Genomic DNA, 58305 nt, shown 5'->3' on the forward strand with positions numbered 1-58305 from the left:
TGCCAGGCTCAGTGCTGGTGCTGGAACATGCTGCTGCCTTACTGCCCCACAGGTGCTGCCTCCATGCCTCCACCAGTGGCACTGGCGAGGCCGCCCCTCGCTGAGTGGGTTCAGTTTTGGGCCCCTCACCCCAAAAAGGTCATTGAATGACTCGAGCGTGTCCAGAGAAGGGCAACGGAGCTGGGGCAGGGTCTGGAGCACAGGTCTGCTGGGGAGCGGCTGGGGGAACTGGGGGGGTTCAGTCTGGAGAAGAGGAGGCTGAGGGGAGACCTCCTGGCCCTCTACAGCTCCCTGCCAGGAGGGGGCAGAGAGGGGGGATGAGTCTCTGGAGCCAAGGCCCCAGCGCCAGGCCCCGAGGGAATGGCCTCAAGCTGCCCAGGGCAGGGTCAGGCTGGCTCTGAGGCAGTATTTCTGTGCAGAAGGGGCTGTTGGGCGTTGGAATGGGCTGCCCAGGGCAGGGGGGAGTCCCCATCCCTGGAGGGGTTGGAGAGTCGGGCTGAGCCAGCGCTGAGGGATCTGGGGGAGTTGGGAACGGTCAGGGTGAGGGTCATGGTTGGGCTGGAGGAGCTTCAAGGGCTTTTCCAACCCAGATGATTCTGTGAAATTAAGAGCTTGGGTGAATTCTCACTCTGTTAGTCAGAGCAAGCTAGGTTGGTGTAAACATGGTGTTTCCCCCCCCCCCCCCTTTTTTTTTTTGTCTTTAGAGTATACTCTAGAACTGGAATAGGAGTTCAGGTCTTTCATTTACCATCACAGAGGATGGATTGCCCTGTAGCTGGTTTGGAAGCCCCATGTTCAAACACTTGTATAAATAACCATGTCAGATTGTTTCTGCAGTGACATGGTTACCATAACATGTTTCCTGACTGGTGGTGAGGTATCTCCTCTCTTCAGCTCTGGGGGAAAGATGGTGGTTTTGGAGACATCCCCTCGGTCACTGTGGGTACGCTCAGCCTTCATGGTGCTCCTCCTTGCCTAAAGAGCTGCTGTCCTGGGAAAGCTGATAAGGTGGTTTATCTGTGTTGTGGGTCAGCAGCTGCATCAGTCTTTGCTTTCAAACTGATTAGCTTAATCCGTCACAAAATCAGAGGAGATTCTCCAAAGAAAGAACTATTACAAAGGCAATCTGTTGTGTTTTGTCCTTACATGAGATATTTAATCTACCCCGGATCCCCGAGGACTTGGAAGATTTTAGCTGTTTATTAATGCTAGGAGCCAGGAGCTTTAAGTATCCTTTCCCTTTGGCTTCAATTCTCACCATTCGGGGGATGCAATTTTTCAGGCTGACCCTGCACTCTACTGCTGATGGTAGCAGAATTTTTATTTTGGGAGAAAAAAAAAAAAAGCCACCAAAACAATGCCTGGTGAGGGGCTAGTGGTGAAAGGGAGCTTTCCAGGTCCCCCTTGTGCACACCCTGTGAGCAGAGAGAGCTCAGACGTTAGGTGGAAGGAGCAGGGTGACAAGGCCGTGAACAGCTCACCTGGACGTGCAGCCAGCTGGTGCCCTCCCCGGCCTCCACACGAACCAAAAAGCCCTTCTGTGGTGCAAACCCCGTTGGGGGACACCCACACCGGCCGCTTCGAAGTGCCTGTGGGTGCTGAAAGCCTCCTTGTGTCAGCTGGGGGGGGGGGGCAGTTGTAGCAGTCACTAGCCCCTCTGTCTGCAGGGTCATCCTGTGGGCTCTGGCCTTTTGGCTGTGGCTGGTTCATTGTGCCCCAACACAGTGAGCAACAGGCTACTCACTTCTGTGCTCTGGCTCAGGGGTTGCTGCGGGCGCTGGGCCCCGCTCCTCATTAGTAAAATTAGTAAATGGCCTTTCGGTGCTGAGGAGAGACCACGTGTACAGCCTGAGTAATGCTGCGTCCCCCCCGGCCGGGGGGGGGATGCACACTTGTGATGCTGGCTGCCCCCTGACGCGGTTCTTACTCACAGGGAGGATGCGGGGGACCCGGCGGGGCCAGTCAGGTCGGACTGAGCTGGTCCTGCCAGGAGGGGGCTGACTCCTCACCGCCCAGGGGTAGGGGGACAGCACAGGCGAAGACTGATGCTCTTTTTGCAATCAGTTGTGCTGTAGGTGGGGAAAGGACATTTTTTTGCTGCCTGTCCCTTCCCGAAACACATGGGCGTGCCCAGTGATGTGGGTTGGGGCCCTGAGGCGTTACACACGTGGCACCTTCCCAGGGGCCACCTTGCCGAGGGCACGGTGGCCCCAGCGTCTGGTGGGCAGGAGGGAAGGAAGCTCTGGGAGCTGCGCAGGGTTCCCTCATGGTGGCACCCACCAGCACCCCACGCCGCGCCCAGGCACAGCCCTACCCCTGCCCGCTTCTCAGCGCAAGGGCCACCCGAGCCCTGGCTTGGTCCCTTCCCCGTGGGGTGTTGCCCCCCCGCCCGGCCCGGCGGTGGCTGCCTCCTGCTGCTGGCGGCACCGAGCTTTTGGCCGCTTAGAGAAGCAGCCGTGGGGGTGGGTAGGGGCACCCGAGCTTTCCAGCTGCATGAGCACAATTAGCACCCCGTTAGTAAGCACAGCAGTGCCACAGCATCGCTTGGGCTTCGCTAACTCACTGCGGAGAGGCACAGCCCCTGGTTCAGTGCAGGGAAAAGCAACACCTCCCCAAGTGACTGGGTGAAGCTACACCTGCCCATGTCTGCAAACACCCTCCCTCAAAAAAGAAAACCCCACCCTGCCACCCCCCCCCCTCTCAGCAGGAAAATGGGGTGGCCATGGGAGAACCCCCACCCTGAGCTCAGCCTGGCCCTGACCAGTGCGAGGCACTCGAAAGAAAGCAACGGAGAGCAAGCTCAGGCTCTTGTTAGCTGGATATATTTCTCTTTTTTTTTTTTTTTTTTTTGTTGTTGTTGTCAGTGGGTTGGTTTTTCACAGAACACTTTGCAGTGGAGGAAAACGTGGCATCACAGCCCCTGGGTCCGGCGCTGGCACCTCACCTCGGCACGGGACGCGCCGGCAACACGCTGCTCCCATCCCTCCTCTTGCCCGTCGGGTTTCACCACTTTCATTCATTGGGTGTTTTTTTTCTACCTTTTTTTTTTTTTTTTTTCCATTTTTTTTCTTTTTAAACATTTCTCAAGCTTTCTCTGAAGGAATGGCCACTGGCTCTCAGCTAGCAGAAGGAGACTACGGAAGAGCTCTGGGACATGTGGGATGGTTTCCTTCTCCTGCCTCGCAGCTGACTTGGTCAAGATCATTTTCCAACTCGTTTTTTATTAAAAAAATAAAAAAATGCTCCAACTATCAGTTTTACAAGGCATACAAAATCTCTAAAAGGGAAACACAAGCGCAAGGTGCTGAGGTACGAAAACCTGAGGTAGTTTTTGTGTGTGTATGTATGCATGTGTCATGGGGGGCTGTTGCGTTGAGTTTGGGTTTTTTTAAATTTTAAAAAAATGTTGCTGGTTGTTTTTTCCAACCTCTTGTAAATGTTTCCCTGCCCCCCCGCGTCCCCCCATTACCCCCTCCTCTCCCTGCAATAGGGATCTTTCCCCAAAGATCCCTGCCCAAAGCAGGCAGGGCTGGTGCTGCCCCTTGTTTTCTAGGGATATTACCCTTGAGCATGGCTGGGTTGGGCAGTGATGGAGAGAGAGAGGGGACAGACAGACAGCTGGAAAGGGGGGACAGAACGGATGCAAACCCCAGTTTTGGACTCTGTGAAGCAAAGAGGAAAGGGTGCGTGAAAGAGATTCTTCTTTTAGGAGACGGTATCCCTTCTGTTGGCTCATACAGGCACTGCTCTTCTCAAAGCCCTTAAGAAACTGCTTTTTAACGCTATTTTTTTTTTTTTTTTTTTCCCCTGCTGGCAATCCTACATCTCTGCTCTACTGTGCATTAGAGAACCAATGGACTAGTTCATTTCCTTAAAATCTAGAAAAGCCTGTTTTTGCTAAAAACAAACACCTGCCTCCCCCCGACCCCTTTGAAATTAAAAAAAAAAAAAAAGAAAAAAATTCTTAAAAAATTTAAAAATCTGCGTTAGTTTCATTATCGATATATTAATTCTAAAGTTGATGAGTGCCACACTGTGCGCCGCAGCCCCCCACGCCAGGCGAGCTCCTCCGGCCGTGCCTGGATGAAACAGGTGGCTTTTAGGAAATTAAAAATAAAAATACCTCTCTCTGCCTATGTTAGTCCAACTAAAGGGATAGCGTCGGGAGGCGACGGAGTAAGGGGGAGGCTGCGGGAGGGAGAGAGCCCTCCCCGTACCCCCCCGCTGTGCATCCTCGCAGTGCCCTGGCCGCGGGAGCAGGGCTCGGGGGTCTTTGGTTTGCTCCCCTGACCTGCTGGGGGGTCTGGCGGCGGCAGTTGGGGTTACATTCATCGGGCGGTGCTGGCCGGCACGGCGGGAGCCTCACTTGCTGTGCTGCGAGGCCGGGGCTCCCTGAGCGTGTTTCTGCTCCTGCTGCTTCACCTGCTGTACGATTTCCCTGATCTTCCGCTGTGCAGTCTTGGTGGGGGGGAGGGTGGAAGCAAGAACCGGGGGTCAGTGTGGGCACCGCGAGCAGCCTGAGTGGTTGTTCCCCCCTCTAGGCACAACAGCATCTTGCTGCCCTCTGAGCTTTAAATTACAGAAGGAGCACATGGTTTGGCCCAGCCATAACTAAGGATGTGCTAAGGAAGGAGCTGCTCTGCTCCCGCACAGATGCAGGTGGAGCGCTGCAGGGTTTTTAACTTGTGCTGCTTCTATCGCTTCCCAAGGTCCTGAATTTTGGGGTGCCACCATCCCACTCGAGCAGGCAGAAGACAAGGACATGCACGCAGGTGGGATGTGGGCGCCTGGGAGAGCTCCCTGCTGGCACTGCTGCCAGGGAGGAGCTGATTCACACCCCAGGGGCCACTACACATGGTGCCCAAGACACAAACTTGAGCTAAATCAAGCCAGTCTTTAGTGCTAGCACAGCTGGGGAGAGCTGCCAAAACATCTTTCGTGCGCCCTGGGTGCACAGGAACCACCCAAAACAGAGTGGCAGGATGCTCACGCAGCGCTGTGCTCCGTGTCTTTCCTTTGTGGATTAAACTGGCTGGGAATATCAGAAAAGCCACAGCCTAACCTTACCTGACTGGCAAAGAAATGCCCAATGATTTTAACAATGACCTCCTCGTTCTCGTCTGGGGTTTGGTCTCGCGGCACAATGACTTCTGCACTAGTTAAATTCTGCAGTTCGTTCACCTGGAGGAAATGAGAGAGCCCCAGGTTTTTTCAGGGAAAAGCCGAAGTCACCCCCAGCTCTGAGCCAGCACGTGGTACCAGGCTGCCGTGGGTCACACCCTGTCCCCTCCTTGGGATGGTCACCACCCAATGAGAGCCACCACCAAGACACAGGGCTGGGGTCAAGACGTTGCTGCGATCACTGAGCACAGAGTCTTTGCCCCCCCGCCGGGCAGGGGTGACGGGTGATGCCCTGGGGCAGGGGGGAGCATCCCTGAATCCCCCCACATACCGTCTTGCCACCTTTGCCAATCACACGGCCGGCGGCGAAGGAAGGCACCTTGATGTGGGCTTCAAGCTTCACTTCTTCTTTTGGGTTAAAGAAGTTTTCCTCTTTCAGCTTCCCAAATATTCGCCCCTGGGCCTGGAGAGGAGACGTAAGGGGAGGTAAAACCGGTGGAAGTAAAGCCCTGGAGGCGGCTGCTGTGCCCTCCCCACCCCGAGCACAATGATGTGCCTGTGTCCAGCAGCACCAAAACCACAGTCCTGAGCAAAGAGCTCCCCTGGCATCCACGGAGGTAAACCCAGGCTGACAACACAGCAGCGACCAAAGGGATGCTCTCGACTTGTCCCTTGGCATCCCCCCAGCCACAGCCCCCACCCCATGGCCAGCGCACCTTGAACTGAGCCTCGGGCGGCCCTGTGATGATGACCATCCGCTCGCTGGCGTCAGGACCTTCTGCTGGGGCTATCTACAGAGGGATGGGGGAGAAGGTGCATCAGTGTAGCCCTGCTTTGGCAAGACCTCCCCTGTGTGGGACAGCCCCTCATGCAGGGACACCCCCCGTCAGGAGCAGCCCCTCCCACTCAAGCAGGGGTGATAACCGGGGCATTTCAGGACTGCGTTTCTACTAATCTGGGGAGTAAAACCACTCCCCAAGGGTTTCCATTCGCTGCCCCTGGCAGCAGGAAGGGCACACTGAGGCACAAAGCCGAGGACCAGCCCTGCAGCACTCTGCTCACCTTGATGGAGGCACCGGCAAACCGCGCCAGCTGCTTGATGTGCTGCCCCTTCTTCCCGATGATGGCCCCCACCGCCTGCGTCGGGATGAACAAGTTCACAATCTCCTGCTCTGGCAGCTGGCAAGGGCACGGAAAAGCGAGACAGTCAGGGGAGCAGCCGAAGCGGGGCTGCCTGCCCTCCTGACAGCATCCCAGGGCAGCAGCTGCCCGCCCTGGCCTAGAGCCAACCCTCCCGCCGTGCCCAAGATCTCACAAAGGGAGGTACAGCAGCACTTACGGGGTGCTGATGGGGGAAGGCACCGGCTGGGGGGGCTCCGTACAGACTCGAGAGGTATGCTGAGGAGCTCTACGGCCGGAGAGAAAAGGAGGGTCAGTGACATCCCCAACATGCCAGCCCCTTCCCAGCCCTCCCCAGCCCGACACGGAGCAGCGTGCCACCACCACCAGCTGGGCAGGGACACAGAGACAACCCTTCAGCCCCTGAAACCCCTCCCAGGGAGTAAGGGGGTACCCGAGGGCACATCAAGGTGAGCAGCAGCCCGGATCCTGCACCTGCAGCACAGTGCAATGGGGCTGGGGGGTGGATGGGAGCTCCCAGTTACCCCCAGTTCCTCCCCGCTGCTGTTTTTCTGGCTGTGTCCTGCTCGTGTCTGTAGTGGAAAACTGGCCCCTACAGCCTTCTGGAGCAGCCACAACCCTGAAACCACACTGTAACCACCACTGGTCCCTTGTGGAGAAGGTGGGAGTTTGGTGAGAACTGAGCAAAACATCTAGCTTTGCTCTGATTTCCATCACCACTTCCCTTCTCCAGTTCCAAGAGAAGAAAAAGCAAAAAGGCTGAAGCTGTTCTCCCAAGACCTGGGCCGGGGACAGTAGTGTGTCTCTCCACAGCCAAAAGCAAGGGGTGCGTGCCAGCACCCCCAAACCAACCCAACCCAACTCCTCTTCAACTCTTCTGTGTGTCAAACACATCAGACATCTCTCCCAGCAGCAGACACAACTCTCCTGCTATGGATTTGGGCAAGCGCAACCAGATGCTATCTGCAAACCATGGTTACTTGGGCAGAGAGGACCCGGCTCCCCTGCCCATGGCAGACATCACTCTTGCTCCCAACCCTCTACTTAAATACACTGCACTGAGGCTTTTGTGCTCCTCCTCACACCGAGCTCATGCTCCCTGGGTCCACCCTCTGCTTCTGGCATTGGGCTGCTTCATGTCTCCTACACCAACATCTCCTCTCCTGCCCCGTTGGTCCTTGTGGCTGGAGTGGGCACAGGACCTCCCTAGCTCCCCCACTTCACCGTGACGCTGCTTCCTCGTCCTCCATCCCTGACAGGTCTCTAGAACTCCGGAGTTGAAGTGACAGCCACTAACCCCAGGTCCTGCCGAGGACACTGTCAGAAACGACCGCTCTGAAGTGTGAAACACAAAGTGCTTAAGGGAAAGGAGCTGCCACTGAGCCAAGATGGTTTCCTATAAGGTTTTTCTGCCAGCTCCTTGTTTTACTCTAAAAAATGATGGCAAAGGCAATTGCTTCTCTTGGCCTCACTGCAGTGGCTTGGAAAAGGCCACGCGAAGGTGAAGGAGCCCACACCTTCAGAAGACCTGCCCAGCTCCTCTCCATCACACCAACCACCGCTCCAGCAGACGTTTCCCGAAGGCTGCGCTCGCTCGGGCGGCCGATGCAGGCAGAGCATCCTCCCCTTCGCGGGCTGGCAGCGTACGAACAGACAGACCCTCTCGCTGCCCTCCAGGGCCATCACACGCGTCACACTCATCCACCCCTCCACACCACCAGCCTGTCACTCACCGTTCTCCTCCGACCGCTCTGCTGCTGGCGTCGCCAGGAAAAGAAAACAGCACAAGTAAATGAACCCGCGTGCCGGTCGCCACGCAGCCAAAGCTCATCAGCAGACGTATTTAGACAGACTAACAGAGACAGACCACAGAGCCTGGTCACCCTAAGGGTCCTCTGCAGATGCTAGTGGGCTGGGGATGGACCTTCTCCATCAGCACTTTGGCCAGCACGTTTGCCTGACACTGGACAGTCCCTGCCTGCGTGCAACATCAGTGGTTTGGAAACTGCTTCCCAGGCTTGCTTTGCCCCAGTGCCACAGCACCCCCAGAAAGAGGAGCACCCTCGCCTATGAAGTCAGGCGCAGATCAGCTCCCAGCAAGCACAGCCCTTGGGGTGCTAGGGCAGGGATCAGAGCTGGCGGCGGTGGTGGCACAGGGCGTGCCGCTCGTCCCCTTTCCCGCCATGCTCTGCCCGCCCTGTGGCGATGCCGGCAGGGTCAGGTGGCCACCGAGACCAGACCTGCAGGGCAGAACTCAGTCCACACCATCACAACCCAGTGGTGGGTCTGGGGTCAGGACCAAAGACCACCTACATGGTTTTTCCATGCCAGCACAGGCACAGATTGCCCCAGCCACCTTCAGAGCGCAGCACCCTTGAGACATGGTCAGTCATTAAACACAGGTGAAACCAAGCTCAGCACAACATGGGGATGCAGCTGATCTTCCCGGGGAGATAAATCCAAGGAGGGACAAGCCACGTTCATTCACTCTCTTCTCCGCTTTGCTGCTGTGATGAGCATCTTCCCCAGATGGCCAAGAGTCAGAGCTCTTGTTCAAGGCTCCTCATGAGAAGGCTCCTACAGATTCCTACAGCTCCTACAGTGTCCACCCAAACTCAACAACTACAGCAGGAGACTCTAGGGACCACTCTGCCCCCAAGAACACATCCTCCACACCCCAAAACCTCTTGCACTTACTGCAAATGGGTGGTACGGGGTGGCCGCTGCAGCCCCTCGGGCCCCTGGGGTGGATGGGAGCATGGAGAGCCCTGTTGAGAAGATGCCCAAAGCACTGAGGTTCAGTCCTGGGATCAGGTTGGCTTGTTGCTGGGAAAGCAAAGACAGGGAGTAACGTGTAAAAGGCAGAGTGGGGCTTTTGGGGTTCTCACCACACCATGTGGACATGACTGGCGAGGCTAAGCCTTGCCATAACAGGAGGACTCCCCCCGCAATTTTCTCCTGGCCACCTCAGCAGTGGATCCCAGGCGGGAGGGCTGGCAGCTTACATTGATGGCCACCACGTCGTTCTCATAGGCCTCTCGCAACTTCTTCATGATCTCCACTTCGGCATTGGAGCACGCCTCCGTGCTGCCCTTCACCGTGATGGTCCGCTCGGGGTTATAAATGGTTAAATCCTGCAAACTACCCCACAGATAAATCTGGAGATGCAGTTACATTTTTTTCTTCAAGTCAAAAAAAAAAAAAAAAAAAAAAAAAAGGAAAACTCAAAATCAAAGATGAGGGTTCCCCCAAGAGACAGCGTGAGGCCACACGCCCTCTCCCTGCCCAATGCCACCATCCACCTGGGATGAGGAACGCCCACCCGGGATGGGGAACGTGCATGGGAGGACACAAGTGCTCTGTTTTCTGGCTCCAGTGCTGCCCGTACCGTGTTGAATGGAGGGGGATGGCTTGGTGCTCATCAGGACTTACGGGGAGATGGTGATCTTCGTGCCCGTGTCCTGCTCAATCTTCTTGAGGTTGCGGCCCTCCTTGCCAATCAACCTCCCCACCAGACTGTTGTGTGCTAGGATTTTCAAAGGAATCTCTTCTGCTCTAAAATGGATTAAAAAATAAATAAATCTAAAGGTCCATTTCTCCAGGAAACCAATTTCCAGCAACGGGTACTAATGATGTGGTGGAAGAAGCAGAAGAACCACCACCATTTCCCACCATTCTATCTCCTCAAGTTCGGGGGAACGGGAATGCAGGGACTTCCCAAGCCTATCTGTATTTCGTGGTGTTCTGTTCTCCAAGTTTGCCTGAATGCTCTTCGGACCCACCTGACCTTCTGGTCTCTCCAGCACCATCGATGACATCAGGAAGAAGTGACTGAATTTTAAGTTACTAACTGACTCATGACTCTATCCTGAAACTCTGAATGCCACCAGCTCCGTCAGGGGGTGGGGAGTGACAGAAGATGGCTGAATTTACCTCCCTTTCACCAAATCTGCCTGTTTTGCTGAGCCAGGGGCACTTACAATTTAGTTTCATCAGCCTCCTTTTGCATGATATCAAGGATCATGCGACATGCTTCAGAGCACCCCTCTGGCGTGGCATGGATGGTGATGGGCTTTTCGGCGGCGCCGGCATTCTCCTTCCGATGGATGTCAACCCTACAGCAAAACAACCAGCAGAGAGGAGCACCCTGAGATGCGGCTGGTGTCACACAAAGGCTTTCAAAAGCTCAGTAGCCGAGCCTGCTATTCACAGAAAAGCTCATTTCAACACCTGCTCAAGCTTTGGGGTGAACCTGGGTCTCGCTGATGTACATCTACAGTCACCTGGTCTCATGCAAGCCCAGGTAGCGTTTCGATTCTGTTGGCTTAGATCAGATTTGAGCTACGTTCACCTTTATGACCTGAGGTCTCTGAGGGAGCTGAGGGATGTCAATCAATGTGAAATGATGCATCAAGAGGGGGCAGAACAAATCCTCAACTGGACAAAGCCCTGAGCAACCTGGTCTATCACCTCTGACACCAGTCCCTCTTGGAGCAGGAGACCCGATGAGCGGTCTCCAGAGGTCCCTTCCAACCTCAGCCTCTCTCCGCACAACACCCGAGGCTGTTCAGCAACCAGCAGCTGCCACAACCCTTGTGTGTCGTTCGGGACAGAAAGACAACTTACCCTTAGGCAGCGTTTGTCACGACATGGAGGCACACGTCAACAACAACGCTTGTACTCACGCCCTTCCACGGGAGACCAGAAAGCTCTCCCTTGCGCACCGGCAGGGACTGTGCTCTAGCTCCTCTGGTCCTCCCCTCAGCTCATGGCGGGGAGGAGGCACATGCCTCCAGCTCACTCCTCACCGCTCAACCGTACCTGGCAAAGGCCCTGAGAGAGAGGGAGAGAGGAAAGCAGGGTAGGAGACTCCTGCACGTCAACCACGCATCTTGAAGAACAGGGGTAAGCAACCTTTCCATCTTCGCTGAGTCCGCGCACTCTTCCCGCCAGAGGATGACGCTGTGCAGCCATCCTGCCATCAGCCACCACCTCGGCATCCCTGTCACTGCTGCAGCCGGGTTGGGCTGGCCCAGATCTTCTGAGGAGGTGCAGTAGGTGGCTGCTCAGCCACTCAGTCAATGCCCCCAGCGCTCAGCTCCAACATGGTGCCCTCTGGCCATGTCTCTCTTTTTGTAAGAGGTTCCAATCATGACCGGGATCATTCATGGGTGCTGCTGTGCATGCAAGGCCAGGGGTTGTGGTGCAGAATCACCCCTAACCAGTGCCACATTTGGATGCTGCAGGGTCACAGTGGGTTTGCACGGGTCAGCTCTTCCAGAGGAGCTCATGAACCAGCACGTAGCACAAGGAGACTTCATCTACAGATAGAGGGTGAGCAGGTGGGTGAACCTTCCCCCAGACAAGGGAAGAGCCTACCCCACCAGCTTCAAAAGGGACCCCAGGGTGGTTTCATTTGAGCACTGAAGAGGGAATGAATATAAGTTTTGATCCCTTTGCAGGCTACTTCTTTCCAGATCTCCTATGGCTTCAACCAGAGCTGCTCAGGCAGGAGACTGGTCCTGCCTGGACTGTGCAAAGAGGTGCTGGAAACACCAGCAGTGCTGAGCTCTCCCTGCCCCTTGGTTATGTCTACAGCACACGGTGAGAGAGTTGCATGCTGTGTGACACCCTCTAAGGCACTCCCAGCTGTGGAGCTCCATCAGGTTGACTTGGAGGATCTGTTCTGTTCCTTCAGGGGCAGCACCCAGCAGGCACAGGGACACCCACTGCCACCCTCTCTGCCGAGGAGAAGGCAAATGCATCGCGACGTGCCACAAAGGCAATGACGGGCCCATGCTCCAGAGCAGTGCTGCAACGTCACACCAGGTTGATGCTCTCGGCTAGGTGGAACCGATGAGGAATCCATGAATGCCCCAACAGACCCCCACAGAGAAGAGTCAGGCCACTTCGTGAACCCATGAGCAGTTGAGGTTGGTGGAGATGGGGCGCGCAGCTGAGCCTTTGTACTGAAGAGGGGCCAAGAGCCACAGATGGGCTGAACGGACCCACCGAAGTGATGAGTACCCTGGACAAGCCCAAGAGAGGGACATAGGCTTGGTTTCTGGCTGACCTCCAACCCATTCCCAACCTGGATGTGCAGGCACGAGAGAAGATGGGGGGCCAGGAAGGGGCTGCTGCGTTCAGGCATGTCCCACCCCAAAGAGCTGGAAGGTGGAGGAGGGCTCTGGATTTCCCAGCATGTCCCAGCGCTGCTGCTGCACAGCTCCATTCCAACAAGAGGATGGAGAAGGGGACCCTCAACCCCCTAACCTCAGCAGCAGCTGCCCAGGACCCCAGGGTGCTGCAGGCAGGGGAGACAGGGGCAGCTGACAACAGGGATGGCATGACAAGGGTAGGGCAGGTTTGCCCATGATGCAGCAGGAAAAACCTCCAAGACACCTTATGGCGCAGCTGGGAGGGATGCTGGGAACATTTTAGAGAGCCGTAGCCCTGAGGGACAGCCCTCTCAAGGTGGATGGTATGGTGTGCACGTAGGGGTATCCTGCCCCATGGCTGCTTGGTAGCCATGGTCCTCTCCTGACCAAGTTACAAGGGCTGCAATCACTGTGGAAGGTCATCTGGGGTGGCTTCTTGGTCTGGGCTCCTCCTCAGCCAAGGATAAAGATGGGTCAACCTGGGGATAGTTTTGTCCCCTGGAGCTCAGGAGTATCTCTGGGCATCACTATGTGTGGAGACAGGGGTGAAGTTCTATATAACCAGAGGAATCCATGACCCAACATCATTCTGGGCAGCAGCAGGGGCCAGGCACCAGGATGTCACCAGCGTTCTCGTCCCCAGAATCATCACTCTGGTGGGTAACGGTGGCCTGAGCAGGGACAGAGCTGCGGGCTGACACCCCAAACTGAAGGCAATGGTCTCTTGTGACTGCCCAGGCCGGGTGCATGAGGTGCCCCTTGGCCAAGGCTGGAGCAGAGGTGGTGGCCCGCCATGGCACATGGCCTCCTTGGGCAGGTCAGGAGAGGTGAGAGCACAGAGCACGGCCTTCCTCCATGACACCAGGTCTTTGGGGCAGACACGGTGAGCCAATCCACCAGCAGGGACAGCTCGGTGGCAGAAGCCACCCCAGGCAGCAGCGTTTGCCCTCGTGGTCAGAAGAAACTGGCAGCCAGTGCCTCCCACCTTCCTCACCAGGCTCAGGGCTTGCAAAGGGCAATCTTCCAGTCTTGGGTGGCAAGGACACAGCTACACCCATTGCTCATCACACCAGGGGACTCACCTGGAGAAGAAGGGCTTGCAGCCAACTGGGACCAGCTCACAGCTACTAGGTGGCCACGCTTTAGGGCTAGCTGGGCTTAAAGAGCTCCTCTCCCTATGTATCTGCCCCCTTTCCGTACAAACCTCTTCCTGCAAACCCAACGCTGGGGTTCAGCTCGCTCAGCTGCAGAGCAGCGCATCTTCCTACCTCCTGCTCAAGCGGACGTGCTATTACCAAATAATTTGCCTCTAAAAGCTTCTCTGAGAACTAGGACGCCCCGGAGGATGTTCTGGTACAGGAGTCCTATGTCCTGTGGGATCACCAGGTTCAGGATGATGAGCATGGGAGAAGACAGCTTTGGGTTAAACACAAACAAATCTGGGCAGGAACAAACCATGCAGGAAAACCATGCAGAAAATCAGTGGTGAAATCAATGTGAACGTTGACAAGAGAAACACGAAGAACTTTGGCAAGACAGTCCCCCCCTTCTTTTTTTTTTTTCCTTCAGAATTAAAAATGCTAGATTGCAAAAAAAGGCTTCAGTTACAAAAAGCCCATCCTTCTCAAAACAGTGCTCTCACGGTGCCCCCTTTCCTCCTACAACAGCTCTAGCCCATACGGGGCGCTGCGGGATGAGCAAATCCTGCGGGCAAAGGCTGCGTGGGCACTGACCACTCTACCTGGGATCCCCCTCCAGCATTTTATCCCCAGATTTGCCATTTCTCCCTTTAGGGTTCTCGTAATCAGGCTTTAGAAACCCATTCCTGGCCTTTTTGAACGTGCATCCCCCTCTTGCCACACCCAGACCACCCTGGCCAGCAGGAAGTTTAGGACAGAGGCTCTGCCACCATCCCATGAAGGCTGCATCCCAAGAAATCAGCACTGGCCAGCACTCAAAAGCCCCAGATGCATGGAGGACCCATGCCAGGGACCTACAGCACCCTACAGAAAGAAACAAAACCATTTGAAGTACTTACTTGGACTGGGTTTGCTTAGTAAGGTTCTTTATGGTCAAGCCCTCCTTTCCTATGATCGCACCAACAAACTGCGTGGGCACCAGCATCCGCAGTGGGAAATCGAGCTGTTTGGGCTGTGAGGAGCCCCCCGGGGAGGAGCCCCGCTCCCTGGAAGAGTGGCCCCCGCGGCGGGATCGCTGTGGGGGCGGAGGGGAGCTCACCTCTTCATCCGGGATGTAGGAAATCTTGAAGGAATAGTTCTCAAACTGGTGGTCGCTCAGCTTCTCAATCGCCCTGCAAGGTAGGGAGATGCAGAGGGTGGTGATGGGATCTCCAGGGATGAGTACCCCTCCAGCGCCCCCAGCACTAGCCCTTGTAGACCCGCAGTCCCTCCTCAACCCGCATCTTCTTCCCTCCCTGGACTGGAGAAGGTGACCACGGGAAGCCAGAGCCCCTCAACCTTCCCAGTGTGGAGCAAGCCCCATAGCACGGTGGGACGATGTCCCCTCCCATGCGGGTGATGCCAGGGCTGGCACACAGTTTGTCCCCCCAGCAGCGGTGGGATCCCAGCCTGGGGATCTGCCACTCCACCTGGGGAAAGCGCTGGCCAGAAGCTGTCACACAGCGTGGCAACGGTCTCACAGGCTTTTTGGACATGGGAAAGGTGACAGAGGGGCTCCAAGGAAGACACGCTGCTCCAAGAAGGACACAGCACGTGGTGCCTCTCTATCAGGAACCCCAACTGCCTTTCCAGCTCGGTGAGGCTGGAGGCACAGCACCTGGACTCTTGATCCCCCCCAAGCCCTTCCTCAGACATGTGATGCTCAGCCATGACAGAGTCTACAATGACTTCTGCGAGCGGTGATGGCTTCAGCCATACTTCTTCCCTCTTCCTACCGCATCTCGCTTCGGCTGTTTACGGACAGGCGTATGAATGCACCAGCGCAAGCAGCTCCTTGCCAGGCCTGAACTTCACATCCAGTGAGAACTTCTGCAGCTTCACCGTCCCTTTCCAAAATCAGCACAGTGCCCCACAGTCCGATTTCTCTGCCAAGGTTTTCCTTTCACCTGTTCTTATCACAACGTGCTCTAAACCAAACACACGTACCCACGAACCACCCTTTTCTCCCATTGCTCGCTTCTGCATCGAGCTGCTGGGCACCACCTAAGGCAGGTGTCAGCCTGGCTCGATGCGACTGATCACAGTATCCTCTCTAATTCTGAAGCCTCTCACTCCAAAGCATCAAGCACTGATTGTGTTGGTGAGACTCTTTGCCTTCCTTTCTTGCCACATAGCCCAAAACACAGCACCTCATGCCGTGTCTATCCATGGTCCACAGCACCTTCCTCCGGCCAGCCGAGGCTGGAGCACACCCAGCACGGCCACCCCAGCAGGCACAAGGAGGACTCTCCTCTGGCCTCCCGGACCAGCACATTGCTCTCCCCATCCCTGTCCTCCCAAGTCCAACCTCTTGATGGGTCAACTCAGATGGGAGGTTGCTGGAACATCCATCAGCAAATGGACTCTGGCAAAGGCTCTGGCTTGCATGGGGTCTGGCTGGCTCTTGGTCATATCAAAAATACCCTGGCCACTAAGTATGAGATGTGCTCGCTACTTACTCATAGCTAACTTAGGGCTGGTGTCTAGCACAGGGCTAAAATCTCTACAAGTCTATAACAAAGCATTTGCTAGAAACAGTCCTTGCATTTCTGAAATAACCCCTAATTTGTAATTTTTTCCCTCTGCTAGTTACAATAAATCTTTAAGTGTGTCTTCACACAGCCCTACTGCACTGATGCACAGCCTCATCGGGTTCTTCCACCCTTTTAAAGTTTTTCTTGATGGATGGCATTTCTTTAGGACTCCTCTGCACAACATGCAGGTGATTTACCCTCTGCTGTCCTCCCTCCCCTGCAGAAACCAGCCATGTACCGCTTGGCTCTCTCTCACCTCCTCCACCAGTTATGCATCCACTCAAAGGCCCTCCCTTGTCCACAGCAGCAGAACTTTTTGACAGCCTTTTAGAAGTCAACCAGACAGTTTCTCTCGACTCCAGGAAGCAGGAGGAGACAGTCTCTGCCTATTTTGGTCTCCAACTTGAATCTTCCCCAAATGGCGGAGGGTTCCTACATCTCCCATCCTCACAGCATTTCTTCACCAACTCTCCCACCTCCTTCACCATATTCCACCTCTTCAGCAGCTCGGGCTGGGTGGTCGGACTGGTGATTAATCCAGTACATTCCCAGTTTAGGTCTGGACTTCCAACCTGGGAAGATGACTCCTTGATGAACTGCTTACCTGACCTGACCCTCAGCTTTCTAGAGAGCTCTGCTCCCTGAAGACAAGGCCACTGCAACCCTGCAGAGGACCTTGTAGGAAGGACAGTGTCCAAAGTGAATTGCAAGGTGGCACATCTGGGAGCCCCCTGGGGACAAGAGGAGAAGGCGGAGAGGAAGACAGGACAACCACATGGCTGATGGTCCCAAGCTGGTGCAGCAGTACCTGGGCGTGTATGACAGGGCACCACGGGAAACCCCATCTCCCACGTGAGGGGGGAAAGCAGGACACTGCCCAGCAGTGGGACAAAGAAAAGACTGCTGGCAGAAGACACAGGAGATCACATAGCTCAAGATAAAACCAACACCTGCTTGCTGTATCTTGAGAAGATACCCAGCTATCCCTTAAGGCACCTGAAGTTTACACTGTAAGAGCTTAGAAACAACCCAAGGAGGCTTAGAGAGAAGACAAGAAGCCTGGAAGATACCTGGTATTCCTCAGTAAAAGTTCATGTCGTGTGAAAATATGGACAAAACAAAACCCACTTACACTTTTGCTTCTTCTTTAGTTGCATACGTTACATTGACAACGGCTGTTTCTGTGTCTGTGTTGACTGGGGGAAAAGCAAGAGAAGGAGCGTTACAGCACAGACAGAGACGTCGTCACTGCTCCCAGCCTCCCCAGTAAGCCCCAGAGGGTGTGGCAGGTGGGGACGAGGGGAGGGCAATGCCTGTCCCAAGGGGCACTGCACAGCGTGTGTGTTTGTGCACCGCTGTATCCTCCCCCAGCACAAGGACTGGCCTGGGCTGGCAAAGGACCATAAGGTGTCAAGGCCAGATCCCACCATCCTCACCAAGAAGGATTCATGGCTGGACACCACCGACCCACCAGCGGACCCCAAACAACACCTGGCTCGTTTTTGCTTGCAGGGACAATTTTTTTTAACTTTCTAGTGACCAGGAGAAGGCCTGGGCATGGAGGACTGATGGCCCATGCCATCCCACTACTGGATGGGCAGCCCCATCTCTGTCAGCAGGGCTTGGGAAAACCGTTTTAGCCCAGTACCAATGACTGGGAAAACTAAGTTTCACCCCACTGTTTTTTCTCCAGTGTGGGCAGAGCTGTGGAGCGGTGCTGGGACTTTTGCACCGACAAGATCCATGCTAGACCATCTTACCTTGCTCTACATTCTCCACCGTGCCATACTGAGCTAACAGTCCATCCAGCACCTGAAGGACAGAGCAGCAAACAGGACAGGTGAGGCAGGCAGGCAGGTGAGGCTGCTGGGCAGGCAGGGGGCAGGCAGGGGGCAGGCAGGGGGCAGGCAGGGGGCAGGCAGGGGGCAGGCAGGGGGCAGGCAGGGGGCAGGCAGGGGAAAAGAGCCTGCTTCACCCCCAGACACCCTCCAAAGAGCCAGCATCACCCAACCACTTCTTAAATGCCTCCACCCACCTGCATCCCATCATCCCAATGATGCCCTACTACTCAAAGCCACCCTGTGCCTCTGGGACACACAAGCAGGCAGGAGATGGAGATCAGTCTATGCTCCACCTCCTTTCTGGCATTACTGGGAAGGTGAAGGGTGCCCATCCACAGACTACAGGCTCCAGCAGCACAGCTTGTGCTGCTCAGCACGACGGGTGGAGGAGGTCATGAACGGGATGTTTTTTGGATTGTCCACTTCTTACCTCCCACTGCAGGTGGGGGGGGATGTTTCGGATCTGGATCTTTCTGCTCCTGCAAAGACAAAGCCCAGGGTTAGGGTCTGCAAGCATGCTGCAGCAGGAGGGCAAAGGCTTTCCAGGAATCAGACAGCAGCTGGCAAGAGCCTGCCAAAGCATCCTGCTTCCCCACGCTGAGCTGGAGCAGCTCATCCCCAGGGAGAGCCATTTCTCCCAGCCTTTCACCAGTCACCACCCGCCCGGGCTGAAGCTGTCTTGGGAATGCTCCCGCCTCATGCTGGCTGCCGGGTTTCCAAGGAAACCTCCTGAAACGAGCCTCTGCAGAGTCATGGCCGCACAGGCAAGGCCGGGATGCACGCACACCCCTGACCACACTGCCCCAGGCTGGTCAGGGACAGGGGGACAGGACCCCAAGACCCACCATGGCCAGCCCCGCTACTCCTTGAGGGAGGTTCTCCAAAAGTTCATCCTGCTGATGTCCACCACTTCCCGGCAACATGGGTCTGCTTTCTGTGGGGAAACCTAAATATCATACATATCCTCAGAGGCCTGTCCTTGGAGATGGTCAACACACTCAGCGTTGCCTTGTTCCACTCCCAGCCTCGATGCAGCGCAGCCTCAGGGCACGGATGCACAGGAAGCATTGCAAAGGCTTCCTAAGGGGTAACAGCCACCAAACGCCTCCCCAGCCTGGCTGCAAGAAGACACACTTGGGCAGCAGGGAGTCTGGAGACACCCCAGTCCATGGAGGATCCAGGATCCATGAACTCATCCACTGTCTACCCAGATCAGCATTCATAATCCTGCTTGTAGTCCGTCAGCTCCGACCAAAGCAGTGCCCGGTGTTGTAACCTGGCCCAGCTCCAATGCTCTGACCACAGCAGAGCCAGACCACCTCTCTCAACATCAGGCATGAGTTTTCTGACCAAGCCACCCCATGCGCACACACAGAGCTGGGTTTTGGGAGCCAATCAGCAGCTGGAAGCTGGTTTTACAAAGCTTTGTCCTTCCTTGGGATGAGCTCAAGGAGGACGTTTGGAAGGACTGACGCCACCCACCTGAATGCTACATGGGGACATGCAAACAGCCACCATCAGCCCCAGCTGATAGCCAGCAACAGCCAGGGCTTTGGGCCAAATCCTGCAGGACAAGCCCTACTGGAGGTGGCAGAATGAGCTCTGCTCGCCCACAAACCATCAATACCCAACACCCTGACTCCACCAGTGGTCTTCAACAGCTGGAAAACAGCACTTTCCAACTTTGGCCCAAGCGGTGAGGCTGGTCCCTGCACTTGCTGCTCATTATGCAGGCACACCCCAAGCCCCTGCAAACAATTTTGGCAGATGAAAGTTTCTCAGGTAGGTTTGGGCCCAGACAGCGGGGACAGGAAGGCAACATGGGGCACACTGAGAACTGGAGGAAAGGCTTCATGCAGACCCAAAGCAGCCAGGGCTGGGGAGAGCCATGCACCGCAGTGCTGGAGGCTGGCATGCTCCAGACTTGATCCTTCTGCCTCTACAGTGGTAACATGCTCTGCTTCTTCCTAATTTAATAGTGCAGGACAATCAGATCCTTATGATGGACAACCATCTGCCTTGTGAAACATGAATCTGGGGTGCAGCACAAGCAACATGACTATAAGGATGCTGGCAAATATGTGCAGCAATCTGGGGCATCTGCCCCACATGCAGCAGATAAAACACAGGCTCTGAGCAAGAGACAGCAGGGAAAGGATGTTTCTTGAGATGTGGGCTGAGGGAAATGCATAGCTTGTCTCACAAGAAGGACCATGGTCAAGCAAAGCAGCTAGAGCAACTAAGGAGCCTCGTATCTCACAGTGCTGCTCAGACAGGTATGGTCAGTGGTGTGATCAGCCAACTGACAACAAGCCCTGTGCTCGCATCCAGCCGAGGAGGTGTGCTCAGTAAAACCCTGCGTGGGTCTGACAGACGCTTTCCCATCTCCTCCTCCGAGGCTCCTGTGCACGGCTGTCCTTGCTGAACTGTCACCTCCCCACCACAGCCAAGAGCCGCGCCTGGTTCACAACCTGTCCCCGTGCTGTGTGTCTGCAGGGATGGCTCTGCCCGCTGAAAGAAATTGGTCATTGCAAAAAAGGTGGGGAAGCCAGAACCGGAGAAAATGGTGCTTTCCAGCAGCATGACCAAACCTCTCTCCTCCAGCAGCCATTGGCCTCTTCTGTCCTCAGCTGCCACCCAGGATTTCAAGGCTGGGCATGCAGCTGCACAATCCCTGCTAGGCAAGGGCCAAGATTCATCCCATCCCATCCAACCCCACCTCATCCCATCCCCAAGCCATTCCCACCCCAGGGAGGGGGCAGTAAGGAGAACTTGGCCCAAGGGGGACCATGGCAATGACAATCCTACGTGACTCACCAACAGCCTCAATCCTTCTGCCTGTCCTTGTCACCCGCCCGCGGCTGACACGGCGCCGCCGCTCCTAGTACAAACGCTCTGCAGGGCTTACTCCAGAAAACAGGACACGTTTCCTTTTTAAAACCACCCCCGTTTCCCCGAGGGGCTTTTTTAAGATGTCCAGGTCCAGCCCTGGGAGGTGCTCAGCTCCCAGGCGGACCGCCCCTGCCTGTCCCCAGAGGTCCCCCCTGCTCCCCACCCAGCCGGCCACGCTGCGAGGCCAGTTTGCCCAAGCAAATCCCAGCCCGAGTGCTAGCAAATCTCAAACCATGAGCACCTGAGAGCTTTATAGGGAAAAGCCCTTCTCAGCTCCAAAGAACTGGCCTCTCCCCGCTGAGTCTGACATGCTGCCCAGTTGCTTCTACCACCTTCCAGCCCCAAACAGAACTGGTGGCCCCTTCACCTGCCTTATCCCAAGATGCCACCGCTCAGCTGTAGGCCAAAGCATTGCTACAACCATCCTCCTCCTCCTCCTCCTGCCTGGCAACCACGTGTGCTCATGGGATGACACACGTTGGACCACAGAGAAGCCACTCTCCTTTTGGGGGTCACTTCACTCGGCCCGCCCCGTCACCGCAGCCCAGCAGCCTGGGGGGTGCAGGACATTTTGAAGCAGCTCATCCAAGCAAAGCCAGAACACTGGCCAGACGTGGTCCCCTTGTCAGCAGTGACTCTAGAAAAGCCTCTGCCTTGAACTGAACTGCACCGGGACCATCGTCTTCTCACACCTTTGCCAACAGAGATGCCAGGGCAGTCCTGGTCCCCCGCCGTGCTGCCTCACCCCTCCATGCCGCTCGCCCACCTCCTGAAACACCCAAAGAGAAGGACCACAGCAAGGTGCCACGTCACACCACTTCTCAACAGGACACTACAACATCTTCCAACGTCCATCCAACCTGATGGAGAACATACCCAAATTGTGCTCAAGGCCTCACCCCCACCACCTGCATGTCTCCCAACAGCTCATTATCACCACTCAGCATTTAAAATAAGGTTATTATTCCTACTGGGTGTATTTTTTCTCTCTCTTGTAAATCCCCATCTGGTTGAAGCAGTGCTGGACCACGTGCAGTCATCACTGATGGAGTGATGGATGTGTATCTGGGGCCATGACTGATAAATGTGTTATTCCCAGGACTTAAATGCATTATTCCCACGTGTGGTCCTTGCAGGACAGGGCATCAGAGCTCAAGGCCTCCAACACCTCTCCTGGGAGGACTCGGGCAGAAAACCCCTTCGTTTCCATTTCCCTCACTCCTCCCAAAACCTGGGAGACAGGGGATTGATTTCAGTGCACGCAACACAACTCCCAGCATAGAACCTCGTGACGAAGGCAGCAGCCACGTTTCACCCAACCTGTTTTGCAGCAGGCTGGCAGGAATTTAAAAAAAAAAAAACAAAACAAAATCATAATAACCAGTAACTGCAGGCACACAGTTTGTGGAAAAATACTTAATTGTGTAGTGCAACTAGGCCTGCTGTAGCGAGCTGCCCTCAGATAACCACAAGAGTTGTATCGTTCTGTATCACCCTCCTGCTCTTCCCTACCTGCATGTACCCACCAGCCATCTCGGTGCCCAGCCCAGGACAAAACGCCCAGTGGCGACCAAGCATCAGCTTCAAGTGCTAAAGAAACCGTATTTACATAGGTTCATCTGCTTTTTTTTTTTTTTTTTTTTCCTTCTAAATTCACCCAAAAATGGTCCTGCTCGCTAGCAGCCCTTCTGGCTCAAGGAGGAAACATCTCCTCCATCCCAGCGCTGGGTTTTGGGTATGGTGTGCCAGCCAGCATCACACACAGCACAAAGCAAGTGAGACTGTAAGCTGGCTTCATGAAATAATCCATGATGGAGCTGTGCTCTATTTCACGCATCCGTTAGACCCAAATTGTGAGGTCGATATTGCAACTCTGCGGGGAAAGGGGACAGAAAACCCATGGCCACCCACACCCCGCCAGCATCACCGGCTGGTGTCCACAAAGAGCTTCACATACCACGTGCCAGGTATCTGTACTTGCTGAAATAAAGCGATAAAACAGAAGATGCCTTAGAACCTGTGGTTTATTCCCCAGAATCAGGTGGATTGGGGTGGTTTTTGGCACATCTCTCCCCTTTCCAGCAGCCCAGGTAAACAGCAGCACTCATATGGCTTCATGGCTACCCTGCCCACAGCTCCCATGGAAATAATGGATAACAGCCACCCCCAAAATGCAGGGACGCAGAGGAATAAAGATGAGACAAAGCTGTGAAAAGAAAACAAGCCACCAGACTCCCTGACCAACCTCCACGAGCCCTCCCTGCATCTGCCCATCAGGCTGCAGCGCCGCGGAGCACCCACCGGCCCCTGGTCTCCTGCTCCAGAGGGGCTTCACCTCCCACAAGCATTTAGGAACCAGAAACTCAATTTCACTCAGCTGGTTTAAATATAAGCCTTACAGTGGTATGTAAGGGATGGCTTCACCACTCGTTGCTCCAAAAAATGAAGATTTTTTTTTTTTTTCTAGTCAAGCTTTGTAGTACCTTACTATAATAAAGTCACCTTCCACCTCAGATCAGCACTGAGGGCAGAGACAACGCTGTCTGGCAGCTCCTGCTTTCAATAAAAATCAGTTTTCAAGAGAACTGGGGAAAAAAAAAAGCAGAGAGAAAATGTTCTGGAAACCAACCATCTCCCCAGCGGCCCTCCTGCTTTATTTGTCCCAGGCAGGAAAACATCTACAAGAAGTGATGCTCACCATCAGGTAGGGACCAAACTTAGTCCCACATGAATTTTTCAAACCCAGCAGTTTGGAGCCTGAGACAGGCACACTCCCCTGTCCAGGCAGGGAAGAAAGCAGTTGTTGGGTTTGTGTCTCTTTGTTATTATATATATATACATATATATATATATACACACACACCTTTTTGGTCTATTGGGGTCATCCTTGGCAAGTTTTGCTCTCGCCCAACCTAACCCAGCAGCAGATCTTAACGAGCCCTGGCTCCATCAGCGCTGGGCTGGATAAGCATTAAAGAGCTGCCCCAGTTTCAACCAGTTGCCAAGAGCATCAGGGATGCATCTGCTCCAGTTCCCCTCCGAGCCTGGGGGCTTTGCCTTGACGCTCTTAAGGAATTAAAATCCGTTGATGTTAAAGCCCTGTCCTCTTCCGCAGGATGAGCAACCTGCTGAGCAACGGAGCGGGGTGCGGGGGGGGCAGCGAGGACAGCACGGGATTGATACAGCCCGTGAGCCGGGGAGGCATTAACAATAGGGATGAATGGGAAACAACGTCCCATCTGTCACGGCTTGTCAAGATTAGGGGGGGGGAAAGAAAAAGAGGGGGGGGGAAAGAAAAAGAGGGGGGGGAAAGAAAAAGAGGGGGGGGAAAGAAAAAGAGGGGGGGGAAAGAAAAAGAGGGGGGGGGAAAGAAAAAGGGGGGGGGGAAAGAAAAAGAGGGGGGGGGAAAGAAAAAGAGGGGGGGGGAAAGAAAAAGAGGGGGGGGGAAGAAAAAGAGGGGGGGGGAAAGAAAAAGAGGGGGGGGGAAAGAAAAAGAGGGGGGGGAAAGAAAAAGAGGGGGGGGGAAAGAAAAAGAGGGGCAAGGGGGGGTGGGCAAAGAGGGGTGGGGGGAGAGGAAAGCCATCCCCTGCATCCTCATTCAGCATCGGGCCGCAGGGCAGAGGCAGCCCCGTGCCGGAGCAGGGGGGTCCAGGGGGGTCACACCATGTCACACACCCACCCTCTGCCACCCAAAGGCACCCCACCGCCCCCCAGCCCCGCCTCAACACCATGCCCAGCAGGGCAGGCGGGCGAGGTCACCCCACTGGAGGAGCTCTAAACTGACAGAAATCGTAGGTCATCCACGATAAACAGCCACGTATTATTTTCCTTTCAGCTTTGGTCTCCCCACAACGCCTCCGAACCCAGCTGGGCTTCAGGGAGGTACCAAGAGGCATCCCAGCACGGCGTGGCCTCCGCCACCCTCCCGCATCCCCGATGCCACCCTGCTCCCATCCCCGCCCGGCGGGCAGCGGAGGGACAACCAAGAAGGCAGCTGAAAAACCCAAACCAACCCCAACGCCCAGCTTAACCACGCCTGAGGATAGATAAAATAAAAGGAGCCACAGAGTCACACCAGGATCACCTCCAAGGGCTTGCTGCAGGCCATTTCCATGGGGAACAGCATCCAGGACCCCTGGAAAATCTGCTGCGCACCCAGCGGGCAGCAGGAAGGGCTTCCCCACGCCCGATGTGACCCACATCGCCCTCCCAATCTCATATTTATCTCTGTGTGTATATATAACAAGTATCTTTTAAATATATATAAATATCTACGTAAATGTGTATCATTATATATAGGTAATTAAAATATATGTATAAAGAATCTTGTACATACAGTATCTTTTATTTATATTTATATAAATAATATATATCTTTTATTTATTTATATATACGTAAAAGACCAAAAGATACATTATTAATTTATATAAATATAAAATAGACTAAATCTATATTTAAAACCCGGACTAGAACTGACAGCACCCCCACTTTTAGCACTTTTGATTCAATTTTCAATGCAGCGTAACCCAACATATACCATACACGAGAAAATCTGTAACAAGTTTCATTCTTTTGGCAAAGCAAAGCAAACCCTCCCCAGGCTGCGGCCAGAGAAAAATCTCTTCTTGCTCTTTAGGTTTCCTCCATTTAAAAAATAAATAAATAAATAAAAATCAGAGATGTTTTTAAATTAGAGGTATTCGAACTGGAGAGCCATGGGAGTATTTTTTCTGCTCCTCGTGTGTATTTATAGACGCGCACGCAAATAGGTGCTGGTGGCTTTTCCTGGCAAAGCAACTGGTTGCACGAGGGTTTCCTCTCCCCTAATTAAGCATCCCATTGACGACAAATAATTAAGAATAAGGAAAGAAAAGATGGGCTGCCCACGGGGAGACAAAAGGGCCTGTACATTTATTCTGAGCCTTCACGTCACCAGCGTTTTGGGTTTGAAAACAAGGGGGTGGGGAAAGATAGATAAATAAATAAATAAAACCGAAATACACGGGAACAAGAATTGAACTGATGTTCAAGAGAGGAAACATTTAAGGATAATTCCTTTTGAAACGGGAGAATAGCCTGCGGATCCCATAAAATCACCCCCAGCAAAGCTGCTCGGGAGGGCATTTTCATCAGTATCCCTCCAGCAACCTCCATCTGGGGCAAAAACCACACAAGTTTTGCCTTTTACTAGAACAGTAATTTTTTTTTTTTTTTTTTAACTATTACAGTGATTTCCAGCCTCCCCCTCCATGCTGTTCAGATGTTCCTCAGGCTTTGATTTCTCATAGCTGAAAATTACAGCAGAAGTAGAAATTAAAAGGCACCTTTGCCCTTGGGAACCCAAAAATTTCACTGGTTTGGAGACATTAAATGGGGCTTTGCTAAATCCCCGCTACTTATTAAAAATCATCATTTTTATCCAATCTTTGTGTAAAAGTCAGCATTGAGGCAGATGGGGTTTACTTTCCATATTTCACAGACAATCCTATTTTTTTTTTTATATATTTCCTTCTCATTAGCAGGATTTAGAAAGATTTCAGGGATGTACAACCCATCTTTAAGGGGAAAGATGCTGACGCTTGGATACAAAATACTCTTGAAGGGGGATTGCATCGCCTCACTTTAAGAAAATAAAAGTATTCTCTGCTCCTGCTGAGTTTAAAAATCAATTCAAACATTAATTTAAAATTTTAAAACGTTGATTAAAAAAGAGGGTGGGGTTTTTTTTCTTTAATTCCCTAAGGCACAACACGGCATATACAAGGGGAGAAAAAACAATCGAGACACTGTTGGATCCTTCCTATAGGAGCCCAAACCATTTGCACGGCAGTGGAATGCCTGATTTTTTAACTCGTGAGAGGCAGGTCGGCAGAGCGGGCAGGATACACGCTCCTTCCCACCGCCGTCACGTTTAATTTGTGCCTTCGGAGAAACAGAAACAACCCCCTGCCAGCAACTCTCGGCGGCACCTCGAGGAAATCCCTTCCCCTGGCTACAGCAGCGAGATGTTGGAAGTGTTATCCCGACCATTTCTCATCGCAACTTATTTATATGAGAATAAACACATTGGTAAAATATATCTCTGTTGGATTTGGTTCTAAAAATAAAGCACTCCAGGTGAATGAGGGTACGGAGGGGTAGCACCGGGCACTGGCACCTCCTGGTTTCCATCCCCGTGACGCAGAAATCCCAGGAAACGGGACCCAAGAGGGGTTTGGGTCCCCCAAACCCAATTAAAACGCAGACTCATTTCAATAACTGGGGGATTTTACCGTTTGAGCCCCCCTGAAATCCCAGCGCCTCTCTGGGACTCAACTGCAACTACAAAAATTGGGTTTCCTACAAATTTAAAGGCGGGGGGGGAACTAAAACATGACCACGTGAGGCTCTGTTCTCTGCCAAAAATCACATTATAAAAATAAAATCTATAATGTACCAAGGCAAAGGCACAGCCCCCCTAACTGGCTATATTAATATAAAGCAGAATATATTTTTTTAGCTGTGAAAATAGGTATCGGCTTAAATTAGATCTCAATAATCTGAGGAAACTTGGGAGCTGAGCTCTAATAGAAAACTTGGGGCCAGAGTGATGCAAAATAAATCAGTATTTACTTCCGGGCTGTTTAAATGTCTTTTTTGTTTTAAAACTTGGAAGAAAAAGTAACAGCACCCCAGCTCAACAAAGAATTTAGGTAACGATGAATTCCTTGTTTACATCCCCTTCGGACATGGTAAAGGTCGAGTCCTGGGTTCAAACTATCTTTCCAAACTGCCAATTTTTGGGTCCATCACTCTTAAAAAAACTCATTGTTGGACCAGCCTAAGGCTGCTGCAGAGATTTATCTTAGAAATACTACAGTTAGGAAATTTTTTTGCTTGTTTTTGAAGAATTTTTAAGGTAAGAGAGCGTGTGATCCCTGCCGAAGAAGAAATCCCGCTCCGGCACACGTGATGCTGGGCACGAGCCGTTCCCCCACCGAGCCTCAATTACACAACAGCATCTCCCCCCCTTGCCCCATAATTTCAAAATTAATACTCCAACATCAACCACAAGCCAAACCTCCACACCAGGCAGCAACAAATTACCTGGCAGGACCATCTGATGGGTTTTGTTTTTTTTCCAGCGCACGGACCTTTTATCCTGACACATGTCGGGGGGGGAAATAAAAATAATCTCACGACGAGGCAGCTACGCAACACGGTCCCGGGGTTTATTTTCTCTCTTAAACGCGCGTGTCCCCGGCTGGCCTGGGCGCTCCCCTACACCTGATTAAAATAAGAGGGCGCGCTGCGACGCAATGTATCAATGCATTGAGTTTTTGGATCCTCTGGCAGTAAAAAGGGGGAGAGAGGCGCTTGGAAGGAGCAAATTACTGAATTACTTATTAAAAACAATCTCCTCCGACAGTGCAGGCAGCGCCACCGCTGTGCCCGACCTCCCTCGGTGTAAATCCCAGCCCATCCCGTCAGCCCCCCCAGGATAAAGCGGGGGGAAAAAAGCCCCCCCCCCCCCCAAAAAAAAAAAAAAAAAAAGGAAAATAAAGGCGGCTGTTTTCCACTGGCCCCGGCGGGGAGCGGCCGCCCGCCCGCCCAGCGCCGCGGCCCCCGGCTGCCCCGCACCGCGGGGGGGGCACGGCCCGGCTGCCCCCCCCGGCCCCGCGGCGGGACCCCCGTGGGAGCGGGTGCCGGCCCGTGGGAGCGCTGCCGTGGGCCGGGAGCTCCCTTCCCCCGCCTCCGCTTTCCGGAGCGAAAGTAAAACCCGGCGGGGCTCTCGCTCCCCCCCCCCCAAACACTTCCACCCTCCAGCTCCCGGAGATTCCCCGGTGGGATCGCGGCGGGGGGGGTGTGGGGTGATGGCGAGGGGGTTACCTGAGCTTTTTGGGTACGGAATAATCCACCTCCATCACTTTGCCGTGCAGCTCCACTTTCCCTGCGGAGACAGCGGGGCGCTCAGCATCCCCCCCAGGGCAGCCCCCCCGCCTCTCCCCGATGCCCCATCCTTCCCCCCCCCCCAGCCCCCGGCCCGCCTGCCCCCGCCGCCGCCCCGGCCTGCCCGTACCCGCCCTGCCGGTGCCCTGCCTGCGCCTCCGCGGCCGCCGGCACCAGCCGCCCCTTCGGCCGCCCTTTGCTCCGCGCCCCCGGGGAGTTGGGGCAGGGCACCTCGTAAAATGGTTCCCGAGGGGGAGCGGGTGCCGGGGGGGCGGCGGGTCGGGGGGTTCCGCGCCCGGTCGCCTCTTAATAAAATCGAAGAAAAAAATCAGCGAAAAATACTCGAGGTTGGAAAAGAGCCGGGGCGGCCGCGGGAAGGAGGAAAAAGAGAGGGGGGGGGGGGGGGGGGGAGAAAACGGGGGACGGGGACCGGCGGGGATGCCCGGGGAGGGGGGTCAGCAGGATGGGGGAGCCCCGGCGGAGGGAGTGGGGGGGCGCGGGGGTGCGGCGGGCGGGAGCCGGGGGGATGCCTTGGGGAGGGGGGGGGCCGGGGCTGGGCTGCGGCGCCTGGCTTACCCGAGAGGGTCTCGATAGCGCGGATGGCCCAGTTTTGGTCCGGGTAATCCACGAAGGCGTAGCCCGACTTGAGCAGGACCTGGCCGGCCAGGGGCAGCTTCCTCTCCCCGAAAAGCTGCTTGAGGTCGTCGGCGGTGGCGGCGGGGCTGAGGTTCCCGATGTACAGCTTGTTCATCCTCCGTCGCTTCATGGGGAGCCCCCCCACCCCCCGGCTCCTCCCCGCCCTCGGCGGCCGGCAGAGACGCGGGGACGGGAGGGTACGGCTCTGCGCCACCCGCCTGCCCCAGCCCCAGCCCCGCAGGAGCCTGCGAGCGCGGCGGGCAGCGGGCGGAGCCGCGCCGAGCCGAGCCCAGCCCGCCGCCGCCGCCCCCGCCCGCCGCCCGCACGGGGAGCCCGGCCCCGGGGCCGCCCCGTCGGGTGGCGGGGCTCGGCGAGCAGGTGGAGCCGCACGACCCCCGCCGCGGGGCCGGCCCGGGATGTCCCCGCCTCGGCGCCCGGGGGGGTGGAGGGGGGCAGCCGTCGGCCGGAGCCGGCTCCTCTCCCGCGCTGGGGGTTGCCCAAACCCGGGCTGAAGCGGCTCCCGGCGCGGGGTCCCAGCGGTTTCAGGGTATTTGTTGGCGGTGGGTCAGGAGGTCCGGCCCTGCCCGCGGCTGCTCTGCCTGCAGCACGCTCCCTGCCTGCGCACCCCGACACCTCTGCCCCTAAAAACCCAGCGCTCCCCAGCGCCCGCAGTTTTTGCCTTGTCCTCGCTCAAAACCGCTTGAGTAGCTCCTTCAGGGAAACTGCCTCGCTCAAGAACCAAGATTAAAAAACAGCAAATAAATAAAAACCTGCATTAAACGTGCTCTGTTTGGAAAGTGCAAGTGCACAAACCTGCCCCGACCGAGTCTCGGCCAGCCATCACTACGTGCAAGCCCATCATCCACAAAGCTCCGGGAAAAGGCGAGCCGGGGCTCCGACACCCCAGCGCTGAGTTTTGTGTGTTCTCAGCTCGGCAGTAGACGGCTCCTGGAGCCTTGGGGGCACGTGGCTCTGGGGGCTCTGCTGAAATGTGTCCTCAAGCAGCCAAGAATGAGCGTCACGACCTGCCTCGTCCGATGAGGGCTGGATGCTGCAGGTTAAATGCCTTTTTTCTCTCTTCTTGAGAATACAAAGTCAGACCTTTCTGGAAGTGCATCCAGGCCGTGACCGGAGACTAAAATAAGGTGCACAAGTAATACCAGCTGATGGAGGGAGACAAGTGTCCTTGGAGCGGAATGTTGTGCCCTAAGGCCGGTCGTCGTTTACTGTGGGGGGAGATGAAGGGTGGTAATAGAGGTGCCCAGATTTTAAGCTGTGTGATGGGACAATCATGAGCGACGCTCCCTCCTCCAGCGCTCCATCCCGCTGCCACTCTTCCCCTGTCATGCGGAGGTGCTGGATGGAGTAGGAATAGCAGTGACGGGTGCTTGATGCCATGCGTATAGCAAAAATAGATGTGGTTGGACTGCGATGATGCAAAGCGAGAAGAATCCTTTCTCCTCCAATTTCTTCGTCTTTGCTTTCAACACAGCTCCTCCCGGGCTGCTGTTTAGCAGCGGGGCTGGGGGCTCTTCCATCCCCAGCACCTTTTACAGATGCTTTTAGGCTGAAATGTGTTGATAATGTCCTTTTAAAAAAAGCTTCCCCTCATTCAGGTCGTTCATTCATCCTCAGCGATGAGCAATCCGGAGTAACGGGGCAGGGAGCTGCCATTTCATCGCATGAGGTCATTGCCACCAGGAAGCAGCAGGAGAAACCCAAGGTTGCTGGAATAATTTGTGCCCACAGGTTGTAATACTCATCTGTGACTCGTTGCTCAAGTCTTCTGCAGGAGCTGGATGTAACATAGGAATTCTCCTGCAATTACCTGTGTGATCTCATCCCTCCTGCTCCTGATTTCTGGCTTTGCAGAAGGAGCTCAACAACCTTCTTCAGATGTTTTCCCAACCCTATGGAGCTGGCACTCTCTTTCCAGGGTTTTTGTGGACCAGTCTCAGTCCAGATGAGGTGGTATGTGCTTTGGAAAGGAAGATTTAAGAGCAGTGATACAAAATAGCTGGCAAGGCAGCAACCACACAGGCAAAGCTCAGGGTAAATTGTCCTAAAGGTGGTGCAGGACCCAGCAGGCAAGGCAAGGCTTCTTCTAAGGGCAGCCCTGCAGGTGGGATGTGCAGCGAGATCATTCCTCTCTGAAAAGAAATGCCGCCATGGAATGAGTCTGGGAGGTGGCGATGAGTCTGATAACAAAACCCAGTGTGAGCGAGGGAAGGTTGAAGGAGAGTTTGTTTAGTCTGGAGGAGGACAAGATAACAGGCTTGTGCGTGTGAAGGGCTGCCTTGAAAAGACAAGAGACAACAGGAGAAAAACCTGAGTGTTTGTCTACCCGATATGGGAAGAGGCTGGAGGTTTTGGGAAGAGTAGGGCAAACATCTGGGACTGCCACATCAACCCTTGTGCTGGGGCTGGCCTAAGGGATTCCCGAGTCCCCTCCAAGCTCCAGGATAAATGGGGTTGGCCCACAACTCTGTTCTATCCTAGCCTGTGGTAAGCCTGTCTTGAAGCGGGCAGGTTAAGATCACCTTTTTCTGACGGATCGGTCTTACTGAAATGTGCAGTCAGGGCGATGGTTGGGCTCCTGTTAACGGATGCTTTTGGGGGAGCCTGTCTGGGGCTGCATAGGGGGGGAATTGTGTTGGGTTCCCTCCTTGGATCCCACAGCTGGAGCATCCATCCCCAGAGGGTGTTGGGAACAGGACAGAGAAAGGGACAGTTCAGGGAGGGAGGATCCTGCCTTGACCCAGCGGGAAGGATAATGTGAAACCATCCCATTTCCATCAATGGAGGGGCTCCGGAAGTTGGGGTGTGCTTGGCAGGGCTGGCAGCAAGGTGGACTTGGAGATGGTCCCAAGGGAGATGTCCTCCATCAGCCACCTCCCCGCTGTCACTGGGATCAGAGAAGCACAGGCATCCCCATGGCCGGAGGGGATGCCAAAGCGTCGGTGGACAAACAGAACATCTGGCTGCATGGTCTGGCCGGATCTCTCGGTCGAAGCCAGGCAGGTGAAGAACGTGCCTTTTCTGCCAGCAGACACAAAACCACACACGTGCTCTCCGAAGCCGAATGCAGCGGGGTTATAGCTGCAGGTGGGTGCCCCAAGGGGGTGGATAAACAGGCTACATGGTGGGAGGAGAATGGGCCAGACCCCCCGCTCACCATGCTCCCCAGGTCTCTCTGACCTGCCCATTTTCCCTGAATCTTCAAGGATATTTTTGACTCGTTCATTATGCAGGAGAAATCTCAGCAGAGCTTTATCCCATCCCTGCCCCATCGTTTTTGGGGGCAAGATGGGATACAGCCGCTCGTCACTGTGCGGGGACGCACCTCTGGTTGCAGAGGAAACTTCACACAACAGGCAGTGCTGAAAAAAAAGCCCCAAATAAACTCTCCCCTACAAATTAACTCATTTCCTTTACAAAAGGCATTATTTTTTTTTCTAAGTGGCAGAGGTGACTTCATGTGCCACAGCAGCTGCAGAGAGGGATCAGCGTGTGGTGGTGGAGCTGCTCCCACCTGCCCTCCACCACCGTGTGCCAGGGGTGAGGCACCATGAGACTGGAGCAGACCCGAAACTTTAATACAGCGTTGATGAACTTTCTTGAAAATGTCTTTTGGCTTTTAGAAACCTCCTAGCAAGGAAACCAAGCAGCTGCTGCGGAGGTGAGGGAAGAGCATCTGGCTGCAGTCAGCAGTGCTGAGCACTCAAGCAGCCCGCCTTGGTAGGGTTAGATTATCCATCACGAACAGCATAGTTGAGAAAATAATCCAGAATTTGGTTGAAAAATACTTCTGCGTTTTTCAAACCATGGCGGAATCATTTTGCTCACCGTTTGCTAGGACACAAGTGAAAAATCTACCAGAATTTCCAAAGCTTTCAGGTCACCAGCCCTTAACACTGGGGGATGCTTAGGTGCAAGGCAACTCTCATGGCTGGGTAATTAATAACTGGGTCTCTGTTAATTACACCTACACAGGGGCTAAGGATGACTGAGACATAACTCTTCCTAACAATGAGAATGGTGGGCAGACTGTCAGCAGAGATGTACCAACAGCTCCTTTCCAACAGGCTGGAAGTTTTGCAGACTCTCCTAAGGTGATCTTGAAGGTACAGATGTCTAGGACCAAGGTGACTGAGCAAAGGCAGGGTGCCAGAGATGGGCACCCAGGAGAGCCCTATGGAGCCATACTCGTCATGTTGAAGCAGGAAAAAGAAAGGATCAGCTTCTCTCGGCTCTGAAAGCAGCTCTGTTGGGTCGGGGGCACCTGGCTTTCATGCAACTGATTTGCTGGAGCTGAAATGCAAACCACAAAATAAATTGCTTGAACCCAAATTAAGGAGCTGCTAGGGAAAACAGGATTCTCAGGAACTCACGAAGTTCAGTGGAGAGCTGAAAGCTGCTACACTTCTTGTGCAGGGGGTGCCAGGAGCGTGGGCTTCGGCCCCGTGCTCTCCCTTCCCCATGTTCAGTGCCACACTGGACCCAGATGCTCTCAACACCCAGTTTCAAGTTAATTTTTGTTTGCAACTCACTTTATAAGTTGATTTTAATGTTTTTCTGAATATACTAAGCCCATGACTACGCCTGGTAGCCACCCTTGCGTGCCGATGCTCAGCAGCTCCCTCGAGCTATGCCACCACCCCCCCGGGGACCCCCCCTCGTGCCTGAGGGACCGGAGACATGGTGCGGGGTCACACAGGGACTGGAGCACGTCTCGTGCTGGCACAAATTGACCCAGAGGAAACTCCACCTGCACGCAGTGGGGGGAAACCAGCAGTGCAAGGGCACAAACATTGCCCAGTTTCCTCTTTCCCCCGCCTCATGCTTTGAAAGTTTTCTATTTGTCCTACTCTCGACGGGAAAGGGGGTCAGCAAAGGGCACAGCATTTCACATCCACCCCAGCAGATGCTGCTCGCGCAGCCGCCGCGGCAGAGGATGCTTCCCTGCCGCTGGTGGGGTTTCTGCTGAAGTGCGTGGTGTGCTTCTCCCCCCTTCCCTGCGATTAATTTCTGCGTTACACGCTGGCAGAGTGAAGGGACACCCAGCAGTGATTCAAACATGGTTTCGAAGCACATCACATACCACAGCAATCTGTCATTCCCGCGTAACAGGGCAACATTACACACGCCGGGGAGCATCTGACCAGGGGCCATTTCTGGTCTGACAAGCAGTTGGAGTGATTCAGCGGCAGGAAACACCCAGACAAAAGGCTTTTCCCACTGTAAGGCTACAGCAGCACTAGGGCTGCTGCTCTTAAACCCTAGAAACAGCTTTAAAATGGATTTTAGGTGCACACAGGCATGACGCCTCCCACTGACACAAGATCCCTGCTGCCCTTTGTGCCCTTTGCAGAGGAAAAGCCAGAGCAGGGCTCTGCAGCGGAGCCAAGTCTTACCAGAAATACCAGGTATCACCGTGAGGGGAAGGGGTGGGAGGATGCTCTTCTGGCAGCAACGAGCCATCAGATGAACTCAGCTGCCAGGAACCGCACCAGGAGAGTTTCAAAATCCTTATTTTACTAAAACATAAAGCAGCTTACCAAAGGACACATGTTCTTGACTTCGTGTTTGTCAACCCCTGCTGAGCGATTCAAAGGAAGTCGAAGACCATGACTAAGAAAATGCAGTCAGAAGAGTGATGAGGCTGCCCGCTCTGTGACAGAGAAAGGTCAGCTCAGCTCCAGCGGGGGGGACACCACCGACCCAGAGAAGCCTCCTGCCCCCGTTTGTAACACAAACGGCAGCACCCCAGCCCCAAAATGGCCCCAGAACACCACTCACAGCAGGCAGGGCCCTGGTGCAGGGAGCAGAGACGCTCACATCCCACGGGATGCTTAACCCGGAGTACCAGCGTGGTTGGGGATGGGATGTTACTGCTGAAAGCCCATCGACCAATCTTACATGCAGACAGTAAAAACAGATATGAATTTATAAAAGATAGGCAGGTATTTGCAAAAACCTCCCTAAGACAGCTGGCATACTGCTGTTAGCTACCTCCCTCGGCAGACAGCTACAGCAGGTAGGACTTATTTCTTTAGTCCCTTGCTTTGTGCAATTGCTCTTCATTTGTCAACCTGCTTCCCAGGGCACAAGGAGAAAGCATTTTCTTCCCTACAGCAGTAGAGAACATAATTTTCTGAGTCTAGGAATGAGTATACCACTATTTTTCTATACAAAAAAAATATTCTCACTGTGGAAATGGGGAAAGTTCAATGCAGCTCCTGAACTGAAGATTAAATAGATCATAGGTCTAACTATGTGGTGTGACAGACATACAGTGTAGTGTTTGCCCAAGATCTTTTAAATCCAATAGATAACTTAATAGCTGAAACCCAAAGCGTATGATTCAGTGCCAATTTTAAAAATGACAAATGGACTTTAGAAGCACTTAATGTGCAATTTAGCCTCCACGGGACAGCCAACGACTGGCTGTTCCCAAAACGGGATGTAGCTCAGAATACACAATCACTAGGCTTACCTCTCATTTTTTCGTTAGGCTGACAGGGGTATTACAGTAGCTCTCCCTGAATAAAAATCTGCGGGTAGAACAGGCTCACCCCTTAAATCCCAGCCTGTGATGAATTTGGGGGCACTCCTTTCGGGCCAAGTGCCAGCACAGCAGTTCATACAGCTGTGTTTTAAACCCTAAGGAAAGGGAGACTGCAAGGGCAGGCTCCCTATCGTTCATCCTCCAGTGCAAGCTCTTGCTGTTGCAGTATGGAAGACCAAGGCTCCGCAGGACTTAAGAGAACCAAACCAGAAAAAGCATGAAGATGGTGCTCAGAAAGAAATCAACACCATTCCTCAACCTGTGGGACACTGCGTGCCAGCCTGAAAGAGCAGAGAGCAGAAACAGAAATTACTCAAGTTAAAGAGTCAAGTCACTGGAAACTTTCCATACAAAGATCTAACTCGATCTGAAAACCACAGCAGATCAGAAATGGCACAGAAATGCAGAGGGAGCAGCTGTCTGTTCCACTCCCATAGAGCAACAGGGGAAAGTCATCAAATAAAGGTCAGGAGGCTGCAGGTCCACAGGGTCCTGTAACTGTTCCCAGTCCATAAAAAAAGTGTGGAAATTGCCATACAGGAAATAAAAGTAGAGGAATTTCAAACACCAAGAGGCAGATGTAGCCCAGCACCACACTGCTTTTGTTTATTAGGTCCTCCATGCATGGTCACCACCAGAGCTACGATAGGAGGCTGAGGGTAGTTCTAGCCTCGCAAAAGTACTTTCAAACCTCACAGAGAATTTTCCTGTAAGTGTGTGAAGTTTGTGAATCCGAGTAGGAAAAGTAGGACTATATTGTTAGGAAAAGGTCACTTGAGAGTTATATTGCATTTTATCTGCACATGCAGATAAAGATGTACTCTTTACAAGGACAATTATCAGTAAGTCAGAAAAATCAAAGTAGTCTAAATGTTATATCCTTGCCTTCTCTAAGTGTATGGTTATCTACTTCCACTGAAGCTCTCTCCAGGTTACAGATGATAGATAGCCTGCTAACAGCTCACCCGCCTCAAAGCTCAGCAGCATTACCAGGAGTTTATTGCCAGTCTTGCTCCGTGTGTACAGTGCCAATGAATGATGTTTCTCGCTCCTGCTGCTGTACAATTTGCACGTGGACTTCTCCATTTGCACTCCTGAGGCTATTACATTTAGAGAACAACTCCCCAGCAACACAAAATTAGGGTGAATTTTACTTCTGGGCTTTAAACATTACTTCAGAACGCACAGCGTAAGCGTTGTAGTCTCTTTTCAACCCATAACTTACACTTTGCAAAAGTAAGTAGGAAAAGAAAAAACAAACTTATTTTTATTTTATTTTTCACTTTTTGAAAGCATTTTACACAGGTTTTGATCTTCAGAATACCTTGGAATCCGTAGAAAAAACTAACTGAACAGTTTGTCTTTACAATAGAAACCTTTCAGGAGTCAAAATTGAGACTAAAAAAATACATGCAAAACATACTCCTTTCAAAACACAACTGGAAACAAAGCACCAAACTACACAAATATGCAGAATGAAACAGCATTTAACATCACAGAAGTAGTCTTCAAAGGTGTAAAAGTCACCTATTCACTAGGCACTGTTCACTTGTTTAAACAGAAGAGACAATAAAAATATTGTCCACAAACTTGCAATTTCAACTCAAAGGCTGTAGCTAGAAATTCCTCTACATGTCATGCTTTAATAGCGACCTGAAAGAAAAAAACAGAGTATATACACTATTACACTTCCAAGGATTGACAGATTTTTAAGAGTTTTGTCTAAATTCACTGCCACCCCTCAAATCTGCATCGAATTCGAGAGTTCTGCCAGTAAGTTCCCCTTTGTACAGAAACCCCCCAATTCCTGTCATATGCCCAGGGCTGATGTTTCAGAGCACAAGAATTCACACTGTAACTGTTCTGGGTTTCCCTACCTATCAGTAGAAGCAGTTGCAGTTGTCATTCGGACACAAAGGATAAACATGAGAACACAACCTATTCGTGCACTCTGTATCCGTTACAAAGGGAGCATGCTAGGAATGCTGTCGTTTTATTAAATTTCTACCATCAAAATGCAGCTTTATCTTCCATGCAAACAAGCAATTCAGGAAAAAAAAGCACCGTTTGGACCTCAGATGAAGTTAACTTCCTCTTTAACAAGTTACATTGGGAAATAAATTTCAGTGTTAAAGCATGAAAGGCTCGGCAATTCAGCCTTGCTGTCCTAGAGGTAACCATACTGTCAACATACTACAAAATCCTGCTTTAACAGAGTTTCAGAGAAAGAAACAGTACCTCAGGCTTTTTAACAAGTGGTATTATCTAGTTTATTCTTTTGCAAATTAAATATTTACTCTGTCCTCAAGGTTGCCAGTTGCTCAATGAAACATTAAAGGGAACTGTGGTTCAAAAAAAATAACCACACTGAAGTCAAATAGTCTTTATGGACACAAAAGCGCCGAAGAAGTTCAGGCAAAGGGGAAGTTTGCTTTTGCATGGGAGCTCTAAGGCTACTTACGTGGTGAATAGGATCGAGATCTGGATCGAGATCTGTAGCCCCCTCGGCTGTAATATGGGGATGGTGACCTCCTCCTGTCAGACAGGGCAACAGAAACAATCCCTGCGTTAAAGTCTGCGGCAGGTCAGCGGCAGCAGCTTTACGTGGATACTTCTAACCCAGTCCTGCTATCAGGCATGTACTTGGGAATGCTAACAAGCACATAAATAGCTGAGTAACGTTTTTAATGGGTAACAAAGCAAATATTTGCATTTTCTTCATTTTATTTTTAGTAGTATTAATTTGGACTAATAGAGGAAATATAAGCTCTCTTACATTCACAGTTTGACTACATGTGATTGTAGTGCTTCAAGCCAGGAGCATCCTAAACAAACAGTCTAAGACAAATCACACTTTAACTTTTAATCTAAATTATTTGTTCTGAAACAAGAAGGGTTGATTTGATTAGCAGTCGCTGCTACAACTAACCCCACCCCAAACCCCTCCAATCCAGGCACTCCCAAGTTTTGCATTTCCTTGCCTAGTACCAATAATCTCCCAATTAAAAAAAAATTCCCAAACATTCAGGACATCAACTTCTTGGCATAAATCACAAGTTTTTCCTGCAAAGCTGTGTTAACTTGTCCTTACACTAACCTCACCCCTTTACATAGCAGTGAGGGAACCCTTGAAATGAATTGCACTGCTCACTGAAGAGCTGCAAGTGCCCAGCATCCACCCAGTTTCTGTTAAAGTATTTAAAGATATCCTATACTTGTTCATAGAATACTCAAAAAATACCATGTGTAAGAATATTTCCACTGATGACCAGACACTGAAAGCTTTCCTATCATACCTGTAAAACTGATCCCTGTCTTGAACAGCTCTCCACCCTCCTCCTCCGCCACCGCCACCTCCTCTGTGAATACAAAAGCAGAATAACTTTTGAAAATGTAAAAAATAAACAAAAAGTTCATTGTATAAGCAAAAAGCATCAAGAAAATGATGTGAAGACAAGAACACGTTGCTTCCTACACTGGATAATGCTGAATTACTTCATTACGTTCATTTTTATATATTCCTGGAATGAGTTGGCTAAATTCTGTCAAGGAGTGGTTAAAGAGGACTCACATTCCAGCTGACCAATATTGTATTTTACAGTGTCATACTCTCCAATAAGCAGCAATTTAAGATTGGTACACAGCCTTCACTTCTAAGGCCATTTCTGTTCTCAGATGCTTACCCACACGAGGCAAGCAATTTTCTGGGTTGGTTTTTTTTGTTTGTTTTAAAGAAGCAGTCCTCACTGTCCTGAGGAAAAAGTTGTTTCCAAGGTGTAGGCAGGGGCAAAAACCCCACACCCTTACATTTTAACACTTCGAAATCATGTTTAAACAAGGACATTTAAGAACTGTGGTGCAACTTCTCCTTATATAGAAGCTGCCTAGAACTGAAACAATACACTGTATTATTTAATAATATTAAGTGGTTGGGTTGGTACCTCCACAGATTTAGATACAATAAATCATTACCAGGACGAGACTAAATCAAGTATGGATTATGGAACAGGCACTGCCTCAGATGTCTCACAGCAGCTGAAAAAAGGCTGTAAAACATATGAAGGACAAAGAACCCTCAAAACACCACACTTTATATCAGCAGGTGTCTTGGGTTTTTTTTCAGAAAAAGTCTTCTCCATCTGGTAGATAGCCAGTGTACGCATTGTGTTTAAGGTTATTCTTCAGTTTACAGATACTTTTTCAGACAAGATTAAGCATCCCACTGCAATGAGAACATTCAAAGTTTTAACATGACAATTCCCATTGGAAATTTTATTTCCCTTAAGGCTTCACTGCACAGAGGGCAAGGAAGGCAAAATAGTTGTTACCAATTGATTTTCTAGGGTGGAGTACTAGTATACAATGCTCTACCACATCTTTAACAATTCTAACTTTCCCTCCCTCAAAGATGCACCCACTACACAACACTACTCTCTCTCCCTCAAACAACCAAGATCCACAGAATGAGCAAGTAGGTATCTAACCTGGGCAGACCATGATATTTTTAAAGTAGCCACACACAAACCATTTGTAGCTTATTTTCACTCTTTCAATACCTACTATGAAGACATCATAAAGGTTCCATAGTGAGCTTTAAAACACTGGGGTGAGGGTTTCATGGTTGGGTCCCCCTCCACTTTTTTTGTAAGATAGGAAATGGAAATCCCAGTTGCTGGAATTGCCAATAGTCTGAGTATTTCCACGCCAAAGCCCTAGCTCAGAACAGATGCAGGATGGGAGAACATGTAGGAAGGGCATAACATCGCCCAGCACATGACTGCCTCAAAAGAGCTGGGCTGAAGCATGGCCATGAATACTGATACACTACACTTGGACTAGTACACTAACCAAAGCAGTCCACCTTCTCACATCACTTCTTACTAGTCTGCCGTTCCTCATCTAATGTGTGTACTCTTCTTTATGTTCAGTCACTATGACAGTCTGCAACTATTCTCCCTAGCATGCACCCAGAACTGATGTAATTACAACTTCTGATCATGTTTTACAAACATCTGAGCTACTGTTCACTATCAGGAATTAAAAAGGTAAAGGCTTAGGGTCATGCCATAATCCAAACAAGGAATAAATGTCATTTTAAGAACACACAAGCAACAAACAACAGATTTCAAGGACAACCAGTACACCCTGACTGACCCTTTACAAAAGAGTAAGGAAATCTGTGTTGTGAAGAAGCACAAGACCAATGGTGTAAAACTCTTACCAAAACTACACAACTCCCCACGTTTTGCTCGTCCTTAGGTGCCTTTGCCATTTTGATAGGTTTACATCAGATCCACATACAAAAAAAAAAAATTGAAAGCGAACTAGAAGCACCACTTAGTAGGCTAGCAGGCTATGTTGCAAGTCTTCTCTGTTCCCCAACACTTTAGTGAGCTGCTTCAGTTAATTTATCTGCTAGATTTCTTAATTACATGTAGTACATTAAGTGAGATGAGGCTATGTGAACTATCACAAGCAAATTTTTGTACCTTGTGCTCTGAAGCAAACTGGAAGTTTAGTCCAAGAGCCATCTACCACACATGAAAGCCTACATACAGGTGCTGGCCAGGAGAAACCAACACATCTTGACTCTTGTATGCCCAGTATCAAGTTCAGATTTTAGTTCTCAAAAATGTTCAAACCACTGATGTTTCAAGAAAATGGATTGTTAAGAAACAGACAAGTACCCTAATGACTGCTTCCCAGAAACAAGAGCAAAATGCCTGTGTCGCCTGTGTTCAGCACCTTGCTCTCCTCCTGTCCCCAGCAGCACTAAAGCACTGTAGAAGCAAGGCACCTGATTTAAGTTACAACAGCAAGGCAGGGAGGGGAGAAACAGACTGGAAGCAATGACAACAGCCTGGGAAGGAGAAAAAGGGGCTGAAAGGAGTAGGAGGGGAAGGAGATAGCTGCCCTCACTCACTGACCATGACTATACAGCTATCAATTTAAGTATAAAGATAGGATTTTCTTCCACACCTAGAAAGCAACAAAAGAGTACACTGAAAGCTAAGATCACAGAATTTATTATTTCCTTTGTCTTTGAGCTATAATGCAATTTGAACTCATGTATTTCCAGGAATACATTGCTGCCATCAGGGAACAAGCATAAATCGACCCACTGCTGATGCAATCAAGCATCAGCAAACCACTCGGGAAGTACTACTATTAGAATTCTGCAACTACAGGAACCTTTGGTAATTGCAGACAGAAAAAACCCAAACTCTTATCTTTGTGTCTAACTAATAGTGTTTGTAAATTGTGAGGATTTCGCAGGGAACAAGTCTTGTTGGCAGTCTTAATGGAAAAAAGTGACAAACTTGATCTTGTCACCAAAACCAATGACGATGACGTTTTCAATAAACTTTGTATCAACTTTATTAGCCCACTGACAACATACATTGTCACCTGAATATTCACCTCTTTTGGCTAACTACTGTGCTGTCCAACACAGAATTTTAGACTGAAGACAGGAAGTGAGAGTCCTTCAAGCAAAAACACACATCCAACCTGACAGAGTACACTAAAAAGGCTTTTCTATGCAAACGTCCAATACAGAACAGGTAATGTTCCAATCCTTGATTCCTCATTTTTTGGCAACATTTGAGGTGCCATAATAATTAGCAGGGGACACTGATGACCACTGAAATTTTCCACTTTTTTCTACTACGCTACACTCAAAACGTAAGTCAGCACTATAATGTCAACTCTAGCATTAGTTCTGCACCTCAATTCCCACTATTTCGATGCTAACTGATGAATCAACAAAATATTCTTTTAAAATAAGAGCACAGAGAGCATACTTTTTTCCAAAACTTAACGCAGATTAAAAAAAACATTATGGACTAACTCATGCCACAGGTTAAATATCACAAAGTATTTCTCACTCTGACCAGTTTGATTTGTACTGAGCAGGCATTTTGGTCAAGGTTTCGTAGTAAGGTTCCAGAATGTCAATGAGTGCAAAAATATTTTGGCATACATACACAGGATGAACTGCTTAACGCTTATATACACAGAAATGTCAACAAGAAAGCACAGTTTAAAGAGCAGTCGAGTATTGCAAACATTGCCTCACCTGTATGATCTGCTGTAATAGTCACGATCGTCATACCCTCTGTCATACCCTCTGTCATAGTAATCTCGTCGTCGTGAGCTGCCACTACAAGTAGTGAAAGAGAATTACATTTAATAAAATATAAAACATTTTGTTTGCAGTGCTTTTCAGTAGGCAGTCAGTTAAGTATATACCATTTTAACTGGGTTGTATTATTACCTTGTGTCCTCACAGTTGAAATGATTGTGAGCACTCTACTTACCCATCAGTGCAGATGGGAACAGAACTACTTAATTGCTTTTTAAAATGCTTGAACTTTAATGCAGCTACTTTCCTCCTTGGTCTGAAACCTCTTAACCTTCTGGTATCACAGGCACATGAGGAATTCCATTCTGTGACAACTCCTCATTCACTTTTAACTCTTAGAAAGCTTCTTTTGAAAGAACTTTCCAATTAAAAATAGCCTGCAGTCTCAACAACAGCTACATAACCATCAGTATCACAAGCTGAAAGTCTTGGGACAAAACTGGGAAACAACTCAGGAAAACAATTTACATTCTTGGCAACTTTAAGTCAAAGGTGTACTCTGTGTATAGGGCAAACGGCATCACATAGCTGCTCAATTAGTATTTGTTAATTCAGTCTTGAAAACTTGAGCTTGCAAAGACATTAATATTTGAAGGTACATAGGAAAACAACTTATTTAGAAACTGTCAAAAAAATCTTACTGTAGACTTACTGAAATGTTTACATTATTCATGTCTGGGCTGCGTAACTAAGGAACACAGGTTTCTGCTCACTTTGTAATCCAGGCTGATCCCAGATCAATCATCGACAAGTGCCATACAAATTAACCCCTCCTATCTAATGAGTTGGCAAGATATGCATTACTACTGATGTCTGTCCACATGTAACAGTCTTTTTTTTATTTCTGAAGAGCCTCTTTTATCAGGTGACTTTATTAGTTCTCAGAAGCTTTGCCAGATAACCACATCAGTGTTAGTAGAGCTCTTAAGGAGACTTCTTTTAAAAAACATCATTGGGCATCAACAGTGATTTTTTGTGTTTTAGTTTCCAGTACCAAAACATGCACATACTGTACAGCACACAAGTCACAAGCAAGGTAACAGCCTTCAGAACAGCGCACTAACGCAAAAGCCTGATAAATTAGGGAAAACAGGTAGAATCAGGTCTCTTAGAGGCGATATAGAACTGTCTTTAACAACACACAAGACAATTAATCCTATCCCATACTGGAAAAAACCCACACAGGTAACTTACTAAGTGGGTCTTCCCATATAGATTCCAGGGGTAGGTGTGTGAGGTCTTTTTGTTATGGAGAAGTCTACCCGGATCCTTCTTCCATCCAGCTCCATCCCATTGGCACGTTCCTTTGCCTAAGCAGAGTGATAAAATACAATTAGCTGCAGGTATGAACTTTATTACCAACCCAAATTTCTAACCACTGCTTCAAGTATGAAGAGAAGTCTTAAAATGGCTCAGTTAGGATGCATGTTCACGTTTCACTTATGCCTTACATGTAACATCAAACTGTAAGACATTCGAGGCCAGCTGGACATAAGTTTCAGTAACCACTTAAAATGTGACATATTGCATAATAAAGCCTGTAAGGAACATAACTTAACAATTGTTTCAGCATCTCTGTTTATAACATGATTAATAGGAATGCTTGAACATGCTTATGTAGGGGGATGTAACTACTCCAACACACAACATGAAGCAAAGCATTTAGAAGAGCACTGTTATATTGAAGATTTCTTTTCCTTGAATACATCCTCAAACCTACCATAACCTACCCCTGTAATATCTGAGTCATAAGTAAATCTGAAGTAAAAAAAACCCCAAACCATTAGGTTTTTTCTGCTAAGTAGCAGGACCTACATCCAAAGCTTCAACCTAACACGGAAGCCCTTCATGACAGATTTGGGAGAGAAGACACTAGAGCCTTTAAGTAGTGGAATTTATGCAGAATCTAAGCGTAGTTACAGCCCATAAACACATTGCTCTCCAAGGGCTGGCCTGAGTGCAGAATTCTATATCTGGTAAGTACAGCATTCCTTGTTTATTCTGTAGAGCTTGTAAGCATAAATCTCGTAATTTGTTCTATGGTATTGACACGGCTGCAACTGACTGAATCCCTTAGGGTTTCCCATGGACATCTTCAGGCACCAGGAAGCCACTGCATATTGGCATTTTCTGAAAATACTTCCTTCCCCCCCGCCACTTTCAGATCAAAGCACTAATAGCAGAATGCATGTTAGCGCTCCTATACAGAGCTCTGAAATGACCCTCTCGTCCGCTCTAAACATGCCCATTATTAAATACAAGATCACATGTGGAGTTACAAGGAACCCATCTCATAATTAAAAGAGAGGGCCTGTGTTTCTAATTTCTTTTTGTTGTTGGCATAGTTTGCACTATGACTAGCATGAAGTTTTGTTTTGTGAATTACACAACAGCTCAGCCTGCACAGGGACCAGTATTCATGCCTCTCCACTTTCTCTTCTGGTACACAGTAGATATCTTCTGAACTGACATTTATTATGAGGTGCCAAGTATTTTTTAGGCCCTGAGTTTCCCCAGGCTATATCCTGTTACAGAACACACATCCTAGCAGCTGAGAACAGAGCAAACATGCTATGCTATACATTTGTACTCCCAACTTACTTCTTTAGCATCCTCAACATTTTCAAAGTACACAAATGCAAATCCTCTTGAACGCCGAGACTGCTGATCATAGACAATGGAAACATCAGCAATTGGACCATACTTGGAGAAAACTTCTCTCAGATCTCTTTCTGTGGTGTACAGACTCAATCCAAACACGCCAAGACAACAATTTGGGTCAGGATTTGCCTAAAGGAAGGGACAGATACATCAGTAAGAATAAAATAGCTTGTATTTGCAGTACAAAATGTGACTGTCAGAGCTTCAAGACAAAACAAAAGATACTGCTGAGATTCAGGTTGGGTTAACTTGCTAACAGACACTATTACTATCAAATCTACAGATACACAAGCCTCCTTTCACAAAAATACTTTGTGTTTCTCAGGGTACTGTACAAACTACAGTTATAGCACACAATAGGTACTGTGTTTTAGATGTTTTCCCTCTAAAGGCTAGCTGATGACTGTTGAATGTGGAGATACACACACACAAGCCTGGATCACATCGTCATTTGTGTTAGTTATCACTTTTTTCTCCCGCTGCTTCAGCACGAACCACAGCACACTCAGCCACCTGAGCCTGTAAAGCAGCTAAAAGCAAGCTGATTTGCATGCTCATTTAATAAAGACACCATCAAAACAACTTTTAATGAAGCATTTTAGTTTTCCAGGCTTTCTAATCAAGAAAACCACAAATGTTTCTGCCTCTTAATTCTACCCCCATCCCTCACTGCATACATTCACTCATTTATTATAGCAGGTACAGTGACAACAGCCTACACTGGTAGCACTTCTAAATGCATCTGTTAAAAAAACAGACAAACAAGACACCACCCTCCCCAATCCTAAGCAAAGTTATGGAGATCTATAGCTTATCAAAAGCCAAACGATAATTAACCCCAACAGTATCATTTAAATAGACCTGAGTCCGAGGCAGAATGTTTTTCTGGAAAACCCCAATTAATTCAGTGATTTCAGAATGTATGTCAACTACTTCTACAACATACCCTGTTTCCAATATGACGTCTGCGAGTAGACATGGGTGAATGGCTGTGACTGTGTCGTCGCCGATAATCCCGACTGTAAGATCTACTTCTGGATCTCCTATGAGAGCGGGAACGAGAGCGGGATCTTGTGTAGTGTCTACGGGAACTCCTCCTTGATCTAGATCTGAGGGAAAAAAAAAAAAAAGGTACAGTGTTGCGTTTGGTTTTTTTAATCCTTCAAAAATATGTCAGATATACACAAACAAAAGGCCCAAATAACCATTTTCTAAAAACCTGCAGTACCACGTTTTAGCTATTATCAACTTAGTCACTACTCTCAAGGACCGTGTACTAAATCTTTACCAGCAGACTACTGCAGATGTTCTCAGAGCACTTCTACTGCAGAACAGGAACCTAGACTTCCATTTCAGTTAGCTTTTAACTTTCTCTAAGAAGGATATCTTGGTTTGACACAGTATATGCTTAGAAAATTCAGAGTAGCATTTAAGTAAAAATAGCTGGGGTGGCTTTCTTTTAAAGACAACAGAAAAAGGGAACAGAGGTAAATATGACAACATAAAGTATACACGACTGCTGAGGTGCACACTTCTGCTACACTGAACAGTAAATACACTTTTTACACAGTGCATAACTGCAAGCACAGAAGTCTGGCAAATGCTCCTGAAACAGAGTTTAACACAACTGAAGAAATTAAGCTGTAGTAGGCTTATTTACTTTCTGGTATTTCAGCAGTTATTTAACATTAGCTGTTCATTAATGTCTATATGTTCACACTTCAAGTGTATTTAGTCAAAGGTGCAACTGCTCACTAATTTCAGCCCAGGCCTCCTCAGAACAGTCCCAGAAATGTTTTTTGACAGCACTCAGTCTGGGGAGATGAGGTTCTGAAACAGTTCAATTCCTTCTACTAAACCCTCAGCCCTCCCAACACAACCTTAGCTGAAAGGATGAGCAGGCAGTTAAACTGGAATATGACACCTGAGCTTGGCCTGCTAATAGCAGTCATTGATTAATTTGCATTCCACACAACTACAAAGAAAATCGCTGCAAGGCTCAGAAGTGCAATAAACAGTTTAGTATTCAAAGGCTCTTAATCATAAATTGTTAATCTTCAGACTCTTGTGTCTTAAATGTCCCTCCTCTCATTTGTGGAAGCGAAGGTAGTTAAGTACTCACTGAGACCCTGAGACCGCAAGCTACCATCATTGCACAACCATGTAACACCATCACTATGCTGACAGGAATGAAGCTCTTAATCTGAACCGGTTTTAACTCCTGAGCATTTAACAGCTTCTTCCACAGTCAGGATTTCTCACTAGCTAAGTGTCACCAGACAGCCAAACTGCACGATATACATCCTGTACATTACACGCCTCCTTCAAAAAATGCCTTCAACCTCTTCAGAAGCGAGCCAGCTAAGTTCTGTCTTCCTAAACTTGAAACAGGTGTATGTGTCCAGAAGAAATTATGTCAGCATGTCCTACTACAATACTTCTAACTATGTATTCAGAAAGAATAAATTATTTTTGGCAACAAAAAGGGAAAAAAAACCAAGAGAGAACTTCCCTGAGGCAGGGAAGACAGTAAAGACAGACAGAAATAATAATAAAAAAAGAAGTTCAACACGTATGCACAGCCACATTTCAACCTCTAACGCAGAAAAAAACTGAAGGCAAACACAGAACTGATGGTTCCAGGTAACAGAATGCACCCGTTACAGTGAACAGAGGTGGACATTACTAAACCAGACAATCCATTATGTGAGAGAAAAAGGTTTAAACAGGCACTTGCATATATTGCTGCCTTAAATGTCATACTGCCATTACTTTCCTTTGCTGCAAAGCCATCACAGCTGAAAATCCCATTTCTTTGTTAAGAATTGTTTAGACTTCACAATCAGCCGAAGATTACAAGTTTGCTATGCTACTGATGAAAAAACTTCAACAAAAGCAGATTTTTAAATCAAGTATATCCACACCCCAAATGATAAATACACCAGGACACAGATTTGTTCCCAAATCAAAGTTTAATTTATAAAGCTGGTAACTCAAAAATACACTTGCAACAGAAACTGCCAAGAAATACAGAAATTCTCACAAGGTTATTTCTCTGGTGAGAGCCAGAGTTAGATGACCTGCTAGTAATCACATCCAAACGTGTGACAGCACTGAAAGTGATGCAAGTATGTTGGTTCTAAATACGTGTCTTGACACAATTCTGCTCAAACTTGCTAATGAACACACTCTAACTCTGCAATATATTTCCAGCTATGGGCATTTTCAAGACAGCTGTTAAATGCTCAGGAAGCCATGGTAGTCATAAGCTTCTACTTTTGTTCACCAAAAAGTAAAGTCAGTTGCCAGGGTATTATTTAAAGGGTGATTTCTTGTAAGAGAATTTGTTGGGTGTCTCAAATTCTAGATCTTGTAATTGCTTCATCCAGCATTTTACACAATGTGTGACTGCATTCTTATACAGTATTATGGTTATTCTCCAAGTGAGGAATATGGTGGTTTTTTAAAGAGTATGGAATCCCTAGAGGTTATGGATTAAGGTGCAGAAGGACATGCTGGGCTGGGTCACAACTTGCTTGTTACTTTAAAATTAAAAGGTTCCCCAACGGTGTTTTGCAGTCTCCTCTGAGGTTTTCAAAACCCAACTGGATAAAGCCCTGAGAATTTAGTCTGAGCCCAGAGCTGACTCTGCCTTGAGCAGTATTTTGGACTGGACCCTTCCTGAGCTGTCCTATGAACCACTCACTACTAGCAATTCCAGAGGTCACTCTAATTTCATACTCTCTAAAGTGGTATTACTCTACCAAGTATTTATTAATTTAATTTGACATATTTGTTCTTGCACTGCAGGGATAGCCAAGTGCATGACTTGACACTTGTGACTGCTTGAAGTACACAAAAAACCCAAGCCCATTCCTCTGCTGTCAAAGTTTCCTAAGTATGTTCCTTCTCACAAAAGCCTTTCAAACTTATCACTTTGATCTTGCAAAGAGACCTACACACAGTATTTGATAGTGTTTTCCATCACGGGTGATTGCTAATAGCACAATATCTTCCACTGTTGTCATCCTTCCTCCAGCCTGACCCCCAGGCTTTGGGAAGCCTAATTCATTGCTTATACACATAAAAAGTATATTGTGAACAGCTCAACTGGCAACCCCAGTTTTTTAACCTGAATGCTTACAAATGAGTAAAACTATCAACACATGTAGTCAGCACTCAATTATCTAGACTTAATAATGTCATTCACCCATTTACAGGTTTTGTTGCCTCTCCATTCTTTGTTAAATACGTACCTCGTACACAACACACCTGGTAAAGCCAACATAAAGTGGCTAGCAGTGACATTTACAGCCTCATTTCTAGACTATCAGCATATTCTGTCTCAGTTACGTCTGCCAACAGTTTCAAGAGGAATTCTGTCACTGCACACAGCTTGTTTAGCAGATGTGTATAAGAATAGGCAACACAGTGCAAAAGGCATTTTCACAGTGTTAATTTGTGTCATCATATAACAAATACAAGGAGCAAGCTACTTTCTCCACAACTTTTTTTGAGCACTTGGAAAGCTGTCTAATCTTTAAATCTTTCCAGCCTGTTAATTTTCAAGTTAAATTAATATACATCTAAAAGGTCAGACAGGTGTCTGTTGAAATTCACATTTATCTCTGCTGATTCTTTTTAACGGAAGGTACCATTAAGTCCTCCAGAAACATCACTGCTTACAGTGAGAACACATAATACATTAAGGTGACCTTAACGTGGAAAATTTGCTGATGCACCTATTTCTTCTTAATGCACAGAAAAACTAAGATTTTGAGTTCTTCATGCTTCATGCTCAGAAGCTAACCATTATTCTACAACTTAAAAGGCAGGCCACCTCCAAACTGAGGTATCAGCAGAGACACAAGCCTATGTAGCAGACCAGTTATTAGGAAAAGCTGCAGAAAGATTTAACTTGATAGTTTAGCTTTTCAAATCCTGAAATCACACCCGCCCCCCCCCTTTGTATTCCGTATCCACAAGATCACCAGTTATCTCTGGAAACAGAATTGGGCAAAACTGGGTTTCAGTTCACCTTTGACATAATCATCTGACTTGTGAAGAGGAGGAAGAGGTAAAAGAAGTAAACTCACCTGGATTCAGACCTGGATCTAGATTTTGACCTGGAACGCCTGGAATCCTCCTTAGATCGAGATCTTGCAGGGGTGTGCCTCCCCGACTTGCCAGACCCATGAGCACTTCCGCTTCTGGAAGCAGAACGGGATTCCTGCACGCAGATATTGAAAGCCTAATTTGTACACAATTTCTCGTTTACCTAAGGTCTGTAAACAAGCTCCAGTGAAATAAATGGTAAAAATTCATATCTATGTGTCCGGGCAGTTGGCATTAGAACTGCCTAGATTTTTAAGAACTTTTTTTTTTTTCCCTGGTAGACACTTCTTTACCCTGCATATACTTTTGCTATTAAACAGATAATGCATGCATGTTTAGCAAAATATACAGGGACACATAAACAGACTAGTAATTACTTAGCGTAGTGCTTTCAGATTCCAGATTACTTCTTATCTTAACTTCATTTTTATTCCTTTTCTTCATTCTTCCGTTTCAAATTCTGACTTCTTTCATCTTCCCCACTTCACACAAATTGCTCAATATTCTACAAGTGGGACTTCTGGTCTGATAATTAGCATGCATTCACTTTCTTTTTTTTCAAATTTCAGCTTCACTTATTCCTGAGCTTCAAATAATTCTCATTTATAAAACTTGTCAAATGGCGACTTCCGCATTTTCCTTCTTCAACATTAACCTTAATAGAAAAAGAACAGGATGAAGAATATTTAAAAACTCCAGGATAAAATCTAGTGCCAAAACTGAAACTAGAAAAAAAAAATGTTTTGTGGACTATATATGCAGTTCAAGAATTGAATCTACCAAAATGCCTTACTATTTCATAAACAGATTCAGTCAATTCAGTTTAACTTAGTACTAAGTAACTGAATTCGCTAATTATGTCTATATTTAATAGCAAATGCACAGTGGATCAACTGAATAGCTACTAACGAATTCAGCATTAGGAATTTTCAAATACTTTGCACTGTCAGCCACACGCTTAGACAAAATCAACAAGAAGCGACTTAAGTAAGGTCCCTGCTGGCGGCCAGAGACAACTAACTGATGTGCTTTTTGAAAGCTGAAAGCACACCACAGTTTGTCTTTCAATGACTTACAATTATGTTACTTTTTGGGACAGTCTCGCAGTTTAGAAGGCCTAGTTCGAAGGTTTATGACCACACTCACACCTACTCTGCCTGCACAAGTGTGATTACATATGCAGCCTTCATGCTTCCAAGTAAATCATATTTTTTTACCAACCAAAAATGCTATTTTGTGAAACACACTCAAACACTGTTCTGGAACAATACTAAATCTACTCTATTCTCTACTTGTAATCTTATTTGGTAATGATATAACCTAATTAGCATTTTCAACTTTATATATGTATCTTTTTAATCAGTATAATGCTTAAGTCATGTCTTAAACATTTGTTTTGAACACACTAGACTGTATTCTTTATTTCAAGATGTTAGAGAAAATTTAAAATTAAGCAGTAGAAATCTATATTTAACTAAACCCAAACAATTCTAAATTCTGTGTCAATTCTGATCAAGAAAGCTCACTAACAACAAAGTACCAGATTTTTCTCAAAAGAGTTTTATTTTTGTAGTGTCTCTTAAACCTGAACACTCATGAGGCACTCCTTACTAAGCATTCAGAAATTCATTTGCTAACCCAGAATTTAACCATGCTTAAACCACATCCCTATGACTTAAAACAAAGTTTAGCTATTTACAATTGCCTACAATACGGTACGGGGAGGGGGGGGGGGGGCAGGAGGAAGACAACTTGCAGTATAAAGCAGATTTTCAAGAGCAACAGAAATAATGCAAAGTTGGTCAAGGCCATATTCTTCTGTCAAAATGTTTAAGGAGGTGTTATAAACCATAGCCACCTCATATACTAACCCTGCAAAGGGCAATGCAAATACTGTGAACTAATTTAAGTTACAAATAACAAATTTAACCTACTCATTACCACCTTTGAAAGAAAATAGTCCATGGAGATGAGTTCCGATTTATCCATAAGAAGTCTTCAACTCTTAAAAAGAGTTAGACAAAGCAAGATTGAAGAAGGGCTAAAAAAAAAAATCAAAACTAAGGTTGTTCTTCGTTTGAGGAAAAATACTTCCATTCACAAAACATAACTCTCTTGACAGATTCAGGCTAGACAGAAGGAGCCATGTCCAAATACAGATGGTCTAATACTTTTCAGGACACAAGAAATGCAGGATGGGATGGAAACAGCAGGGAGGATCTTGCACATGAACATACCCCATGCCCTTTTCAGGTTTTTCAGAAGTCAATAAGCTTTGAGAAAATCAGTAGAGAAATGCTATTAGCATAAACAAATTACTGAAGTCTTCATCTATTTGACTTTTTTGTTTGTTTTTTATGATCTTTGCTAAGATTGATGTGGAAATTGGACACCTAGGATCTGAGAAGAAACTTAGGAAGAAAAAACTGTAGGACAACTGTCTATCTAAATCAGAAAATTAAACAGTTGGCTTATTTTCATCCAGCTCCTTTGGACTTTAAAACATTTGCCAGTTTTTAAACATCCACATTTTGTTTCCAGATCATCCTTCTTCAGAACCTTTATCTTCACTCTACCACACTTTACAGCATTATGTCACTTCTTTATTATTTCCAGCCTCAAAGGAATTCACTGCATCTCACCTGCTCTAGATATTACTAATACTGGTAATAACGCCTAAAATGTTAAAGTTGTTGCCCTCCGCACCCTGAACTCCCATGAAATCCTCCCTGCCCAAAATTTCAGGCACCAGGAACCTGCTGCAGCACTCCGAACTTAGTTTATGCCCCATTATACCAACACCCACTGAGGGTTCACACGAGCCACTCACACAACTTACTTCAACTGGAATTTCTACTATGCAACTATTTTGTTTTTCTTAATACATTTTCTTTTTCGACTTCTTGGTTTTTTGCTCTGAATTTTCTTAAAAATGCCAATATAGGCTCCTGTCATGACACGTGGAAGAAAAGAGAAGAAACAACCTTCTTTATCCTACCTATATTCAAACACTGCTGGTAAGCAGATCAAGACTGGTGTTCACTATTAAATAACCACTTTTTTTCTAACTTGATTCTGTGAAGTGTGGATTTTTAAAACCACCAGATGCCTTGATCCTTACCAACAGTTCTTCCCCTTCATCAGGCATTACTGGAATTCAGGTGGAAGCTCTGAAGTCCAGGCTTGTGGTTTCCAAATTATTCTTTCCATACTTTAAGCATATTAAGAACAATGCATAATACTGTAGGAATTATATTTTTAACACCTCTAAGCACACTCATAAAGATGTGTTATGGTTATCCACTCTATAAACAAGGAATATTACAACAGCAGGGTTATTTGGGGTGCAGTAGACAAAAAAAGGTTTCCATGCACAGAAGTGGCTGTAAGGTCTGTGAGAACCACGTGCTCTTTGCATTTCTGAGATCCTGCCTTTCCTCACAGAAATACAAGTTACAAATTTCAGTTAATGTAAGATTCTTGGAAATATAATTATTAGCATTTTTTAAATCCTAAATGTCTATAAGCCTATGTATTTCCACTTATTTTCCTAAAGAAGGGTGCAGCCTCACATTACACATTATCAAACCTGCAGTCAGATTTCTTCGAGGTGTAATCGTGCTAACTTCACACTCCTTCAACCTCTCTATTGATGAATTAGCCACTGAGCCAACAGGAAAATAACAGCTTTTCCCTCTTTCCCCTGAAGCACATGATCACTGCTGGTTGTGGGGGTTGTAGTCCACTCCAAGGGGAAGCAGAACAACCCCTTTCCACAACAGTTTCCAAACTCCGCCAAAAAGACAAAAATGTGTTTTGAAAAAACAAGCTAACGGAACAGGAGCACAGAAGCCCAGTTTCCTCCCACTCCCTCTGCCACTTGCTGACCCTGTGGGCCCATTCAGGGCACCAAGCTGGCAGGAAACATCAGCAAAACCCAAACTATCTTTTGACAGTTTAGGGTACTGAATCAGCCTACCAAGAAGTCAGATCAAGTGCCAGCTGATGAAGGAGGAACACAGAGAATGAAGACCTACACTTTTGGTGGCATCAAGCTATCAGATTGTTTCTAACCTCCTCAAACTGCTTCCTTAGACCTTCTTCCACAATTTAGTAATAAAATCCACATTTTTTTTAAATATACATGTTAAGTACCTTGCAAGTAGAACTATAAATTGAGCATTTATACCATTCAAACAGTTACTCTGATAAAAAATTACCTGACTACTGTATTAAATAGTTTCTGATCAGACCCACACCAAGTTATCACTATTAACTAACTCACAGGATGAGACTCAGTGTTTTTTCTTTTAACTAGTCTTCTTTCCAACCCTTCCATGCCTGAATCACATACACTTCAGTGAGTACAATTTCAGTGAATGAAAACAAAAGTGACTTGGGAAAATGTAGCAATTGCAGCATACTGACAGCACCTGAAGTATATTCCACCATTTGAAGTACTGGTAACATTTAATAATTTATAGTCTCTTCAGTTAAAAAAGCTTCCAGAGTTTAATCCCACTATGGAGTGTAAACTGTAAAAGAGAACTGACTGGTGATTTTTTAACTGTGACATAAACCAGCTGAAGTTTGTGTTGCTGCTGAAACAGTAAGTCCCATTACTTGCAAAAGCACCTGGTATTTCTTCTTCATCCCCAATGATGACATAAGGACTCGTGGCTACACAATCAAGTCTAGCCTGCAAAACCAATACAGCTGGAAATGGAATCAGAAAAAAAATTTCAGCTGATTTAATTCCCAGATCTGACTGACTACTCAAACACTAGCACTAGGGAGAAAGCAGGAACACATTTTCAGGAGCACAATTCTTGTTGGCAGCATGGACTTGGAACAGCTTAACAGACAGTTGTAAAGTCATATCCTAGATTATTTATCCAAACACTGTTTTTACTCTGCAGAGACTTTAGCAGTTCCAGCTTGAAAAAGTAGAAAGCCATTGACTCCGTAAAATATAAGCCTTAAGTAAGCAAAAATGTCATAAATAACACTGGCAACAGCATTCAAAAAGCCACTCCCTGATCTAGTCTGAAATAGCAGGCTTGTAGCTCTGATTTTATCTTTCAGATTTACAAACATGTACATTGCATACAACTTACCTATTTACGAATCACAAAAGTTCAGGCATAGCTCATTTCAAGCCTTGGTGAAGACTGCCTGCACATGATTTCTTTTTTTTTAAAATAAAAGTACAGGAAAGATAAAATAAAAAAGCAGGTGGGACAGTAATTGCTGCCCTATCATACCCTGCACAATTATGTTTCAAAAAGATTTTGCTATAAAAGGTTTAAACATTTCCACTCATTCTGATTGAAAATACAACGCAGGTTATCCCGGCAACTAAAGTTAGGCTGCAGTCTTAAACTGTTTTTCAGTCTGACTTGCACAATAGCAATTAAATCAACCTTTTAAGAGACTAACAACACACAGAAATCCAGCTTGAGCAAGTCAGAAGTAATACTGCCTCACTAAAAATATACTAGCTGTAAGAGTGACATGAAGACCTCAATGAAAAGGTAACAATAGGGGTACTACAAGTTTATTCTTTAATTCCAGTCTTTCAGCGTTCTAGCTGAAATCTAGCATTTTTAGCTTCCTGGAGACCAAATTTTTCTAACCTAACCTACCCTGAAGTATAAAAACACTATAAAAGCTTATTCTAGTGAATCTGAATAAGAAAAAGCCATTTTCAAAGGACACTGCAATTTTGTGCTAAGAATTATTAGATTCCCTGTAATTTTGCCGACTCCAGTGAAGGTTTAAAATTTAAACTATTACCCCCGAGAATGGACTCTGATGCTGCACTAAGTTAAAAGCTTACAGACTTATGATGAAAAAATATCCCCAAACACAGTATTAACCCGTGCAGTAAAAATTAAAAGACCTCAAAGGAAAACAAGACTGATTCACTAAAGAAAAGCCAACTATAGGTAATCTGTATTGCAGATGTACATTACAAACGTGAAGCTTAGCGAGTCATCTACTGCGATATTAGTAAAATTCCATCCAGACAGTAACAGTAACGTCTTGTAGCAACTATGCAGTTTAAGAGAACATCTACTGCAAATTTCACAACACAAAGATATCGCCCTAGCACCGCGAGCGTTCAGTTTGAGGTTTAACCCTTCGACTATTGCAGTCACATTTAAATTCAATTGAGACCAAGACACCTGGATGCAATGCTGCTACTACATCAAGAAGTAGAGTTAATATATTACAAGCAAGCGCGAGGAATAGCGAATCGGAGCTCAGTTTACAAAGTAATTCACCAGAAGTGAACTGCAATGCAGCTTTGGAGAGAGTATAACAAAGGCTCAGACTACTACCGGCTCGGGATTTTCCTTCCCTACCCACTGGTTACCGAACAGGGCTGGGGGATGGAGGACGAGGCACCACGGTAGCAGCCGAGACCGCCGCAGCCCGGCTGCGAGGTCGGAGGGGCCTGAAGGGCCTCGAGCCTGCAGCGTTGCTGCGGGAGGAACGGGGGAGCAGGGCCGGCCGGCCCCCGCCGCCACCGCGGTGGAAGCTGGCAGCGGCCGCCCGGCCCTGCCACAACCCGCGCCCCACCACGTTCGGGACAAGAATAAGGCAGCCCCGCCAGGGAGAGACACGCGGGCGGGGGCGCAGCGGCAGGGGCCGGGACACGCAGCCCCGCCACCCTCGGCCATTTTGTCCCTCTCCGGCGCGCCCGGTCACCAGCCCAAGATGGCGCCGAGCAGACTCACCATGGAGCGCGCCGGCGGGCGGGCAGCTAGAGCGTCCCCGCCGCGCGCCCCCACCGCCTCCCCGGCCGGGCCAGCCGCCATCTTCCCCCGCCAAGCCCCAGCCCTGCCGGGCCTCCCTCCCGCGCGTCCGGTCCGCCGGGGCCTGCTCACTCGCCGCGCCGCGGCGGCCCCTCCTGCGGCGGCTCCGCCACCCTCTCCGCCCAGGCCGTGGGACAGGGACACGGGGGCGACCGCGCCGCCCGGAGAGGGGCGGGGAGGAGGACGAGGGGCCCGGCCGGGTAGCGCACTCAGACTCCGTGTATTACCCGCTCGCCGTAGTTCTGCTCCCCGCTGTCGCTCATCGTCCCGCCGCACCGCTCCCCGCCACCGCCGCGCCGACCCGACCCAACCGTCCCCGGCGCCAGCGCTCTCCGCAGAGGAAGTGACGCGTCCCGCGCGCGCGCCAGGCCCCGCCTCCTTCCGCCGCCCGGCACCGGGAGGCCTCGCCCCCTCCGCGCCGGGCCGGCCGCCGCTTTCGGCGGGCGGTCGCCCGTGGTCGGTCCCCCCCCGCCCCGGGCTCGGCAGCTGCTCGGTCCCGGGGACGATCACAGCCTGGCGAGGGACCCCACCAGAAGCAGCTCCAGCGCCGGGTAGAGATGGTCCTGC

The 58305-nt window shown here is 49.1% G+C and overlaps 2 protein-coding genes across 8 annotated transcripts; both read right to left on the reverse strand.

The window, feature by feature from the left end:
• Positions 1–2820: 2820 nt before the first annotated feature.
• IGF2BP2 (insulin like growth factor 2 mRNA binding protein 2) lies at positions 2821–29649 on the reverse strand. 6 transcript variants are annotated; one of them, XM_074912701.1, is made up of 17 exons: positions 29370–29648; positions 28734–28794; positions 18403–18451; positions 17892–17943; positions 17264–17327; positions 14458–14730; positions 10242–10376; positions 9694–9816; positions 9267–9402; positions 8959–9087; positions 7995–8015; positions 6461–6529; positions 6184–6300; positions 5838–5912; positions 5453–5584; positions 5068–5181; positions 2821–4458 (listed from the first exon to the last, which is right to left on the reverse strand). In XM_074912701.1, exons 1-17 carry the CDS (start codon positions 29557–29559, stop codon positions 4363–4365), a joined length of 1836 nt encoding a protein of 611 aa, XP_074768802.1. In that variant the 5' UTR covers positions 29560–29648; the 3' UTR covers positions 2821–4362. The 6 variants fall into 6 exon arrangements, with proteins under 6 accessions (XP_074768802.1, XP_074768801.1, XP_074768803.1 ...); XM_074912700.1 differs by having other exon boundaries at positions 7995–8018; XM_074912702.1 differs by lacking the exon at positions 7995–8015.
• Positions 29650–37238: 7589 nt separating this feature from the next.
• On the reverse strand, positions 37239–58068 carry TRA2B (transformer 2 beta homolog). 2 transcript variants are annotated; one of them, XM_074911796.1, is made up of 9 exons: positions 57966–58068; positions 50899–51032; positions 46749–46911; positions 45743–45931; positions 44336–44451; positions 43076–43159; positions 39294–39356; positions 38459–38532; positions 37239–37650 (listed from the first exon to the last, which is right to left on the reverse strand). In XM_074911796.1, exons 1-9 carry the CDS (start codon positions 57999–58001, stop codon positions 37640–37642), a joined length of 870 nt encoding a protein of 289 aa, XP_074767897.1. In that variant the 5' UTR covers positions 58002–58068; the 3' UTR covers positions 37239–37639. The 2 variants fall into 2 exon arrangements, with proteins under 2 accessions (XP_074767897.1, XP_074767898.1); XM_074911797.1 differs by lacking the exon at positions 37239–37650 and having other exon boundaries at positions 38451–38532.
• Positions 58069–58305: the final 237 nt, after the last annotated feature.

This window comes from Athene noctua, chromosome 8, assembly GCF_965140245.1.
Source record: "Athene noctua chromosome 8, bAthNoc1.hap1.1, whole genome shotgun sequence".
Taxonomy (NCBI): Eukaryota; Metazoa; Chordata; class Aves; order Strigiformes; family Strigidae; genus Athene; species Athene noctua.

Coding starts and splice junctions, on each gene's coding strand:
- IGF2BP2 (XM_074912700.1), bottom strand. CDS start 29,559: ATGAAGCGACGGAGGATGAACAAGCTGTACATCGGGAACCTCAGCCCC. Junction 18,452..28,733: donor TCCGTACCCAAAAAGCTCAG/GTAACCCCCTCG, acceptor TTGTCTTTGCAG/GAGCAGAAAGATCCAGATCC. Junction 10,377..14,457: donor ACTAAGCAAACCCAGTCCAA/GTAAGTACTTCA, acceptor GTTTTGCTGTAG/GGTTGACATCCATCGGAAGG.
- TRA2B (XM_074911796.1), bottom strand. CDS start 58,001: ATGAGCGACAGCGGGGAGCAGAACTACGGCGAGCGG. Junction 45,932..46,748: donor GACGTCATATTGGAAACAGG/GTATGTTGTAGA, acceptor CCCTTCCTTTAG/GCAAATCCTGACCCAAATTG. Junction 44,452..45,742: donor ATGTTGAGGATGCTAAAGAA/GTAAGTTGGGAG, acceptor CACTCTGCTTAG/GCAAAGGAACGTGCCAATGG.